Raw genomic sequence first — 64,284 nt, 5'->3', positions numbered from 1 at the left:
TCAAAAATTTGTCCATGCCTTTCAATGTAAACATTTAAAATGTTTAAACGTTATACAGCACACCCTATTTGTGATATATCAGCAAACATTTTACTTCTCTTACAACTTTCATCGAAGAATAATTGTTGTTTCATGCGGATTGACAGACAGACAAGATGGTGATAATCGACGATTTTTTCACATAACAGGTGAAAGCACCTAAAAAGACCAAAAACTAAAATATATATATATACTGTATAATTTTTGTAGACAATCCAGAGGTCAACCCAATCAAAGTATTGTGTGCTGTCAAAAATGTGCTAATTTGGGCCTGTGTACAGGGACTAAAACTAAGGGAGCATTTGGTTCTAGGACATGACATATCTGTTTGCTCCAGAGCTGTGAAGTTGCCAACCCAGAAGAAGAAGCCCTCTGACCTGACCCGACAGCCCACTAGCACACTCTCAATAGCATCATCAACTTCTCGGCTTCTTTGTCTTTTGACCAGATGGAAGCAACTCCACTGCACAGGAACAGTCACCATGCACAAAACCTGCTCAGAGTCATGTCTTTACCCAAGAACTATTCTGTTTCAACCTGGGACAACACCTTTTTTCCTTCTTTTCAATTTCTATTTACAGATTATATAAATACAGTGGTTTTGAGACATAAAATGTACAGGGGATTAGACTGCCATGTCTCACCTGTAATATCTAAAGGTCATACCACTTTGTTTATCTCATTTGTTTTATATCAGGCCTCGAGCATGTAAAGACTTTGTGGTGACAGGATTAATAGCCAATTTGGAGTTAGATGTTTGACAAATCCAAGTATCAGCTAAGGTGATTCCTGAAATCATTTAATTAACATGATTGTTAAAAACATCCAGCACAGGTTTGCTCTAGTGGCACAAACCACTTGGGTTAGACTGCATCTGTCATGTCACTTGTAACATCAGAGTATATTCAATAATGACTCAGTTTAGTAGACAAATTAATCTAATTCAGTTATTTTCAGTGAATCATGCTAATTCCTTTCATTTACTTTTTAATTTTGTTTAACTGAGTTATTCTGTATATAAGCAAAATAACTTAAGCCTAATAGCATCACTAGGGCAAATGTCTCTTGGGTAAATCAGCATTTTAATGTTGTAGTCCAGGCCACAAGATTGTAGAGGAGGACCACTCTGTGCTCTCTTATGGCACAGTCTCTTCATTCCTGTCTGTCTTTCCCTCTTTCCTTACAAACATTTTAAATCTTCACAGTTTCTCTCCATTTTTCTGTCATACAAACAATTATGATTTCCCTCGCACATGGAGTAATATTTCTTTTTCAACTCATTTCTTGAAATTTATAAGCAATCCTCCCTTACACTGGAAGTTTTTTTGAATTAATGTCATGTCCTATATTGATATTAACAAGCTGAACCCCTCTCCGTCTTCACTTGCTGTAAGTCAGCATTCTCTCGTATTTATACTCACTTCCAATAAAACTGTCTCAGCGTTCCCTCCCTCAGGTCATTTTGATCAAACTGCTGGCTTCTTCAACCGTTTACTCCCACTGAAATTTTTGGCATGTTTCTGAAGAACACAAACTCATAAAAGTAAGTTCTTGCAGCTTATTTTAAAATGCTGTGCTACGTCTTTAAAAGGCTTTTGCTCTTGGGAGGGGGAGGCCTGCAAATCTGAATGAGAGTTGCCCATATAAATGAACTCTTCTCTGCATGTATGCATACAGGCTTTCAGGAGTTTGAATTATTAATACATACATACATTTTCTGAAACTAATTATTACAATAGAGGGTCCCTGGGGGCCAGAGCCTATGCAGGCAGCATTGTGTATTGTATAATCAACTATGGATGGGAAGCTGATCTGTTACAAAACCCACTCACACACACACACACACATACATCCACAAAGAAACTATTTACAAACACCAATTAAAACTTTAGCTGTGTGGCATGTGGACAGAAATATGAAGTCCTTGAAAAAATTCAAGAGAACAGGTGGAAAAAAGTCACAATTGCAAGAATTTGCCAATAATCTCTATTTTGTATAGAACTCTGATTTCCAAGAGCAGCATCAGGCACTAGAGGCTTAGATGTGTGTTGAAAAATAATGACCTATACTTCTTCTTGAGGAATTCAGCATGGAATTGAAGGCATTTAGAATTTGTTGCATAACAATATGTATTTTAGCTTGTTTCATTTATCAACTATCAAGAATTTCTTTTTTGTGTTTATTTTTAGTTTTGTTTGTATATGGCAACCTTTTGAATTCCATCATGGCTTTGTAACTTGACATGAGGGCCTACAACAGCAATTAATTAAAGTGAAGTTTTTTGCCCCAGTGATAGCAGTAGGTCAGGTCTGGTTGGGGAGCATGCACTGGTACAGCGTGTTACCGCACCAACCATACAAAGCAGCTCATGATCCCAGTTGGCACCCCCCAGGCAGACACACCATCCTGTCCTACCCTCCAGAAATGGCCATCTATCTGCTGCAGCCAGGTGTTTTGTTGCCTGGTCCAGCGGCTCAGGTCCTTAACAATGAGGATCCTGTGAGCTGGATCACCCTTGGGGAATTCCGCTACGTGGCCATATTGCCGTAACTGACACTCCCTCACAATGCAGGTAATGTGCCTCATTCAGGACTCCATGAACAACCGCTTGTTCAACACAAACTCAAACCAGTGGTACCCAAGGATTCTCTGAAGAGACACTGTACCAAAGGAGTCCAGTCTTCATCTCAGATCACTGGATAGCGTCCATGTCTCACAACCATATAGCAAGACAGGAAGCACTAAGACTGTAAAGACTTGGACCTTCATCTTTTTCCAAAGATATCAGGAGCACCACAGACCCCTTTCCAGCGACTTCATGAACCCCCATGCTCTCCCAATCTATCTACTGACTTCGTAGAAAGAGTCACCAGAGACAAGAATGTCACTGTCAAGGTAAGTAAACCTCTCAATAAGGTCGACACTCTCTCTGCAAACAGACGCACTGCTGATGGCTGTGCCCAAGAGGTCATTAAAGGCCTGGATCTTAGTTTTTATCCAAGAGGCTCATGAAAGTAGCCATCTTTGCTAATTATATCATATGCAAAATGCTGAACTTTCATTTAATCATCATTTGATTTTACATCCAAGATGATTCAAAACAAGATAAGTTATTTCACTTAGATTTTTAAATTTTGTACTACCCGAGTTACATGTCTGAATACAAAAAAAATTATCTTTGAATAACCTTAACCTGTGCAACAATGAATACCATAAATCTACAAAGATTCTATCTGTGGAGTCTCAAAAAGGAAATATAAATATTTTCATAGTTACTAAAAAAAAACGTATGAATCTTTTTGGCTTCTGTGTCCAAAACAGAATAAGAGCATCTAAGAACAACAACAATCCTGTGCATTCTCAAAGCAGCATTTTAAAGAGATAAAGATTAAATGACACAAGAAAAACTACTGAAAACCCAACCAGCGATGGGCCATCTCAAAAAGTACCCAGTTTCCTATCATTCCTATCATAAGTCATCTGTCTGGCCATTTATCATTCAATAACCTTACAAAAAAATCATATTTTTCTGGTAAGAGGTGGCTATTCATTGAGGTATTCAAAGTTAGGGATACCTTTAGACATTAGAGAAATACACCAATGTTATGCCCTATGGAGTGGGGATTGGCTCCATCCTACACTTTGGGCATCATGTAGTTAATGAATTTCATATAAAAATTACAATAAAATGGAAAAAACTGTGTTTTTAAATTTACAGGTAAAAGAAATAACAAGAGCAACATTAAAACTCAAAAAGTAAAATCCTATAACAAGTTGTCAAAGAATAAAATGCAGTCCAGACGACACATAGAAGAAGGTAAAATTAATCAGAAGAAAAATACCCACAAAGAAAATCCAGCCCTTCTCCTTTTCTCTTACTCCACACTAAAATCAAGAAAAAATTAAAAAGGAGGTAGTTTCATTATTTACATAAATTAAATTCATAAATCTTGGATTGCAGTATGTCTGGCTGAATAACAACTCCCAGGATAATAATTACATTTGTGAAGCAGAGCACAAAGCCATTCTTACCCACCCATCAAGGTGGAAAGGAATTTATTAATAAGACACGGAGATGACTTAGGAGGATACGAAATAATTAGTGACTCAGGAAGGCCCACGGGATCCAAAGCTGTAAAGTTATGAGCAGCAGCCACACCTTTAAACAAATTTAGGAACACTCCAAGTCATGTCAGCAGGTATATCTGAAGGCTTAACATTTTACAGGAAAGAGAAGCCAATTCTCCGTTGGTAGCCAGAGCATTATAATACTCAACCTGCACCAAAATCACCTCTGTGACTAGACAACTGGAAGAATCCTAGCCCATACCTCTGAAAGTGAAAAGCTAAGTCTCATATTAGCTAAGACTAGAAAAATGAAATTTCTTTATAAGGAATGCAATCTTCAGAATTTGTCATTAATTCATTAATACTAACCCGAAACATGCTTGTCATGCCTCTGCTTATAAATATTTTTATTGATTTTGATTTCAAAAAATTATTTCAGAGTAATGAGGGTCTGGTTCATGTAGGCTAGGGATCAGAGGTCCACTCTGAATCCTCTCTGTTGGGCTCTTAAGCAAGGCGCTTAACCTACAATTGCTCCATCCTGGGTATGATTTTAACTTGCATCCAGCCCACCAAGTAGGTCCTCTTACTTGCAGGGAAACCTTGGGGGTTGGTGGCAGGATTGGCACTCCAGTCACTGTAAAACAAAAACTCACACTGATCCATTTTATTCAAACTAATGTGATGCTGAGGTGTCACCCGTTGCACGGCTGCACTTGATCCTAATTTGGGATCCCGAAGCAGTTCATCGTGTGATGGGTGTAGCAAGGCACTGTATCAGTGTACGCTCCCACTCTCTCTCTCTCTCTCTTCTTCATCTTGGGTTATCTGTTTACAAAGCTCTCTACACTCAGGAACTGAAGGCTTAGTTGAGTATAACATAATTTAATTTAGTTTTAAACATTAATGCTTTCAATGTTGTACTGATTATACTTTTGGTTGAACTGTATTTTACTTTTAGGGTGAGCTATAAGATATTTTGTCATGAGTCTCAAAATATGTATTTTTTTAATAAAATCATCCCTGCAAGAATGATTCCCACAAAATTGGAATATTGGTTTAGAAAAGGGACAAAGCTTTTTATGGTAACAGCTGAGGAATTGAATCCTGCTTTGTTGTAAGAATGGGTTGTGGTGAAAGGCAAGATGGGGCTGGCATGCTAGCCCAAGATGAATGAGCAGTTACCCAGATGAGAGGTCATTTTAATGGATGGAGAATGTTGGTAGACCAAGATGGTTGATGTTCCCTTTCTTGGTTTTGATGACATAATCAAAATACAGTAGAAGACTGCCTTACATGGCCATTTTCTCCCACAGTATGCCAGGTGGCAGCATCCTTCTGCTACAGCACAGCCTGGGAGTTGTAGTCCTGATCGACAGCTCTGCTGGGTTCCTAGGGTTGCTCCTCCAATTTAAGGAGTGACACAGAAGTACTCCAAGGTCTGGCATAACAGGAACCACTCCGCCACACCCAGTGAGTTAGAACTGGGAGAGGAGAAGGACAACACTTGTCTGGCAAGGAGTGGCAGAGAAAAGAAGGAAAAAGAAAAGAAAACAAGAGCAGATTTTTGGTTAAATTAAAAAAGCTGTAATAAGGTGATTGTTTCAGTAAAAAAAAAAATTTTCAACCTGGGACTTGTGTTGTGTAGCTGTGTTTGGAGCTTGCCTGAGACACCCCGTACAGGGTCTAACAAGAAACAATTTAAACCATGGAAAAGCTCCATCCAGCAAATCAGTATGGTTTAGGAAGAACAGAAGTACTCTTAATACAGTATAACACAGCTACCGGAGAACACCTATGAGGAAGACAATGATCTATATTGACTTTATTGATTGAACTATGGCCATTTGTCAGATGTTTAATGGTCTTTGGTGTTAACTCCCTATTCAAAGACAACTCCATGATCGTATCCAGGCCCATCTGCATTGTTGTTAGTTAAAACCTCATTTTCAGTTAATTTCTGGAATAAGCAAGTACAGTATATGCTCTGATATTTGTGTTATTCAATATTTTTGAAATTCTGTTCAAATAAAAATAATAATTAATTAAATATATAGCCCTTTTTTCACCACTCCAAGCGCTACCACACAGGGAGGACCCGGGATGCAAACCCACGATCTCTTTACTGGAAGGCAGTAGCGCTACCCATTGGAGTCCATGACAAAACTCAACTCCAATTTCATCTTGATTGAAGCTTGCTGAACAATAACACATTCATTTTATGTTAGATTTACATCTTTTCTACAGATCCACCAAAGTTGCATTAGAAAAAAAAAACAAAGCATAGAAATGAGCCTTAAAATACCATCATTTAAAAATCAGAGAGATTTTGAACTCATTGCTGTCAGTCATCAATTCTGAAGGTGGCTCTTTGGCAACTTGAGACTCAGCTTTTCAACAAGAGGAGAATGAAAAGGCAGCAGAGGCAACATCACATGCAACAAACACCTCAGTTAGCTTTTACTTATGCAATGTGATAGGCCAAGTGGATCTCGGATTGGACATTATGGATACTAACAGAAATGGCCATGTCACTTTAACAAAACCCCAAAAAAGATGTTCTCTTCAGAAATAATATATTGCCTGTACAAACAGGTTCTGCTCCAGTCCATGTGAAACTCTTATGTACATTCCATTTTGTCAAAGGCCTAGATGATTGATAATAATACTGAGCTGATGCCTCTATAATGGCTTTCCCAAGCAAGAGTGGCACAGGTAGAAGCATAAGGATCCTAAAACTGTCAGCACTCGCTGCCTGCACTTGGGCCCTTTCTCATAGCAAGAAAATGAGGGAGACCTGCTCTTATATTAATGACGTAACTTCTTCAAGTTGCTCCCTATTCCCCATGTAAACTTAAGTCAGGAAATGGAGCTGAACACTCTCCTTTAGGGACTTCTACATGTCTTGGCTCTCTTTGAGCGTATACCAGAGACTAATTTCCTTTTACAACAGTCAAATTTCTCATTAGGCCTCACCCTATAATAAGATGTGTCACTATGGAAAATAAACAGATAATTTTGTGATTATTATTTTACATAGTTTTGGAATGATTAATGTTGTTGCCTCACAGACAACAAGAAATATTTAGGTTGGAATCCAGAGCCATTCTGTTTTGTGATTTCTCCATTTGCTCAGTGTTCACACACATCTCAAAAAAAGTTAGATTTATTTGCTATGATTTTAAATATGACATGTCTCTTACTGACTTAGTAGGCTCCAGCTTCCGAGGAGTGGACTCAGATAAAACTTTATATGCATTAAGGAAAACACTCTTTGCCAACTATAGGCTCTCAATATATACTGTTGGTTGCTGGTTACTACTGCTGAATATTTAAGCTGTTACTTTAAGAGTTAATGACCTTCATGAAACTTCATCTAAACAAGCCTTTGGTGCTCCCAATGAGGACTGTTCAAGAAGAGTTCACCTCCAATGAAAACAGGTACATGAGGGGTTAAGTCTGTGGCTGACAGAGTGCTTTGCTTATCAATGAAGCTCATTATCTAGAATTCTTCCCAAGCCTTTAAGGTTTTTATACAGAAGTATATCATGGAGGACAGCAGACATTAGAAATCAATGCCATTTCTCCTTTCATTAATACTCAATTATGTTATTAAACCATCCTGATCACCAAACTATGATACTGTCTACAAACTTGCATCATTTTCCCTCTGTGTCTGAACTCTCCTGCCATAAGATCCAACCTTAATTCCAAAACTGCTCAGATGGAAGGACTAGGATTATTCCAGGCAAGTTTAACAACTTAGTTGACTGTGTTCATCTGTTCTAACATTGTGCAGGGAGGGAGAGCAGCGTCCAAGTTCTGTCTTGGCTCATTTCCTTGCCAGTAATTTGTTATTCTTTTAGTTTCCTGGATTTAATTGGGAGTTTCCATTTTCACAACATGTTTTTTATCCTCCTCCCATTCCAGAATGGAATTTCCCGGCCAGTCTACTGAGCCCTAGAAGCAGAGCTCTGAAATGACCTAAACATGTGTGTGCGTGAATATGATTGTGTTTAGGTGAGCATGTGCCCCACTTGCTGCTGTGTGAGTGTAAACATCATTATTATTATTTACTGATCTGAATAAAGTCTTTATCTAAAGCGACTTACAACATTTGAGCTACAATTGGTTACATTTCTTTATTTTATTTTTCGAATTGGATCACAGGCAGGTGAAGAGATTTGCTCATGGTCACACAGTCTCAGTAGCAGGATCTGAGTCCACAGCATCAGGGTTTGAAGTCCAAAGCCTTCACTACTACATCACACTGTCTGCATCACATGTGTGATGGGGTAGTTCAGTGCTTCAAGGAATGCAAATTGTGAACTCTGTGATCGTGGCTACTTATTATTATGGAGATGATTTAGCAGTGTCAAATACATGAAGGCCATACCCACCTGCAGAAGATGCTCACGGTGATACTGAATACTCCAGGAGACGGAGAACCTAAGCTGCTTCTGCAATGCTAAAAGTCAGCTTCTCTCACAGCTTGGAATAATTCTTTACTTTGGTCTGAGCACTCATTTTAAAATACATACAGTTCTTGGGCACTTGACAACTTTTCTTGCACTTAAAAAATGGATCAATCTGAAGATTATACTGCAATTAGGCATAGTTAAGTGACAAATATACTGTAAATAACAATGGAAATGCCATAGAGAGCAAAACAAAATACAGGAGCCATCAAGTGAGGACAGCCAAATAACGACACAAAACTGACATGACAAACAATGCTGAGTTTGAAGCATTAAATAAAGATTGTTTATTTCAAGAAAATGATTGTTGTTATGATGTAGGCAAAATTTTTAAATTTATTCTGCTTTCAATACATTTTTAATGGAATGTTCATTATTTAATTAGGGAGCACCAGAAATCATTTCGGCATAATTATTTGGTCCAGTGTAGCTTCTGTACATGTATAAGTATTGTTTTATTATATTATTGTTTTACCTCAGTGCCATTTTTTTTGTGGGCAACAAAATTTTGTGGACTCATTGTGATTATGAGGATTTTGGTTCCAGAAGGGATGCTTTAAATAGCCAATGTGCATTCCTGATTCCACCAAGACTGGGGATACTTTTCAAAATTAAATTTCATAGGCAACTAAGGAGTGTTTCTGGTTGTTCATCTCTTGCAATCCTTCTTCGACTATGATTTAAGCCTAGTGTTTTGGTTCTGACAACAGATACTGTAAAGAACTGGTTTGTCATGCTTCAGCGCACCAAAATGGCATGGACCTGTTATGACGACAAAAAGAGCCCCAAATAACCTCAAAGATGCCCACTAGAACAACAACAACATTTATTTATATAGCACATTTTCATACAAAAAGTAGCTCAAAGTGCTTTACATAATGAAGAAAAGAAAAATAAAAGACAAAGTAAGAAATTAAAATAAGACAACATTAGTTAACATAGAAAAGGAGTAAGGTCCGATGGCCAGGGTGGACAGAAAAAACAAAAAAAAACTCCAGAAGGCTGGAGAAAAAAATAAAATCTGTAGGGGTTCCAGGCCACGAGACCGCCCAGTCCCCCCTGGGCATTCTACCTAACATAAATGAAATAGTCCTCTTTGTAGTTAGGGTTCTCACGGAGTCACTTGATGCTGATGGTCATACAGACTTCTGGCTTTTAATCCATCCATCATTGTTGGAACATCATGGTGCTTTCGGTAGATGGTGGTGGCGCAAGCCACCACCAACAGGACACCGGAAAAGGAAACAGAAGAGAGAGTAGGGGTTAGTACAGATTTTAGAGCCACCATGAATAGTTATTATAATGAATTGGATATACAGAGTATCAGGATTTAAATTACAGTGAAGTTATGAGAAGGCCATGTTAAAATAATGTGTTTTCAGCAGTTTTTTAAAGTGCTCCACTGTATTAGCCTGGCAAATTCCTACTGGCAGGCTATTCCAGATTTTAGGTGCATAACAGCAGAAGGCAGAAGAACAGAACAGAAGAGTAAAACTGTCAAAAGCCAGCTAGTAATAAGGCAAATACAGGATAGATAGATAGATAGATAGATAGATAGATAGATAGATAGATAGATAGATAGATAGATAGATAGATAGATAGATAGATAGATAGATAGATAGATAGATAGATAGATAGATAGATAGATAGATAGATAGATAGATAGATAGCACTCATTTTTGTTTTAATTATCTCCATTGCTACTACCACCAGGGGTCCAGAGTGTGTCCTATAGCTGAGCTTGCCCTTTAAATTGGCTTGTGGAGTTGGTGGGCCTATCTTGAATGACAAATTAACAAATCCGACCTAAAACATGAATTTTAATCATAGCTGGGGTAGGACCCTGGCTGAAACACAACAAATGCTAATATGTCCAAGGATTATTGCATGCAATGGTGAGACCATAAGATGAAAATGGAGCTGAAAGTTGCAGTCAAGGAAAGTGGATGGTCAAAACCAGAAGAGCAAACAGAAACAAAATCAAAACAAAAATACAAAACCCTAACACAAAGGCCTGCTTGGGAAATCAGCCAACTTCTCTTACAGAAAGTCTTTTGGGATGTTTCTATATCCAAAAAAGACCACGTGCAATCGCCATCAATACAAGAACCTGCTCTCTTACAGCCACAGTTTATTCCCAGACTTCTGTGTTTTCTGTGTTATTGCTGTTTTTGTCACTTTTAAAAGATTACAGGTATTTTCATTTTTTTGTTGTTTTAATGTAATTTTTGCTAATATTGTTATATTTTATTTTGCATTAGGTTATTGTCTTTGTAAGTTTGGATACGTTCCCTGTTTTCTGTGGGTGAGAATCTAAGAGACATGGCCACCATTATGTCACTGCTGAGGGACCACCTTCAGCCTATATATTTCATGCTGTAGAATGGGTCCCTCAAGGGTTCATTGAGTTTCTTATTGTTGTACAATATATTGTATTGATATTTTCTAGTTTATTTTGCATCTTTCATGGTTTTTGGTTTCTGATTCTTGTATTACAGACTGAACTTGTTTGCCTTGTGTCACTTTTTAGGTATTACTTCTTTGGATTTATTTCTGGGTTTTTTCTGTTTTTGCTCTTTTTGTATTCTTTTTGTTTTTTCAAATATATTTTTTATTTATAAAGATTTGGCTTTGGCCTTGTTCGTCAAAGCTACAGACTCTACAGTTTCTTCTCCCTTGAAGGGATTTTTGTTACTTTTTTTTGCTTTTTTTACATTTAAAACATATTTATGAACTTTTAAAGCCATACTCCATTTCAGGACTGTGAAAGCCAAAGCCTGTTTGTTGAATTTGGGGTCAGGCCCTCTGTGGTGAAGGATATCCCTAGGTAAGCAAGTGAAGGTCCTGGTCTAGTTTTTGGATCTTTTTAGAGGCTTTTCTCCCTTTTTTGCTATGTTTGTGTCACTTATTTACAACAAAATTAACCTCTGAGGGACTCTCGAGCCAAAATACATATTTTGAAGGTGCCCCCCCACCGAAGTGGTGTGAAGGTGGCCCCACCTCTTGGGGTTCCACCACAGAACACAAGGAATGTATTTAAACTTACATGCATAATATATAAATGATACATAAAGCATAACAATGTTAACAAAAATTAGATAAAAACAATAAATACATGGAAAATAATTAAAAAAGACAAAACAAAAATAAAACAGAAACTATATATAAGCCTGGGAACTTACAAATGCAAGTGTCAAAAACAATAGATACAGTTTGACTTCTTACAGGGCTAAATGTTCATGTCTCATATCCTGGTTCTTCTTTTACCCTGACTGACCTGATTGACAATCAGAACGTATAGACATGGCTTGACTTTTAAATATGGTGCACCTCAAAATCTTGGCAGAACATCTACCAACAAAAAATAAAATGTACAAGGGCTACCAGCCTTGTGGAAAGGCTCTTAGAGAAAACTAAGTGTTCTACTAATATCTAGCAATGCAAGGTAGCCTGGTAAAGTAACAGTAAGCCTGTCTGCACTGCATACTCTTTGAGATTATGACATCTTGAAAAAACTCCATCATGAGAGTCATATGTGTTTTAAATCCATTTTGTTTTTAATTTTCCATAGCATTCACCTTTTTGCAACTAGAGTTTTCGGACTGTGAGGATTCCATTTATCTGGTTTGTTTTTATATTTGATCCTTATTTTATCTCATTAAAAATATTTTGTGATGTTGCTGACACCATTTTGTTTTTCTCTATGGGTGACAACATGTTGTGGATCCCATTGTCATGATGCAGATTGCCAGGGGTGAGTCTTCAAAGATCACAACTGTGAGGGGTCAATTCGGTGAGGAGTTAAAAGGTAATCTTTGTGGCCATTTTGTGGACATTCCTCGCCATTTCTTTGCTATTACTGTATACTATTTTTGGCCATGCTTCTCATGTTTTGCTTTAGTTTGATGAAAGAATGACTTCCTTGTTTTGACTTTAGTGCATTTGTTTTCCATGTCTGATTTCCGGGTCTTACTCCCTAAAATACTACCTCTCCCAACTGAGATACAACATGAAAGGGTGAAGATAATGACCACATAAGAGAGTATGTGCAACAGTGGTTAACTCTGCTGCCTCACAGCTCTAGCAGGTTTAAATTTAATGCAAACATTTCTGTCAGTGTTTGTGAAGTCTTCATGTTCCCCCTTTGTTTGTGTTGATTTTTCCCTGGGTACATTTGCATCTCAAAGGTGTGAAGATATGCAGGCTGGGTTCATTGGCATGTCAACTGGCTCCTTTTGGGCGTGTGCATGAGAGTGTCTTGTGATGGACTGAGGCCCTGCCTAGTGGTATCCCTTTTTTTTTCACCTGATGCCCATCCAATAAAAATGTTTGGATGTAAGAGGCCAGTGGATCAGGAGTCAAGGAATAATGTAACATGAGGACAGAAGGTGTCAATGGTGGATAGCTGATATTGGTGCAACAAATTTTAGATAGACATGTGTTTTTAGCTTATAAGGGTGAATCGAGTGAATCATCTCATCCTAGGAAGGAAGTCTTCTTGTCAGACTATAAAAGCATTAGAAATACAATCCTTCTGAGAAGAGTATTAAACATTATAAGAATAGTTTTAAACAACAGCTTTGTAGGGCTGTTATTGTTATTTGTACAGAGTACAGTGATATTCCTTCTTGCATGTGCTAGTGAACATGCAACATGTCAGCACTGTCCAGCACCATGGTTAAGCAGTACAGTATGACTACCTCACCTTGAAACCCTTGTCTTCTTACCTGGAAAATAAAGACAAAATTACTAATAGTTTTTTTCCATATTTGGAGTGTAAATTTATTAATCTAACATGAAAAATATAACTAACGTAAACATATATAATCTAATAGCAATCATATATTTTAAGTAGTTGTTTTTATATTTGCATATCTTTTAATATGTTTCATTCTTCTCTGAATGCATCCCAGTATCCCCTCTCTATTATCATCTTATAAGTCATCATCGTGTGTTTGCTCCTCCAAACGTTCAAACTCAAAAGGGCACTTCCATGTTAAACTCCTGTTTAAATACACACAATCAAAAATAATGTCCCCTTTTGAGCTTTACAATAGTTTTGTTTATGCCATTTTATTAAGTTAAAAGCTGCATCTTATGTAAATAATCATATAATAATACTAATATACACACAAGTTAAATATTTAAAGTCTTATTTAGCAAATGCCCCTCCTTTAACCGCCACCTTATCGTGGTGGAGGGGTTTGCGTGTCCCAATGATCCTAGGAGCTCTGTTGTCCGGGGCTTTATGCCCCTGGTAGGGCCATCCAAGGCAAACTGGTCCTAGGTGAGGGATGAGACAAAGAGCGGTTAAATAAACCTCCTATGAAGAAAAACAATTTTGGACGGCGTTTTCCCTTGCCCGGACGCGGGTCACCGGGGCCCCACTCTGGAGCCAGGCCTGGAGGTGGGGCTCGATGGCGAGCGCCTGGTGGCCGGGCCTGCACCCATGGGGCTCGGCCGGGCACAGCCCGAAGAGGCAACGTGGGTCCCCCTTCCCATGGGCTCACCACCTATAGGAGGGGCCAAGGAGGTCGGGTGCAGTGTGAGTTGGGTTGTGGCCGAAGGCGGGGACCTTGGCGGTCCGATCCTCGGCTACAGAAGCTGGCTCTTGGGACGTGGAATGTCACCTCTCTGAAGGGGAAGGAGCCTGAGCTAGTGCGCAAAGTTGAGAGGTTCCGGCTAGATATAGTCGGACTCACCTCGACGCACAGCTTGGACTCTGGAACCAATCTCCTTGAGAGGGGCTGGACTCTGTACCACTCTGGAGTTGCCCCCGGTGAGAGGCGCCGAGCAGATGTGGGTATACTTATTGCCCCCCAACTTGGAGCCTGTACATTGGGGTTTACCCCGGTGGACGAGAGGGTAGCCTCCCTTCGCCTTCGGGTGGGGGGACGGGTCCTAACTGTTGTTTGTGCGTATGCACCGAACAGCAGTTCGGAGTACCCACCCTTTTTGGAGTCCCTGGAGGGTGTGCTAGAGGGCATACCTTCTGGGGACTCCCTCGTTCTGCTGGGAGACTTCAATGCTCACGTGGGCAATGACAGTGAGACCTGAAAGGGCGTGATTGGGAGGAATGGCCCCCCCGATCTGAACCCGAGCGGTGTTTTGTTATTGGACTTCTGTGCTCATCACGGATTGTCCATAACGAACACCATGTTCAAGCATAGGGGTGTTCATATGTGCACTTGGCACCAGGAAACCCTAGGCCTCAGTTCGATGATCGACTTTGTGGTCGTGTCGTCGGACTTGCGGCCACATGTCTTGGACACTCGGGTGAAGAGAGGGGTGGAGCTGTCAACTGATCACCACCTGGTGGTGAGTTGGCTTCGATGGTGGGGGAGGATGCCGGTCAGGCGTGGTAGGCCCAAACGTGTTGTGAGGGTCTGCTGGGAACGTCTGGCAGAGCCCCCTGTCAGAAGTAGCTTCAACTCCCACCTCCGGCAGAACTTCGACCACATCCCGAGGGAGGTGGGGGACATTGAGTCCGAATGGGCCATGTTCCGTGCCTCTATTGTTGAGGCAGCTGACCGGAGCTGTGGCCATAAGGTGGTCGGTGCCTGTCGTGGCGGCAATCCCCGAACCCGTTGGTGGACACCGGCGGTGAAGGATGCCGTCAAGCTGAAGAAGGAGTCCTACCGGTCCCTTTTGTCCTGTGGGACCCTGGAGGCAGCTGATAGGTACCGGCAGGCCAAGCGGAATGCGGCTTTGGTGGTTGCTGAGGCAAAAACTCGGGCGTGGGAGGAGTTTGGGGAGGCCATGGAGAACGACTTTCGGACGGCTTCGAGGAGATTCTGGTCCACCATCCAGCGTCTCAGGAAGGGGAAGCAGTGCAGTGTCAACACTGTATATGGTGGGGATGGTGCGCTGCTGACCTCGACTCAGGACGTTGTGGGTCGGTGGGGGGGAGTACTTCGAAGACCTCCTCAATCCCATTAACATGCCTTCCAATGAGGAAGCAGAGCCTGGGGACTCAGAGGTGGGCTCCCCCATCTCTGGGACTGAGGTCACCGAGGTGGTCAAAAAACTCCTTGGTGGCAGGGCCCCGGGGGTGGATGAGATACGCCCGGAGTTCCTCAAGGTTCTGGATGTTGTAGGACTGTCTTGGCTGACACGCCTCTGCAACATCGCATGGACATCAAGGACAGTGCCTCTGGATTGGCAGACCGGGGTGGTGGTCCCCCTCTTTAAGAAGGGGGATCGGAGGGTGTGTTCCAACTACAGAGGGATCACACTCCTCAGCCTCCCTGGAAAAGTCTATTCAGGGGTCCTGGAGAGGAGGGTCCGTCGGATAGTCGAGCCTCGGATTCAGGAGGAACAGTGTGGTTTTCGTCCTGGTCGCGGAACAGTGGACCAGCTCTATACCCTTAGCAGGGTCCTGGAGGGTGCATGGGAGTTTGCCCAACCAGTCTACATGTGTTTTGTGGACTTGGAAAAGGCATTTGACCGTGTCCCTCGGGGAATCCTGTGGGGGGTACTCCGAGAGTATGGGGTACCGGCCCCCCTGATAAGGGCTGTTCGGTCCCTGTACGATCGGTGCCAGAGCTTGGTCCGCATTGCCGGCAGTAAGTCGAACCCGTTTCCAGTGAGACTTGGACTCCGCCAGGGCTGCCCTTTGTCACCGATTCTGTTCATAACTTTTATGGACAGAATTTCTAGGTGCAGCCAGGGCGTTGAGGGGGTCCGGTTTGGTGGGCTCAGGATTGGGTCACTGCTTTTTGCAGATGATGTTGTCCTGTTTGCTTCATCAGGCCGTGATCTTCAGCTCTCTCTGGATCGGTTCGCAGCCGAGTGTGAAGCAGCTGGGATGAGAATCAGCACCTCCAAATCCGAGACCATGGTCCTCAGCCAGAAAAGGGTGGAGTGCCCTCTCAGGGTTGGTAGCGAGATCCTGCCCCAAGTGGAGGAGTTCAAGTATCTCGGGGTCTTGTTCACGAGTGAGGGAAGAATGGAGCGTGAGATCGACAGGCGGATCGGTGCGGCATCCGCAGTAATGCGGGCTCTGCATCGGTCTGTCGTGGTGAAAAAGGAGCTGAGCCGCAAGGCGAAGCTCTCAATTTACCATTCGATCTATGTTCCTACCCTCACCTATGGTCATGAGCTATGGGTAGTGACCGAAAGAACGAGATCGCGAATACAAGCGGCTGAAATGAGTTTCCTCCGCAGGGTGTCTGGGCTTTCCCTTAAAGATAGGGTGAGAAGCTCAGTCATCCGGGAGGGGCTCAGAGTAGAGCCGCTGCTCCTCCGCATCGAGAGGAGTCAGATGAGGTGGCTTGGGCATCTGATCAGGATGCCTCCTGGACGCCTCCCTGGTGAGGTGATCCGGGCACGTCTAACCGGGAGGAGGCCCCGGGGAAGACCCAGGACATGCTGGAGGGACTATGTCTCTCGACTGGCCTGGGAACACCTTGGGATTCTCCCGGAAGAGCTAGAAGAAGTGGCCGGGGAGAGGGAAGTCTGGGCATCTCTGCTCAAGCTGCTGCCCCCGCGACCCGACCTCGGATAAGCGGGAGACAATGGATGGATGGATGGATGGATGGATATTTAGCAAATGTTTAAAAAGCACTATTTTTTCACCCCAACATGGGGCCCCTGCTCTTTTAATAATAAAGAAGGAATTCATGGCCACTTACCCTAAGTGTCCGTTGTAAATCTGCTTCGGAATGCCCAGATGAATGCACTAAGATGTTGCTGTTGCCATTTGTTTGGTGTTCACCTCACTGGCTCTCCATTCCCACAACTGCTTCTGTAGGTCTGCCTTACCTGGCCACAGACAATGCTTTCTTATGAGATCCTCTTGTAATTTTCAGTCAGCATGGATAACCCAACGACATCAATATTCATTCACTAAGAAAATTAAATTTATATTTACATTTATTTACTTTAATCCAAAGCAACTTACACAAGTATTAAACATGGTCTAGTAACATTAGCCTAGGGCCTTTTTGTTCAGTAAGTGTAGTAGGACAGGTAACAAAAGTAGACTGCCACCAGTGAAAAGATGTAATAACTAGTCACTGGTCAACAAGCATTTTGCTACTTGGATTCTTTCATCTGTACTTTAACAAATTTCACTTGCTGACTCCAAATCTGAAAACCGTTTTTGTCCAGCACGTCCCATTTTTTAGTTATGATGTTCCAGGTCTTGGACAACTAGGGTGACTAGACAGTAAAGGCAATGCGTTTTAGCATTTAAGAAATAAGTTTGGTCTTGAGAAAAGTGAAGCCAAAATTAAGGAAGGTGTTTTTGTTGGCCCTGAAATCCATGAACTGATGCTTGACGATGAGTTCAAAAGGAAACTAAAGCCAACTGAATCAGCGCCCTCATTTGTGCAGGTTGTCCAGAATTTTCTTGAGAGTCACAGAACAGAGAATAATGTTGAGCTTGTGGAGAATATGCTGAAAGTATATTAGTTTACGCTAACAATGTCACTGAAGACGCATTTTTTACATTCTCATCTCGACTTTTTTCCACCAAATCTAAGCGATGTCAGAGATAAACATGGGAAAAGACTTCATCAAGATATAAAGGTGATGGAAAACTGATATTAGGAAAAATTCACTTCGAGCATGATGGGTGACTAATGTTGTTTCTTGCAAAGAGAGATGGATGTGCAGTACAAGCGCAAAAGCGAGTGCTTCCAATATTTTTGGGCACGCTGACCTCACTTTTATACTGAGGTAAATTGACATAAATATGCTTTAACATGTCTCTGGTATCGTCTTCTAGTTTGTTTTCAGAATAAACACATCAAAACAATTTTGGTTGGACAGAATCCAAACTCCAGATATCGTGTTGATATATTATATTGATATTCAAAAGTGTCAAAATGTCAGTGTTGTGTATTTCAAAAAATTGACGTGCTGGCTTAATTCCGATTTCATATATGAAATCAGTGTAAAAAACTTAATAAAGAGCTGCTCTGAAGTTCCCAGAAGCAAACTAAAAATATTTTTTGTAGACCAGTGTAATTTACAATCATAGATTATAACTGATAAAGCAATTAAACCTAAACAACAAATTAACCAACAATATAAAATAGGCTTTCTTTTCCATCAATTAGACATATATTAATAGAACGGATGAGTTTGCAGTTGCTTCTTAAATACATTGAGGGAGTCAGCAGTATGGATGAAGGTGAGCAGCTCGTTCCACCAACTAGGAACTACGCAGGAAAAGAGTCTGGATAGAGTCTTGATACCAAGCAGAGGGCAGCATCTGTTCCCAGCCAGACCTGAGTGGGAGAGAAGTGTCCCAATATACACAAGTGATGACCCATAGACTACTCTGTAGGCAAGCATCAGGGATCTGAACTCAATGCTTGCTGCTACAGGGAGCTTATGTTGCTACCTGAAGAGAGGAGTGACATGTGCCTGTCTCGGCTGCTTAAATACAAGATGGGTCACTGTATTCTGGTCTATTTGAAGCACATGCAGGTACTCCTGCCAGAAGTGAGTTGCAGCAATCCATACGTGACAAGACCAAAGCCTGGACCAGAAATGTGGTCAAAAAAAGGTGCTCATCAGTCAATCGAATCAAATCAATCAAATTCTTATCTCCACTATACTAATACTGAGTAGGGGCCTCATTTTACCCTCAAATCAGCTTTATTCTTTGTGGTGTGATTTCCACAAAATATTGGGAATATTCCTTTGAGATTCTGCTCCATCTTGAAATGATTCTATTACACCCTTTCCCAAAGGCATTCTACTGACTAGGAACACTACTGAAGAACACTGAACTCATTGTCATGTTCATTAAATCAGTTTGTGAAAACCTTTGCTTTGTGACCTGGTGGTTTATCATGCTGGAAATAGCCATTAGATGATGGGTAAATTGTGGCAATGAGAGGATGTACATGGTCAACAACCATACTCAATTAGGCAATGGCATTCAAGTGATGATTGATTGGTATTACCGGGCCCAAAGTGAGCCAAGAAGAAATTCCCTAAACCATTACATCACTACCAGCCTGTACTGTTCACACACAGCAGGTCAGGTGTATGGATTCATGCTGTTGGCACCAAATTCTGACTCAACCCTCTGCTGCCTCAGTAGAAATTGAGATTCCTCAGAACAGACTACATTTTTCCATTCTTTAACTTTCCAGTTTTTGTAAGTTTGTGCGCAGACTCAGTTTTCTGTTCTTGGCTCACAGTAGAGGAACCCAACATATAGTCTTCTGCGGTGGAAGCCCATCTGCCTCAAGGTTGGTGTGTATTCTCGGATGCTTTTCTGCTCACCACAGTTGTACAGAGTGGTTATCTGAGCTGCTGTAGCCTTTCTGTCAATTCAAACCAGTCTGGCCATTCTTCTGCAGAACTGAACTGTCACTTACTAGACATTTTCTTTTTTTCGTACCATTTTAAAATAACTCTATAGATGAGAATACATGGAGATCAGCAATTACAGAAATACTCAATCTAGCCTGTCTAGCCATGGTAGGAATCACTGAGTTCACATTTTTCCCAATTCTCATGCCTCACAAGAAAATTAACTGGAGCTCTTGGTCAGAATCTGCATGGTTTTGATGCATGACACTGCTGCCATGTGACTGGCTGATAAATAATTCAATGGATAAGCAGGTGTACAGGTCTTCCTAGTAATTTGCACAGTGAGTATATAATGCAGGGATGATGACTTTTTCCAGATGTAATGCAAAAGAGGATCATTTCTGGAAATTACAGAGAATCAAGTTACTATAAACTAGCAATTTATATGATCAAGTCAGTTAAATTGCTGATTCTTTATTTGAAACACGAAATATTCCCGGTAGGCTGTATATTGCACTTTTCATGTAAAATGCTTGAACAGGCAGGAGTTTGCAATGAAAAGTGCTATACAGGGACACGCTCTGGACAACTTGGAGGTAGTAGCAAAAGTGAGAATTAAAACAAAACTGAGTGTCATTATGAACAATGCTGCACATCCTTTCAATGACACACTAACACTGAGGACTTTCAGCCAACAAAATTCCACAAAAGTGTGTCAAAAAACAGTGAAGAAAATGACCACGTAAGAGAGTAGGCTTTGTGCCAACAGCAATACACCAGTATAACGCCTCACTGTGACTAGGACTGCCAAGTCAGAAGTTTTTTTTTCATTTTATTGTTGGTGTATATTCAGCCTATAGTGTGTAGGTATAACCATTTATTAATTTATTTATCTATTTATGCATTTATTTAATTAAAGAACTTCTGTGAAAAGTCAAATTTTGCCCTGGAGTCAAATAAACTTCTATCTATCTATTACGATGGATGGCACACATGGGTGGGTATCCCAGCTGGGATGGGGTGAGGCTTATTACCTGGACGGGTGGCCAGCCCATCAGAGACATAAGAAGAAAGACAAGGAACATCCTGTGTCAGCCAGGAGGCAGACAGAAGATGCCCTTGTGAAAGTGGGTTCACTGGCGTCCTGGCTGGGATGGACTGGAGATCATTACCCAGCTGGGAGGCCAGTATTATGGAGAGACAGGGGGAGGCAATCAGCTTGGATTATCTGCCTTCCCAATACATTAGATAGCAGCATCCTTGGGCTTCAGCATCCATATAGGTATGTTGGGAAATGCAGTGCTGTGGAGCAGGCCTGTTGGGCTCCATGGGTGCTGCTAGGGGGTGCTACAGGCTCTCTCACAGACTTTTTCTTGATCCAGCAGTGCTTCCAACAGGCTATACCGTGGCACAGGACGTACTTCCAGGTCTGTTTTAAAAAGAGCTGCTCTGCCTTACCTGGGGTGTCAGTGTCTGGTGGCAGAAGACAAAGCTCATTAAGGAGGAGTGGATCTATCTATCTATCTATCTATCTATCTATCTATCTATCTATCTATCTATCTATCTATCTATCTATCTATCTATCTATCTATCTATCTATCTATCTATCTATCTATCTATCTATCTATCTATCTATCGTGAAAAATAGCCCTTATCCTTTAAAAATGGATAGCAATTGAATGAAAGGAAAAATTACTTATTTTTGCAATTCAGTGTGTAAGATAAATATCACCATGGCCTCTGCACTGAAGTGTATTTCTCCAGCACAACCCAAAGACTTCGTCCTCACTTGTCATCTTCCATTCCATCTTCAGAACCAGGACTAATGCATGGTGTTTTGCCATTGCCACAGTTTTGCACAGGATCTTCAGTTGTATTTACATACTGGTGTTATTAATGAAATTATAAGAAGAACAGTAAGAAAATCATTGTCATAGTAATGTATAAAAAAGGAAGTAAAAAGCAAACTACTAAAATATATCATAATTTACATACAGGCTCAGTTATGGCACACACTCTAGACAACCTGGAGGAAGTAGCAAAAGACAAAATTAAAAGAAAACTGAGTGCCATCATGAACAATGCTGCACACCCTCTCTCTGACACCCTAACACTGAGGACTTTCAGCTAACGAATTATTCAGCAGAAGTGTGTCAAGAAACACTGCTGGGGCTCCATCATACTAATGGCCATACACCTTTATAATATCTCACTGTCACTGTGACTGCGACAACCAAGTCAGAACTTGTCTTTCTTTTAAGTTCTCGCTTGTTAGTCATTCTGGTGTGTTTACTGTACTGTATATCTACCTGTGTCTACCTGGGGACAAATCTTTCTATCTATCTATCTATCTATCTATCTATCTATCTATCTATCTATCTATCTATCTATCTATCTATCTATCTATCTATCTATCGATGTGTTTTTGCATCTCCTCTCTGACATTTGAATAAAGAATGGTTTTCTAGAAGACTGATGGGAGAATTGCAGGAACATTATAATTCTGCTGCCTTTTATGATTACTCATTATCCAAACTTATATAGTTTATAACCCTCATGATCAGAATTTTTGGCTTTTGCAATATTATAAACAGTAACTATCTGACAATCTCAGAAGTTTCCTGTGGAATTGTTCCAAGGTCACCCATTGTCCCAGTGCTGACCCCTCTTTTCTATCGGTTAGAAGTTCCAAATCATTGTGCAGAAAAATATAAAAGAAATGTAGAGCTGTGACACGGTGAAACAGAAATCAAGGTTGTAAAATAAATGTACTGTATATTTTGTCTGTTTTGCACATTTTTATTTGTGGGTTTTGTTACAAACAGAAAGACCGTGAAGACAAAAAGTGCTTACCTCTCAAATTCTTATTTATAAAACGCTGTTCTTTAGTAGGGTGTGTTAGTTTGTTTAATATTTAATTATTATTTGTCACTAACTATTGTGATGATCTGTGTTATTATGTAATAAATAATGCATGTTCTCCACCTCACCCACATTCTGATCTAACTCTGTTGCTTTCCTCAGTGGGGCTTGGTCAGTCTGTCAGTCAGCTCTGTGCCAGAAATAGTCTTCACTTGAGACTCCATTCGGCTACTTCTGATGAAGGGTGCTCTGCAAGATAATTAACTGGACTGAGGAGGAGAGTCACACTGCAGTTCCAGGAATCCCTCCCCTGCTGTCACTGACACACACACACTCACACACACACACATCACTACCACCCTTCTGTCATTCTCCCCTCCCTTGCTTACTTAACTCTCCCTTTCTGTTTTGTTGCTGTCAGAGGGAGCTGCACACTTCTTTTACAACTCCTTTCGTTTTCTGACACTCCGGAGCTAGAAGAGGAAAGAAGAAGCGAAGCAGCATAAAGAGGACTTTTGGACACTCCCAAAAAGAGGCTTTAAGGCATTAACCATCACTGCCTGGAGGAAAAAATGTCTTACAGACGGTCTGATCCAAATAAAGAACCGAGAATCGAGCTCTTCATTAAGGTAGGTGTTTTACTGTTTTAAGAGTAAACTGTTAGAAATAACACACTGCACTACCTTCAGTTCCTATAGTGCCATTCAGGCAAGATTATAGTTTGTTACATATCTATGTTACAAATGTTGCCGCATAACAAATTTGTTGTAGTATATTTATTGATAGTGCTAATGATCATATTATTCACAAAATTTGTATTTGGTAAGTGCAACGAATTATACTCATCTTTTTGATGCCTGAATATTCTGTGTATGACTGACTACTTCATTTTGAGTTCTCTGATCACTTAGCTCTCCAAATCTGTCAGAAAAAGGTTAATAAGATTTGATATGAAACATACATATACCAGATGTACCGTAGTATGTACAGTATCTTTGATTCATCAGTGTCTCGTTCATTATAATGTGATTTGTGTTATTATATAGATAACTCTAAAAGGGACAGTAGGGCAATAAATGATACGGAGTACAAAGCAACAGCATCGACATTGAGGTGGAAAACAAAAGCATAGGAACATCTTTTCTCATTTCTTTGTGCATCACTGGGGTGGGGCTGATGCTGGATTTAGAAAAGGCCACAGTTTAACAAATGTTTTTTGTATCTTTTGGCTTAACTGTTGGTGGATTTCAGTCTAGCCACTTTATTCCCTCATATTTATACGGCTTAGGCAGATGATTCATGTAATCAGGAAACGAAGGGGGTTTCAGCACTAAAGAGTCTCTGCAGTAAAAAAATACCATAAAACAAAAGTAGCACTTCTAAAATCCTACATATCCATAATAAACGTATGTTAGTGGTGTGGTGTAATAGATCTAAGGAGCTGGTCTTTAAACTCCAAGGTGGCTGGTTCATTTCCCACCACTGATCCACTTTGTATCCCTAATTAAGTTGCTGAACCTGTCTGTTTTCCATTTGCATAAAACACATCAGCATAGTTAGCCTAAGTATTTGTTCTTGTAAAATGCCTTGGGGTGCTGTTTGCTACTTAAAACATGGCAAACATACATTACATATCTTCATCTTTGTGTGCGATCTTTAATGCACTTACTTGCATTCGTGTACAGAAGATTTATATGAGAAAGTGCTTTTCTGGGGAAAGGTTTTAAAGTTTTGTTTCACTTCTTTTCCCCTTTCTAAGCAATTTTAACGTTAGAAGCACATTGAACATTTTCACCCAGACCTTCTTCTTTTGTGAATGAACCGACAAAGACTCATTTTAGAAACAGACGGAGGTAACACTGTTGATGGTGACTACTGAATTAGACTTGTATTAAGAAGGACTCATTACCTCCTCAACACCGCTTTTTAGTGTCGCACCAGAAGGTGCCGTTGTGTGATATTGTTGTTTCAACACTGGCTATCATCATGAAATGATTTATTATGATGTATTAATTGGTACTGAGCCACAAATAAAGACATACCAAATTCCTTACCAATACACTAATTATTCCAAAGCACTGCCAGTGAAGACTCAGCACTTAGTTTGTCCCAGTGCTGACAGAACAGGGCAAGTCCACATCTTAGCACGACTTCTCTATCAGGTAGTAAGCAAGTCAGCATGCCTGGTGCAGCTCATGATGGACGGAGCTGTGCATTGCACTGACTTGAAAATGTGGTAAGTGATGAGCATCTTGAAAGGTGATATTTGATTACCCTCATCTGCTAGCTTCTTGATTAGAGCTTTGATTAAAGGTTTTCTTTAACAAATGTGCTGTTCATACCACATACACAGGGAGAGTAAATTTCAGGTATTGGAAAAATCACAAATGTAATGATATCCCATTTGCCCACCGTGTCTACCTATGCAGACTTTGCTTCTTTTTAAGAATTGTGATGTCCAGTCTCATCCCCACCTTCCAAAAACCAAGAAACTGTTTGTTTAACCCTGCTCTGGCACCTTGAAAAAAGTTACATTGACCATACCATGGGGTCAATTTGACCCCATAGTAAAAAACATACTATATTACCAGAATAAAAACACTGCTTATTACAATATTTGGTTTTTCTCCAAATAATTTTATACAGCAAACGTTTGTACTCAAATATCAACAAAATTTGAGGCATATTTGTCTTAGGAACTTTCAAATAGTCAATATCAGGGGAGCCCAACTTCAGTCCCAGAGGGCTGCAGTGGCTGCAGGTTTTCATTCTAACCCTTTTCTTAATTAGTGATCTGTTTTTTCTGCTAATTAACTTCTTTTGCATTAATTTTAACTAACTTGGTTTTTAAGAATTGTTTCCTTGAATTTCTTCATCGTTCCTCTGAATTGCTTCATTTCTTTCCTTAAATGGCACCCAAACAGAAGTGAAATGTGAGGCTAGTGAGCCAACAGAAGACCAAGTGAGGGCCTCAAACTCCAACTAATTTCACTCCAACCAGTTGGTTAATTAGGTGCTGTTTCTTGGTGTTAATTAAACCCGTTCTTTAATTCCATGGCTTGTTGCTGCTCTCATTGTGCAAAAGCAGACATTTCCGAAGTTGTGGATTTTCTCTTTTCTAAGAGCAGATCATCATTCCTGAGACCTTCACCTTTCTTTATTTTCAGATATTGTATGATGGTCACAGTTTGCTGGTCCTGATTTGGCTCATTTTGTGTCTCATTATTGTTTGGCTGCTAATTAAGGAAAAAGAAGCAATTGAGGGGTCTGAGTCTTCAAGAGCAAGTCAATTAAAATGAATTCAAAAGAAGTTAATTAGCAGCAAAAACAGATCATTAATTAAGAAAAGGGCTAGAATGAAAACCTGCAGCCACTGCGGCCCTCCAGAACTGGAGTTGGGCACCTCTGGCCTATATAGAAGCAGATTCAGAAAATGTATTACAAAATCCAAATAATATTGCACAACACTTCACATGTGAGTTTCTGATTATTTTACATTACTGTAGGCCTAACTTTTATTGCTGGCATTGTGTTATGCTGTGCACATCACAGAACCTCGAAATAAGAGAAAAATTTGGACATTTGTTGCCTATTTCATACCCCCACTCCCCCCGAAACAACAGACTGAATATCACTCTTCAAAACAGAGATGAGAGGTGAATGTGGCCACTCTTTCAGGGCACAACTGAAAATGAGAAGAGAGAAGATGGTTCGTTGGTAACAAAACCAGGCCCATCTCGCCAAAAGGATGCATTCTCTTGTAGCTATTACAGGCATTTAGCTTTTCACCAACTTTGAGATTAATGGGCAGTTTATTATTTGAAAGGCACCATATGAAATAACAGTCAACCAGAAAATAGGATTATTAGACTTTACAGTTTTATTTAGAATGAAACCTTCCACTGTCCCACTGTGTATCCCACTGTGTATCCCATTGTGTGTCCCACTTTTATCACTGGCAGGCCTTCAGTTTGTTGTTTTTTTTTTGCTTTTTTTTTAGCTAGAGCTTTGCGTGTAAATGTTTCTTGTTATCTCGACACACAGAGCTGCCTCTGAAACGTTCAGTCTGCTTTAAGCTCCTTATCAAGAGGCCTAGTTGCTCGGCCACATGGCCACAAGCTTCTCCCTTGGCACCCTGATAATCTTACCACCATCTCTGGCTTGGGATTCTCGGAGCCTGTGTAACACAAATTTAGAAATTGAAAACAACAAACTGGGGAAATTCTGAAACTGAACTGAAAGTTGTGTCCAGCATATCACAGATGCCTTTATAGCAAGTTGTCTCTTGAGAATGTTACAGAGACAAGTTATAAAAGAGTGAGACTGTTCTCTCTCCACCAAGGGCTACAGAACAAAAAGCCATCACAGCTGTAGATCCTCTGTCTTTACCTACTAAATATTCCATTTGCCTATTAAACTGAATCCATTCCATATGTTTCTGTCTTGTTTGGGAAAGCTAAGCAGAAGAAAATTTAAATGAGTTACTAGAAGGGATGGTTTTGGATTAACAGAAATCAGCATTCTGTTTAACATAAAAGGACATTTTGAAACCTGCGTAATCCAAGGTGGAGTGGGGCCAGAACCTACCCTGGCAGCACCAGGAGCGAGGCCTAGATGGGAATGCAGGGCAGACATAATGTGCTAACTCCTCTCATTCCATGCCTTTGAACTCAGGAGCTTTAAATGACGACACAAAAGACAACAGAAACAGGTCTTAGCCTCTGCCAAAAGTACTGCAGTTTTACATTCATGCTCAACAACCTTTAATATGGAAAAGAAGCCTGCTTTGTAGTTTTTTTTTGTTTCTAAACCCACTTTCACTTACATGATGATGGGCAGAGGCTGCTCATCTACAGAGGACACTAAAGTGCTCCTCCAACCTGCATAGAAATTAATAATTACGAGGTCTTTCAATAACAGTTCCTTATGCAGTACTAGCTATGCTAACCAACTAAGACAGGTTCAAAGCTAAACAACCAACACAGAACTCAGCGTTAACATTAGCAGTGCACTATCTATTTGAATATATTTTGATATCTATATCTATACTAATTAATAAAAGGCAAAGCCCTCACTGACTGACTGACTCACTTACTGACTGACTCACTCATCACTAATTGTCCAACTTCCCGTGTAGGTAGAAGGCTGAAATTTGGCAGGCTCATTCCTTACAGCTTACTTACAAAAGTTAGGCAGGTTTCATTTCGAAATTCTACGCGTAATGGTCATAACTGGAACCTGTTTTTTGTCCATATACTCTAATGGAGGAGGCGGAGTCACGTATCGCGTCATCACGTATTACGCCACCTACGTAATCACGTGAAGTGAAAACAAGGAGGAGATTTACAGCACAAGTCAAACGCGGGAACGAAGGTACATGACGTTAATTGTTGAGTGTCTTTTAATACATATTAACAGATGTGCAATTAAACGTGTGCATTTACGGGGTGATTTCTCAGGCTTAAAGCTCGAAGTGATCACTCGAGTGAAGGCAGCTTCACAAAAAAAACAGATCCTTAACAAACTGTTATTGGTATATTTTCCCTCAATTTTAAAAGGTTTTCTTTTCTTCTTAATACCATAGTTCACTTGCAGTTTCGATGTATTTATGCAAATCCAACAGAGTGCCTGTGGGCTCAGAGCATGGGGGCGGGACCTTCCTCATTCACTCGCCAGCCTCTGTTCCAGTTACTCCATGTCTCGCCACGTGTTGCAGTGCACCTTGCCTCCGCTTAGCTGGCGATACCTGTGTGTTCAACAGACATTATCATCTACAGATTGTTAAGGAGTAACGTTTAACGTTTTTGAGAGAGAGATCAGAGCTACGTGTGTTTTAGAGGGTAGCTGCTGATTGCCACAGATATCACGGGCATGTGCTTTTCTCCCCACCTGGGGAACGCTTTCCCGTAAGAACTGAACACGATCAGATACAGTGCCAACATCTATTATCCTGTTTCATACATACAAGACCGCAAGACAAACACATTAGTTAGTCTTCATTGTTTGTTAATTTATTTTTATTTTTAAAGTTGTGTTTTTGTTTTTATTACCGTATATACCGTCAGGACTGGATTTTACTGTATAATTTATGGTATTTTATACTGTCTGTTGTCCAAGTCGAAAGCGGAAAACTCTCGCTATTGATCTAACAGATTATGATATGCTAATGCCCACCTCAGAGAGTAACCACAGAACACACTGCCTTTTTTTGTAGGTGAGGCAATGCGCTGTATCAGCGCGTACTCCTAACCTCTCTCTCTCTTTCTCTATTATGCCTACGTGACCACATGCTAATACCCGAACTATTCCGAAGCAACATTTGCACTGTTTTGTGTTTTTGTATCTCACACCCTCATACACTTTTATCGTAAGACCATCCCTTATCTACAATGGAGCGTTCGATCAGAAGAAAATATGAAGCTGATTTTAAATTAAATGTCTTTGAAGTGGCAAAAGAAATTGGTAACTGCACTGCTGCCACACAATTCAATGCATCTGAGAAATTGATGCAAGATTAGAGGAGGCAAAAAATTTAAGTGTTGCATTTTTGAACGGGCGTATAAGTTGGGGTCTGATATTATGATTGCTTTTTTGGGTTTCAACAACCGACTCATATTTATTTTTATTTTTAAACTTGTGTTTTTTCTAATTATATTTTTCTCAAAAAATTAAAAAAAAAACACTTTATTTTCCTCCCAGGCAACGCTGGGTATTTCAGCTGGTATATATATATATATATATATATATATGTGAATGTATGTATGTATGTATGTATGTCTATATATATATATATATATATATATATATATGTAGATATGTATATATATATGTAGATATGTATATATATGTAGATATGTATATATATATATATGTGTAGATATGTATATATATATATATATGTGTAGATATGTATATATATATATATATGTAGATATATGTGTCTGTGTGTGTATATATATATATATATATATATATATATATATATATATATATATATGTATGTGTATGTATGTATGTGTATATGTATATATGTATATATATGTGGATGTGTATATGTATATATATATATGTTTATATGTATATATGTGTATATGTAGATATGTGTATATGTAGATATGTATATATATATGTATATATATGTTTATGTGTGTGTGTGTGTGTATATATATATATATGACAGCAACACTCATAACAATGACAATACAATTACATTGACAATCATGTTACGTTATTTTTAAAATGTTTCCTTCTCTTTTTCATAACCTCTTTAACACACTACTTCTCCACTGCGAAGCGCGGGTATTTTGCTAGTGTATTAATAAAATACATTGCACTTGCCAATACAACAGAGGGAATAAAATGCATTAATATAAATGTTTGTCAAAGCACTTTGACTATAGGAGAGGTGCTATATAAATAAAATGTTTTATTATTTTTATTATTATTAACACGATATGCAATGCATATCTCTGTTATATGATATTTGGTATGGGTTTCATAAAAGCGGCATTAATGTTTGTGATGTGCCGTCTGTTGGAATGACAGAGACACAGCAACTAGATAAGCACACAGATGCTTGTTGGTTTATTATGGTAAAAGCTTTCCAGTATCACAGATTCAAAATAGATGTAAACTTATTATTTCCTTCAAATGAAATAAGTTTTTGTCTTATTAATCATAATAGATAGCTGGAAGATGCAGCACCAATGCAAATTAGGTTGCCATTGACCACAAAACAAAAATTTTCTTTAATAAAGCACTCTTCTCAATGGACGGCCATCCTGTGGCACCTTACAAGTGCAGTGCTATGGATTTATTTATTTATTACAACTGAGGCACAGGCAGATTGAGTGAATAGGAGGTGGGTACTGAACCAATGTCTTAGTCACTGGGCCACACTGCCTTTTAGCGAAGGGTATCTCGTTGCTAATCAGCCATGTTCATTCTCTACAAAGACGAGGCTGGGACTTATCGCTCCTGAGATAACATGTTGTCATGACTCTGGCTGAAAACAAGGCAAAACAAAACCGAAGAAACACTGAGTTAATTAAAAGGCATTGTGTCATTGGAAAGGATAGCATTCTTGTACATTATCCATTTTCCAAACCCATATTCTCCAGTATGATGTTCCTCTCAGGTAGAGTCCAGATTACCGGCTCAAAATAGGATCCAATGTCTACAGCATACCAATCCATAACAGAGCACACACACTCTCAAGACTATGCCCACACAGGGCCAATTTAATGTCAATAATCAACCCTACTTGCACATATTTAGGATGGGGTGGAAATATGTGATTTTCCAGTACACCTACAAAGGGAGGAAATGCAAACTGCACACAAATAGACCTGGTAGGGATTCAATAATAAGCCTTCTGGAGGTAGGCAGCATCATTGCGAACCACAATGTGTTCACTTTTATGTAAAAACACTTTTTAGGGAAGTCTGATGGGATACATAGTGGCACAAATTTGTATGCTTTTAGAGCAAGTAAAAACCCTTTGGTGCTGTAGTTCTCATTATAATAAAAGTCTGTGCCTTTGGACTGTCCATGCAGACATGAAAAACATGGTCAGGTTCCACACCATGATTAGAACTCAAGGTTCTGAACTACAAAGCAGCAGTACTAAACACTGAGCCACCAGAATGTCAGCTTTAGCCTTCTTTTAAATCCACTGCTGCTACTACTGCACTATTTATTCTTTATTATTATTTATTTATCCTGCACTAGAATCCTCTTGCTATTTTCACTCTATTCCATGTTCTAATAATGCAAGTAACAATACTTGTAATGTTCCAGTAGTAGAGTAATTAAGCTATTTATCCAAAAATTTTATTTTATTTTACTATTATTCAGTTACACATTTCAAAACATTTGACTCAATAATGGAGTCTATGTTTTTACAGTATTAAAATACATTGCAAAGTGTTTAGGAAGTAATGAAGTTGGATAATCTGTTATTTATGCCAGTTGGTAAATAAGACAAATATGAACAAATATTTCATTAAAAAACTATAATGTTTCACATGAACATTAAATTACAAAATAAAAGAAAAGTCTGTAAGTAGTGCATATCAATCCATTTCCTAAACAACACCTGTTACTAACTGCCACAGAAGTCACAGATGTGTGGCGGGGCTTTACTTCATTTTAAGAAGGCACAATTACTAACATGCCAACATGAAGGCAAACAAGACAGCCTCATCACCTGGCAGAATGCTTTGGAAGGCTAAAGAAAGCTACAATTCTGTAGGAATAACTGCAAAAATGCCAGAGACCTCAGACCCCAAACAAAAGGGATTCTGGTTTACAAAGAAAATCAGAGTCTAAGGCCTTATACTACTGTATGTGAAATAGCATCCAAAGAGAATGTTGATACGTTAACAGGAATTAATCTAAATTATGCACTTATAAAAATGAGCGATGTAATGTACAGTGTATGTAGATAGATAGATAGATAGATAGATAGATAGATAGATAGATAGATAGATAGATAGATAGATAGATAGATAGATAGATAGATAGATAGATAGATAGATAGATAGATAGAATATGGCCCTAAATTAGGTGTGGAAGATGGATGGATAGAGCTGGATTAAGTAAGTAAGGATAGATAGATAGATAGATAGATAGATAGATAGATAGATAGATAGATAGATAGATAGATAGATAGATAGATAGATAGATAGATAGATAGATAGATAGATAGATAGATAGATAGATAGATAGATAGATAGAGGTCTGATTAGTGAGCCCCCATAGTTTTAGATGCACCTTGATATTTTTCTCCAGAGATTTATTTATTACTGGGTTTAAGAATGTTATGTTATACTTTATTGATTATTCTTTACATAATGCACTCCATGATCGCAGACAGAAATGACTTGAGGTACCATGTGAAGAAGTGACAGGCTTTTGTGCACAACACGCTTGATCAAGAGTCGACTGGGAGTCACTTAATTACAGGATTTGTTTGGTATTGTACAAAATGAAATAAATTTATAAATGATTTAACATTTGCACCTAAAACACTTCCAAAAGAAGGAGCATGGTCACACCTACTGTAGATTGTTAATAAGCCATGCACACTATCAGAAATAGTCCCCCAAATGAATGAAGAGTTTGGGTATTCTTTTGAGTGTAGTGCCATACTAATGTATACAAATCGATCGTCCCTACTGTTTACAGCTTCCAGGCCCGTGGCTTTAATCACAGATCTCTGCCGCACTCCCAAACCCAACTTTCGCTGTGGTGTATAAGATAAAGGAGGAGCCACCATGAGAATACAAGTGTCCTGCTTATGCTTAGCAATTATTACTCTCCAGTGTTGCTTTTTACCTTCCTTTAACAGAGTTGTCAGATTACAATAAGTAAAATAAGTAGCAAAATCCATGAAAATGAAGCCAAAACAAGCAGCGAGCCACCATTTGCGTGCAAGTGGAAGCCCCACAGAATGAGGGAAATGTCATGCGCTGGGGCACTGAACTGACAGCCAGGGAATATCTCAGAAATAAAATGTAAGAAGAATGGAAACAAAACAGATCAATGTGGTCCCCTTTTTACATTGTTAACCTCTCAGCAAGCTCTACAACAGACTGCTACTGGAGGGCACATGTCATGTCCAAGCTGTGGATTCTATGGCTAAGGCAGCACTGACAGAAGGCATCCTCATGATTCACTTTAAGATGAATCAAAGCATTCTCATTCATGAAAAGTTTAAAAATAAAATATAAAATGACCTCTACTCTGTAAGAAAGTTGAAAATGATTAAACATTGTGATTTTTTTCTACTGCATTTTCAAATCTTTTTCTTGAAATTGCCTCATATGGAATTTTTCTGGCAGATAAACCATTAGAGGCCAGTTATTATTATTATTATTACGTGAATAACCTAAATGTACACAACGTAATTTATGTAGCGGGTTTGATCATAAGCACACTCAGAAACTTCTAAAAATGACTATGCAGTCATACCAGTAACAACAGACACCACTTTATCTTTCCTGTCTACAGCACATTAGTTAGTGGGTTTATTTTAACAGCGACTGTGAAAGGGCTTCGATTTTCTGACACTGGTTAGCTGTTATAAGTTTAGCAATACCACAACCACAAAAAAGGCAAACAGTGGGGCAATGAAGAGGTGGCAAAGCTGATGTGATCCAAAATTGTACCACAACAGACTTCCAAGGAGTCAAACATATATACATATTTATTAATTTAGTGTAAAATCAATCAGGCCTAGAAATAATGTGCGACAGTGCCCATCTCCCACCATACCCCCAATGGTCACAGAGAGAGAGATAGCCAGGGTAATATGGGTTATCTGTTTAGATGTCTTCCTCTGACCATTGGAAGCTCAATGGAAGATCACCCTTTAATAATAATAATTCATTACATTTATATAGCGCTTTTCTCAGTACTCAAAGCGCTAAGTGTAGGCTGTGATCCTGCTGCAAATTATGTGAGGCATTGCAATCCACTGGCCAATTCATGAAGATGCAGAAATCTGTTGAACTTTTTTTCAAATCTTTAATGGAAGTGAAAAAAAATACCAAAACTTTTCTGTTGTCATGGTTTACAGAACATGAAACAATGTGGAAATCCCCTTCTTCAATTTATAGTAACAAAAAAAAATGGTTATGATAAATGAAAAGGGGTCAGGCAGCTGTGCCAGATGGTGCGTGTACAGAGGAGACGCTATGCTAGGGCCTCTGATTTCTCTTGCTTCTCTCTGAAAAAGCATCATAAACTTTGATTCATTTGGTGCATTAACATATCTAACCTTTGCCATAAAAAAAATCAGCTTTCAAGGGAGGCATCCCTCTATACTTTTTTAGATTAAAGTTACTAAGCACGTTAAGGGATTTATAGATAAATTTCCAAGACAAAATTACACAATTGGTCACAAGCATGTGTGGGATATCCCCATCACGGTGTTTGGCTCATAGACCCAAATTAGATAATAATGTAGGTGTGTCAGAGTTAAAGAAAAAATGATGGTGACTTCATTTTAAAAGTTCATACAAGAATTTAAAAAATGAAAGCAGTAGCACTGAAAATTTCAGTAAATACTTTGTCACAAGAGAAATTAAACCTTAAATAATACAATGCTCCCCCCCCCCCCAAATTCTAATAATCAACATAGTATAATGAACTTTTCTTTGCTTGTTTATTTGTCCATAATCTAATAAGAGTTTTGTAAGCAGTTAGGTTTTTACTTTATAAATCCTTAGACCTTGACAACACCTACCCACCCAAACCGTCCCCCTAATCCACCCATAGATTTCTCACTCAGTTAATCCTGTTTAGGGTCTCGGTGGACCAAAGGCTACTGAAGCAGCATCAGGGTTGAACATAAGAGCCAGCCAGTCTATCATGGCGCACATCCACTCACAACTAGAGAGCTTAGAGTAACTGGTTAACTTGACACTCCTGTGTGTGTGTGTGTGTGACATGGAAGGAAGACTCAAGTCCTGGGAGAAAATACGAGAAGAACATGCAGACCACACACAGATCGTGTCTGGGCAGATACGTATCTGCATTTAGAAAACTTCTGTTAAAGACAGGAAAAGTCTTAAAAAAGAGATAAAAGAAGCAAATGCTAAGAAACTAAGAAAGTGCTTGGAATATTGCTATTATTTTGTAAGTAAAGAGATTAATAGTATCATATACCTTTTAAAAAGACTTCAGGTTCCTCTGAATAACACGTTTGGTTGCCTGCTGCTTTCTAAATCTTTATCCACCAGCCCTCTCTGTGTGTCTCACAAAACTAATCAATTATACCTTAGAAAAAACAAAAAAGCATACAAAATATACAAATAAGAAGACTAGACTGGCATTTAAACTGAATTTAAAGCAAACAAGATAGCATCAAATACATTTTATCTTCAGTTTCTTGTAATCTTGATCCCTTAAAGTTATAATGGTAATAAAATAATCACATTTTTGTAAGGCCCCAATCAAATCTGCTTGCATCTTTCTAGTTTCAGAACTGGCTGTGGTCAGGCATGACTAGCTAGGGGCAGCAGGCTTTTGTGAATTATCACTGATTTTCATCAAATGAAGGCTTTGTAAATATACACAACTGACCAGCCCTCAATGAGAATTGTATTAGTATTAGTGTAGAACAAAAGCTTGCTAAGAAATGGCTGGTGAAAGTTGGAAATACTGGCCACCGGTAAGAGGGAGAATGTACTGTACAAGGACTTTGTAATGACTGCACTGGGCGGCAGCAGTTTAATCAGGAGATCCAATATGATAGAAATAGTGAGCTAAGCCAAAACGCAAGATGAAATTATAATCAAAGAACAAAAAATAATTTGTGGCCGGAGAGATGACATTAAAGGTTCAAGTATTGCATTAGTCACAAACTCGGGTAGTACAGGAGTGTATGATGCTCATCTTTATACCACCACATGTTGTACACTCCTGAAGTCTTGTATAGCAACAGTCTGGCAATCCTACATTACAAACTAAAAACAAATGTAGCAAAACAAAATGGCGCCCTGAGAATACATATTTCAAAATTACTGTCTTTAAAAAATTCCCAAATCAAAAAACAGGCTAGACCTTTGAATTCCTTTACTTCTAAATCCCACAAAATGCTGCCTTCATTTATTTATTTATTTTTTTGTTCTTTATTTCGCCTTATACAATTTCTTGTATTAGGAATTTGGTAGTTTTCGCATACCCCTTGGGGTCAGAGCACAGGGTCAGCCATTGTACAGCACCCCTGGAGCAATTACAGGTTAAGGGCCTTGCTCAAGGGCCCAGCAGAGCAGTGGCGGGGATTTGAACCGGCACCTTTGGGATACCAGCGCAGCTCCTTAGCCTCAGAGCCACCACTCCACCCACGAGGCTATAAAAATAATATACACCACTATAGTTATTATTTAATAAATTAATGAAGTCTGGGTACATGAAAAGCCTGTTCTTCTGGCTAGGATTCTTCTTCTTTCCAGAAATATCAGAAATAACCTAAAAAAAATCATATGTTAAATAGGGTTCTGCGGATTATGTCCTCTTTCTTGGTAGTTTGCCTTTTTCTATTTTTATTTTATTGATGTCCAAAATTAATTATACCAAATAAAGCACAGAGTACAAGCAGTACAACATCTGACACATTTCTGTTTCATATTAGTCTCATTTAAACACACCCCTTAGTTAGCCACACCCCTGCCTTTGAATTGTTGCCGCCCACTTCCACACACCATAGACAGCGTGAATGCTCTCTTCTATGCATGCAGCCTCTTTGCACTTCTCGGCCACCATAGTATCAACTATACAGTAGATATTGGTGGGAGATTTGAATGTTTTCGCAAAGTCTGCAGCCTTGACAAAGTAATAAAGCAGTTTCTGGAAGATTGTGCTTGAAACATAAGTGCTCAAAGGATGTAAACGCATTGTGAGTATAGAGGTCTTTAAAACTCAGTGAATTAAATAATGTATAGGAGGGCTGAAATAAATGCATTTGATTTCTTGACCTTAAAGAGTTTCCTACGCTGATACCATGTTTTAAGTCAGTGATAAAAGATAATGAGTTAATAGCCAATAACTAAAAATGGCAGGTGAAAAGAGCAAAGCATATAGGGAACAGTTTAGTTATGCAGGATTTGCTTTCAATGGTTCACACAATCATGTACAGTTTCAGTTCTTTCTGTTCTTTTTATAATTTTAAAGTAAACATATTTGCAATCCAGCACTGAAAAGAGGGTGTTAAATCTTTCAAAATTCTCTTTTTTTAAATAATTTGTTTCCTTCCCAATAAGTAAAGTTACAATTGTTTAGACATTTTTAAAAAGGGATTATAATTTTATATAATATCTAATTATATCTGCATATATGTAGATATGTATGTATGTATGTATATACAGTATATGTATGTCCATCTGTCACACAAAAACTCCCTAACAACTAGGCCTTTAACCTTGATCTAGGTCTTAATCGAGAGCTTATGATGCGATACGTGTAACATGGGCCAAGAATCAGAGGAGTGAGCTACCACAATTGGGCTTAAGGTCCTTCTCACAGCAAGGGGCAATGCGGCTTCACACCCTAACTGGCAGGAAAAGAAAAACTGCACAGTACACCAGTGATGCCATGTTACTACACAGGCACATGGAATTTCTCACAGGAAAAGAACAGCAACAACCTCTGCACAAACCTCTGAAGCACATTGCACAAGCTGACTGACTGTTTTCATTGTAAATGCAAGCCATTCACTCTGAGTGCAACAGAAAGGTTTACATAATCAAAGAATTAAAGGTGTGGGCTTCCTCCACCATGTTCTTGGTCTTTAGGTCCTTTGCATATCAAGTGATGGCACAGTAAGTGATGCGGCTGCCAAGAAAAGAATGAACACCTAAGCATGAAGCAAGTCTGTCTGGAAAAGAGCTGCGGCAACATCTGCTGTCAGTGAAGGACATTGTAGCAACCTCTGTAGAGTGGAAGTATCTTAGTTTAGATAAATGTCAATCCACCAACTAGTGAGAAATGAAAAGATGACCATATTCTAAATTCTAAAATCTTTTTTATTTTCCATCAAGTGGTTAAAATTGAATAAGAATTTAAATTATTTTTTTTAAGTTGCTTTTTGTATCTTAGCAGTTTTCATCATTATCTTTTGTAAATATTATACTTTTGACCCAAACTTTTATTTACTTGAGTTAAAGCTCTTTTTAAATGACCACTTCAATATAGTATTGAAACAAGAAGCGTTGTCACTGTTTGTTAGCTATTTCAGAAAAGACATTGTAGGCCAATCTAACAAAAGACCAAACAATATCTTAATTACAATGTAATCAAACAATATCCAATAAACAGTGGAGGTAGTAGGACTCAAACAAAGATAAAATATTCAGTTGAAAATAAATCTAAAAGCATTTTATGACAAAATTATGGCAAAACCCTCACATATCCATGCATCCATTTCTGAACCCATTCATTGAATTCAGGACTGCAAGGAGCAGAAATCTTCCACAGTAGCTCAAGGCATAAAGGGATGATAGGTCATAGCAGAATGGACATATTCTCTGGCAGTGTGACAATTTACTGGGCAAATTATGATTATTGTAGATTATGAAGATGTGGAAAAAGAACTAGAGTGCCCATAAAAAGCCCGTGCAAAGATAGGAGGGAATGTGTAAATAACACACAGATAGGTGGATGAGTTTAGAAACCAGTATTGTGGGGATGAAGCAGTGCTTGTTAAAGTAGATAGATAGATAGATAGATAGATAGATAGATAGATAGATAGATAGATAGATAGATAGATAGATAGATAGATAGATAGATAGATAGATAGATAGATAGATAGATAGATAGATAGATAGGCACTATATAAATAAATGTACAGTAATCCTTCCTCCATCACGGGGGTTGCGTTCCAGAGCCACCCGCGAAATAAGAAAATCTGCGAAGTAGAAACCATATGTTTATATGGTTATTTTTATATTGTCATGCTTGGGTCACAGATTTGTGCAGAAACACAGGAGGTTGTAGAGAGACAGGAACTTTATTCAAACACTGCAAACAAACATTTGTCTCTTTTTCAAAAGTTTAAACTGTGCTCCATGACAAGACAGAGATGACAGTTCTGTCTCACAATTAAAAGAATGCAAACATATTTTCCTCTTCAAAGGAGTGTGCGTCAGGAGCAGAGTCTGTCAGAAAGACAGAGGAAAGCAAACAAATCAATAGGGCTGTTTTCTTTTAAGTATGCGAAGCACCGCGGCACAAAGCTGTTGAAGGCGGCAGCTCACACCCCCTCCGTCAGGAGCAGGGAGAGAGAGAGAGAGAGAGACAGTTTGTTTTTCAATCAAAAATCAATACATGCCCTTCGAGCTTTTAAGTATGCGAAGCACCGTGCAGCATGTCATTTCAGGAAGCAGCTGCACAAAAGATAGCAACGTGAAGATAATCTTTCAGCATTTTTAGACGAGCGTCCTTATCGTCTAGGTGTGCGCACAGCCCCCCTGCTCAATCCCCGTACGTCAGGATCAGAGAAAGTCAGCGCAAGAGAGACAGAAAAGTAAGCCGGGTAGCTTCTCAGCCATCTGCCAATAGCGTCCCTTGTATGAAATCAACTGGGCAAACCAACTGAGGAAGCATGTACCAGAAATTAAAAGACCCATTGTCCGCAGAAATCCGCGAACCAGCAAAAAATCCGCGATATATATTTAAATATGCTTACATATAAAATCCGCGATGGAGTGAAGCCGCGAAAGGCGAAGCGCGATATAGCGAGGGATTATTATTATTGTAATAGATAGATAGATAGATAGATAGATAGATAGATAGATAGATAGATAGATAGATAGATAGATAGATAGATAGATAGATAGATAGATAGATAGGCACTCTATAAATACATGTATTATTATTATTACTATTATTATTTTCATTATTATTATTGTAATAGATAGATAGATAGATAGATAGATAGATAGATAGATAGATAGATAGATAGATAGATAGATAGATAGATAGATAGGCACTCTATAAATACATGTATTATTATTATTACTATTATTATTTTCATTATTATTATTGTAATAGATAGATAGATAGATAGATAGATAGATAGATAGATAGATAGATAGATAGATAGATAGAACTTTTTTGTCCCCATGGGGAAATTTGGCTTTTTACAGAAGCTCTTCAAATAAATACATAAATATGTAGATAAGTAAGGTATCTAAATAAATAATAATTAAATATACACACACATTTTGCTCTGAACACACACCAGAATTGCGCTAAATAAAGAAAATTGAAAAGAAAGACAAGTTCTAACTTGGCTGTCCAGTCCCAGTGAGGCACTATGCAGACATATTGTTGTTGGTATAAAGGAGCTCCAGTCACGTTTCTTTAAACACTTCTGCTGAATAATTTGTTGGCTGAAAGTCCTCAGTGTTAGTGAGGCAGAGAGAGAATGTATAGCATTGTTCACAATGGCTCTCAGTTTTGTATTCATTCTCTCCTCCTCTTATACCTCCAGGGGGTCCAGAGTGCGTTCCATAGCTGAACTTACCCTTTTAATTCTTTTAATGCTTGAATAGCATTGACATAGCAACCTGTCGGACACGCGTACACTTGTCCTTTTATTAAGGTGGATTCTACCTCACTACAAAGTCTTTCCATGGCATTATTAAAATTTGAATTCTGATATGTACTTTGGGATATCACCAGAAAAAAAAGAAGTACTGTACAGTTGTTTGCTACACTTTGCTGCTTGAATTTGCCCTGACTGCACAAAATCCCCAGTCTGCAGCTAATTCTCAAATGCAATTGTGGATTGTGCTTTATCTCACTTTTCTTTAGTAGTGAGGTGTTAAAATATTGTTAAAATAAGTCCAACAAGTACAATATGTTGGAATGCAGCCTGCAGCTATTCAGGATAACTTGTATGTAACTGTTCTTTTCAGATTCATTGCTCAAATATGAGGACTTCTAAGTGGGATGCATACATCTTGACATATCATCACACCATTCAATATGCAGTACGGTGACACCTTTTCTCTCATCTCCTCTCCATGTATACTGTATCCTAGTTCAAAATTTTAAAAATCTTCTGTCTAAGCCTCCATATTAAGAGCTTATTCAGTGTTGTTTGCCAGAAAAAAACTAAAAAGGAAATATCTGATTGACTGACAGGTGGAATTATACGTCGGAACAAAGCTGTACTGTATGCACCATTTTTCTTTTAGACCCTGCAAGCCTAACAGAGAAACTGGGTTTAGATAAGGGGGGACGGGTTTATAGTTATTTCTTTCAAAACACAGATCAATAAAACAATGGTCTGTGCATAGACAAGGCTATAGCTGCATCAGAAGTTTAGAAAATGGTTTAAAACATTTTAAAAGAAGTCGGTTTCTTCATGGGAGGTCGAATGTCTTCTGCCAAATGGGATTACTATTCTTGTTGCAAAGGAAACAGGGAAGTTAAGAGTGACTTCAACCCAATTAAGAATTCAAGATATGATGTGCTAAATGGCTAAAAAAGGAATGGATTTAACATTATTGGTACTTATTTTGTAAACCAAGCCATGAAAATCAAATTAGTTTAATAATATTTAAAACAATATTCATTTTTGAGAAAAGTAAAGCAGTCTTTTCAGTTTAGAGTATTTCATACAACAGCAACAGCCAGCCCACCGCAGGATTTAGGATGTTCAAAATGTAAATAAGGTTGAGAGCAGTGAACAAAGCAAACAGACATTTCCATGTATAAAGATGTGTGACGATAAACCTTATTACTTTCTTGTCTTCTGTTTCTTACATCTCACAGAAATGAACGCTCATGTATTGTTAATTGATCCATCTCCATGCCATGTAAGAAGAGGATCTGGAAATGTCTGCTTATATAGCTGATTGGTGACTCATTTCTTTTACAGGCTGGACATGATGGTGAAAACATTGGCAACTGTCCCTTCTGTCAACGGCTGTTCATGGTTCTATGGCTAAAAGGTGTAAAATTTACTGTAACCACAGTGGACATGAAAAAGTAAGATTTTGAATAAAATAGTTAAAATAGTAATCCTGTTTAAACTTTCATCTTAAGACATTTTCTTTCATCACCGATTTGTGCATACAGAAATGCTGTTGAAGTATTTACATCAACCGTTATTCCTTGCTCGCTTAATCCAAACTCACTGCACTGCAGGGTCCCATTCGTTTCTCTTGGGGACTGTGTGTTGCCACCTGAGATGCAGGAAAGAAAACTCCTCATCTCTGTCAACCAGAAGATATTTTGGTCTTCTACCAACTGTCCAAGGTCTTACTCTATCCCTCTCTCTCTGCCTCCAAGCCACATTAGGGATCCCTGGAACATGATGGTTTACCTTACCTCTCATGTTCCAGGAAAACATTTCTCAGCTCACCATGGTTTCTCTGGTGTACTGTTGTTGCACACAGTAAACTTAAAGGGCATAGTACCTCCTGGCCGTGTTCTTCTTGCTGCACTGGTGTAGGATGCATGTAGTTAGCCTCACAGGCCCGAATATATTAGTTGGTGTGTAACAGGTTTCCAGTTTGTCAAAGGTGGTGTCAATGCTAAGTGGGATTGGACATGCAGAACCCAGAAGACAAGTCGCGATCTATACTTCTTTAAGAGGTCCTACAATAGTGCAGATCTGCGTCAGCAGCCTCTCGAGGACAGTTGTACTCTAGGAACCCAAAATGAGGGCAGGCAGTTGTAATATGGCTGACTCTTCTGCATGCACTAGGTTAATGCTAAGAGCCTAGAAGAGTTTACCAAAACTGCCAGATGGTAGCACAGGGCTCACATATGGTAAGGTGGAGCCCATGCCATGTTATAAAGAGCAGATATTAAAAGATATTAATTATGTGTGGCACCCACAGGGGAAGCTCTGAGGAGGCAACTGCAGAACCTTCAGAGCCTAGATACAGGAGAATAGGTGCTAAGCCTGGTGCACCCTCATTACTGGAGGACATAGTATGTGGCAGTTATGATCAGTAATGTTATAAGGGCAATTGATAATGGTTCTAAGATGTCATAAAACTACTTCCACTTTGTATTAATGAATGCCTGAGATTATCTGCCTTAATAGAATCTTAGAGTAATTGCCAACCTTGACTCTCTAATGGCATCATGGCACAGAAGAAGTTCAGCCTCATCACATAATGGACATGCAAAATCAACTACTGGCCAGAAGTTTATTTCAGAATGTTTTACAAATGATTTATGATTTATCAAGTTTTTGGGATTGTAGAGGCCCAAGCCTTTCCCAGAAGCACTGGGAGCAGGGACTTTACCCAGGAAACAAATTATATCAGGTACTAACACAGAAAATCTCAATGTCAGCCCCAACAATAAGAAGGTATTTTACCATCTTTATAGAAGCCAGTAATGGTTATTTTTTGCCACATTACAAACCAGTGGAGCTCACCCCACTTCAAGTCTTTTTAATTTTCAGATTTTCCTGAAAGTTATAGATGCCACATAGACCTCTAAGACACCTGTTACATGTTTGTTCTGGGAGTCCATTTTTAGGCGAGTGAAATCTTAACTATTAAGACAAAAATATTTTGTAATTCAGTTTTAATTTTTTTACAGTATCATGTTTGAGGCATTTCTCTAACTTGTCAATTATGATGTAATACTATCACAAATTTACTTTATGTCGGGAGCAATCCCTCCTTCAGTCATCTTCCAATGTCTTTATTTTAGATTGTCTACCTGACCACATAAATAAGTTTATCAAAAGGTTATCATGTGTGTAGCAACAGGACGAGGTGTAAAGTTGCTAAATATAGTCGGCAGGTGAACGTCTGTAAGGTGTTGTGGCCAGAAAGATGGGAAGAAAGAAGAGAGATAAAGAGAGAATCAGAGTTTTTGGAATTGATTGGTAAGAAGGGGCTCTGTATTATATGGATGGTGAACAGGCCACACCAGCCTTATAAACAAAAATTCGCAAACCTGTGTAGAAAAGTTTTCTTTTTAGTAAGTTGTGACTTTCTGTGCTTCCAGAATGTATTCCTCCCCAGTATTTATTATTACTTTTGAGTGGTGAAGGGTTAAGTTTTGATAGCATTTATTGAGAGTTAGGGTGGCATAAAGAGGTGCCCACGTCATTATACACACAATGCATAAAGCAAATACAGATCATTTGAACTTCCCAGCGCACTCACATGCTCTTAAGTTTTTCCTGCTTAATGATTTCTACTTCACTTCATCAATCTTCACCTTCTACCCATGAATTACAGATTAAATCCCCCGTGACCTTGTGTTAGGATATAGAGGGTTGGATAATGGATGGATAGATGGATCTCATACTCAGTTTTTTTATTTTTTGATAAATTTGCAAACGTTTATAAAATTCTGTTTTCACTTTGTAATCTATTGGCTGTTAATGGGAAAATATAATTTAACTTATTTTAGCTAAAGTGGAGAGGTCTGAATACTTTCTGAAGGCTCTCCATGTAGGCAACTATAAGGATCATGTGTTATTATCATCGTAAAATAACTTGGGTCAGTCTTCTTCTTGTCAATCGGGTGTTTGCCTTCAACTCTTTTAACACCTCTACAAGCACAGGGCTTCTTACTAGGAGCCATCTTTAAACCCATTCCCAGAATCTGCCTAAACCCAGAATCAATCCTAGAGTCAGTTATAACCCTATATTTTCCCCAAAGATACCAGGCTAGAGCCCCTTGTCCAAGGCCCTGGTGTCTTTATACCCTGGATCCTCCTGTATGACTTAATGGGTCAGGCACCACAAGCACTAGATGCTCTCTCAGATGGCCACCTATGTCACTTCTTCCTTGGCCTTGTTTCTTGATCATCGCCTTCCAGCTGTGACAACTGCTAGGCTGTCTGCCCCCTAGCATTCTGTTGGAACAAAACGTGTTTCCTCGTAGGTGGCACTTCGCTGTTGTCCTTCATGTAATCCTTCTGGGGTAGCCTGTACACATATAAGGTACACCACCCTTGGTGGAACCCTTGCTGTTGCACTGGCTTGGTGATGTGCATTGCCACTGCTGGTCTCTTTACATCATACAGCCCACTATATAACTTTAAATATTTTAGTTATTGTGTATATTTAATAAATGGCAGTGTAATCTCGATGCTAGGCAGATTTTAATGTCAAGGTCCCTTGCTCATCTCTTACTTTCATCTTGCAACAATGCCTTGAACCAGGCACTTAGTACATATTTGATTTAACAGTAAATGGTAATTTGCCTTTTCCTGCTCTAAAGAAATGATTTTTGGGATAGTGTTCACCACAGAAGACACCATAACTAATCTCTCTATTATAAAAAAAATCTTGCGACACAAGACTTTTTCCCTGTGACAAGACGTGATCTTTTGAAAAGAGACACTTTCACGTCCCGTGAGATGGTCAAGTCACGTCATACTTACAACCTTTGGAAGCAAAAGACAAAAGAAAAGACAAGGGAAAACAGCTGCTGTACAGGCTTTTAAACGTTTGAAGTGCCACATGAAATGCAGATCGCGTGACACAGCAGCAGCAGCAAGCCAGCAGCTGATCGAGCAAAGAGGAGGTAAAAAAAACAACTGTTATTTGTTTCCCATTGTATCACCATTTAAGAGGGATTTCGGAGGAGCGACCGCGTCTCCTTGGGGTGCGTTCAGCCCCCCTCTTCACAACAGCACGTAGCGCTGGCGGGGGGCAGGGAAGGGTAGGCGAGCAAAGTGCAGATCACACAGCATGGCAGCAGCAGCAAGCCAGCAGCTGACCGAGCAAAGAGGAGGTAAAAAAAACAACTGTTATTTGTTTCCCATTGTATCACCATTTAAGAGGGATTTCAGAGGAGTGGCCGCGTCTGCTTGAGGTGTGTTCAGCTCCCCTCTTCACAATGGCACGTAGCACTGGCGGGGGGGAGGGGTTGGTGAGCGACGCGAGCAGGGGGTGAAGCCCCCTAGTATAAATAAAAATTAAATGTAAATATCCTTGTAGACATCGATCCATTTCCTGAACCTGTCTTTCTCCATGAAACATTCTCTGTGAGCCAGACTGCAACCATGCAGCACTGGAGTGCAAGACATTAAGCACCACTGATCATGGCACTGATCCCTCAAAGGACACCAACACATTCACATGCTCACTCACACCGGGCTACATCAGTCACTGAGTTTAGCTTGTGTGACTAAAGAGAGATGACCTTCTCCAACTTGTAGGCCAGCTTTCAAAACCAGGCCCCTAAAGTTTTCAGGCAGTATATCTAACTACTGTGTTCCACTTCTACTCATCAATGACAATATAAATGTGAAAATAACTCTAAAATATGTCTTTTTTTTCAAATCATTTATATATTTGTATGGGCAAGAACCTACACTGCCTAAGGACTGCTGTAGAAGCTGATTTCTACTGTCGGTGACTTACTTATTTTAAATATACTTACTTGTCTTCTGTGTCTTTGAACTACAGGAAACCAGACGAGCTCAAAGACCTGGCACCAGGGACAAACCCGCCTTTCCTCCTGTACAATGGAGAGCTAAAAACAGATTTCCTGAAGATTGAAGAGTTTTTGGAGCAGACCTTGGCACCTCCCAGGTAGAACTCTAATTGCCAAGAGATAACATGTAATTCATTTACATTATAACAAAATGGTCATTGCTGCTCTAGTAAATCTAGGACCACTGATCTGTATGGAATGAAAACTACACTCCCAGCCTTAAAGTGAAAAAGAATAAAAAATGAGTATGGAACGACAAAAAAAAAATAACTCAAAGGCATTTCTCGGGTCTCCAGTGACTTTTACCACATACATATTTGTGTGGAATATTTCATTTAATTTTTCACCATTAAGTGAAGTATTTTATAAGTAGTATTGTCAACATTTTATTCCGGTATTCACTACAGCTCTTTAAATCCTCTTCAATCATCAAGATGGCCTCAAACATTTAAACTGGAAGAACATGAGACGGCACAACTGAGCCAAAAGCAGACTATTAGGAAATTGGCTAATATGCTGAGGCTTTATGTATTTAGTCATGCCTTTTGACTACTATATCTAGGAAGGATACTGGTTAATATGTAAAATCCCATCAATCAACAGTTGTGTTGTAACCATAACCCCCTCTAAACAGAATTTTATCCTCTTCGTACGATATATTCTGGTGAATTAGGTGAATCTGTGATTTGACTGCAAAACAGTTCTCTTACAAAGTGTGACATTTTCTTACTTCTGTTTCCATACCAGGCATTTGCTATCTCCTTATTTGGGCGGTGGGGCACCAGCAGCTAACACAAACACTTAATCTTTCAAACTGGCAGTTACAATGTCACGCTTTACTAATGCTGCGCATCAAACCTAGATAACGTGAAATAAAACTGGTAGTGCTGCCCTCACAGCTGACAAGTAACCAGACAATTTCTAAATCTTGTAGTCTCCTTTACATTCAGTTTAACAGCACGTTTTGCATTGTTTTATCTCTTTCTTTAGGGTAGACTAGCAGTATTTTAGTGAAAGAGATACCTGTCCCAGTCAAATGAAGGTTAGAGGCAGCTCAGCACTGAAGCTAATCTTGCTGTTTTGGATCTTACATAATACCAGGGGTACACACAGCAACCCTAGGATCAGAGTAAAGAATCAATTGGCTGCATACATCTTATCAGTAGCAGCCTTCGTATATAGTCTCCCTATTTGTTCTTATTTGTTAATGTGACACCATATGGAAATAGCAATTGTCCTCATCCATCCATCCGTCCGTCCATCCATCCATCCATCCATCCATCTTCCACATTCAGTTCCATCTATTATTAGCACACTTCCTCATCGCCCAGTAGAGTGTCAACATGTTGCATGTTTGTTGAACATGAAAGTAAGAAATTCATTGTACTCTCTACTTGTGACTATATTATTATTATTATCCATCCATCCATCCATCCATTATCCAACCCGCTATATCCTAACACAGGGTCACGGGGGTCTGCTGGAGCCAATCCCAGCCAACACAGGGCGCAAGGCAGGAACAAATCCCAGACAGGGTGCCAGCCGACCGCAGGGCACACACACACCCACACACCAAGCACAGACTAGGGTCAATTTAGGATTGCCAATGCACCTATCCTGCAGTTTTTGGACTGTGGGAGGAAACCCATGCAGACACGGAGAGAACATGCAAACTCCACGTAGGGAGGACCCGGGAAATGAACCCAGGTCTCCTTACTGTGAGGCAGCAGCGCTACCACTGTGCCACCATGCCACCCCTAGTATATTATTATTATTATTATTATTATTATTATTATTATATTACAATATGTATTAAAAGTACAACTACTGTAGCTTATGAGCCAGATGTGCTATACAAAAAAAAACACAAATATGAAAAATACATATAAAAAATTATATAATGTGGTAACACTGCAAAATGTCCTAGGTTAGCCACATTCTATAAAGGGCCATTCGACAGGCAAACACTTAAAATTACATTTAGATGGTAGACATCTGAAAATAAGTCCATCACAAGAGATGATTCATCCACTCCAGAGCACCAGAGATTGAGAAGAGATGGAAGATGGAAAATACTTAGGAAAGGCAAACCAAGAACATTTGCTACATTTAATAGGAACATTCACAACATTTATTTCATTAAAAAAAACAGTGTAAGAGAGTAATGTGAAGCAACCTGAGCAGCCACTCTAAAAATAGGATGGTATTCCAAAATAAGCAGACTTGAACCTTGATTGAAAAGCTGAGACCAATGGGAATTCTTTAATATTGGTAGGCAGACTGTGGCAGAGTTTGGATTCCTTGAGGTAAAGGCTCTGCCTCCTACAGTAGTTTTCTTCATCCTTGAAATAAATGAATAAATGAAGCAAAACACATCGTAAAAGGGAGAAAAAATGTGGTATGTTACATTCAAGTGGAAACTAGTGAAGTGATTTTAGAACCGATTTAAGTTGTTATGTTATTATAGTTAGCTGAATAGAGCAAAAATGTGGCATTCGTTGGTTGAAAACAAAAGTGAGTAAAAGAAGTAAAATAAAAAGAAAACAGGATAAGGGCCAGGGCCCTAAAAGGATACTCCATTTAATACTGAGTTTTCTTTGATAACTCAATGTGCTTTGAAGCACTGCCAGCCGTCACTATGGCAGGATCTTTTCAGTTTTCTAGTGAGTCTTTTTCTTCACCTAGTCTGGTCATCAGACAATAGAAGAAGAATAAGTACTCTTTCCATTGAGATGTAATAAATGAGGGCGTAGTCAGGTCTCCACTATTGTCCCTCTTCCTTGTTTCCTGACTTAAAGACTACATACACAGTAGGCGAAAGTCAAACATGTTAGATCACCACTATTCTAATGCCTGTGAGAGCAGCAGATGATTTACACTCTTCATGAGTAATAAGTTTAAAAATACAGACACAGGGTGAGTAATGGATATTGGGGGGAGAACCAAAAGACTTCTGTACTGTAGCTACAGCTTTGAAGGTGGTCAGCAGTGGACCAAAGAGGTTATGAGAGGAGGAATTTATTCATGTTGATTAGGTAATTGATTATCTGGTAGCATCAATAATTAATGAAATATTTCAGTAAGGCTCCTCTTTTATTTTCCTTACTTTTCTCCGTAGATGCGGATTATATCAAGATAACTGAACCACATTTGTTGTAAAAAAATGAAAATTACAATTTTTCATAAACACAAGGATTGTAGAGATACAATAATTGCTTAAATATCAACATGGAATATGTAATGCAAGACAGAAGAGGTTGTTCTTAAGGTCATGTCACATTACTTGACTATTCCAGTGATTTTCAGTTGTAGACTTCATTTACATAATCCTAGTGAGACGGGGGCAGTCGTTGTTCATGTAGTGTGGCATAGCCAGTCTGTGACTGACCCCGATTTTTTCTGACAACCAATGAGCCCTCACCCAGAAGTACAATATACTTAATGCAGCTAATACAGTATATTGCAGCTACATGGAATAAGGAGCACAGGTGTTTTGGAATAAGCAAACAGTACATACAATCATCTGTCTGATGCGTCATGTTTTAATTACAATGACAGAATGGAAAATAGACAGAAAGGACCAAGACTGCAGATGAACTTACTTTTCTTGCAAAATCATCATAGGGGAACCAGCTCCATCAGGCAGCACATTACTAGCTGTCAGAAAAAAGGGACACACTTGTGATCCTTTAGAAATTAAAAACTGTGCTGGAAAGTCATGGTGCAGTCATCTACTTTGGTATGCCCTGTGGTTTCTAGTCATGTAACAAGACCAGAAACTGCAACCATCAAGCTTGACAGCCCCTCAGACTAGAAGTCATGGTATGTGACACTGGCTTTAGTTATTTAGAAGTTTTCTGGAGTTTCTTGTTATTATAAGTTTTTTTGTAAATGTTTTGTCTTTGGAGATCTAGCATGATATCACAATCTTCTCATCTCTTTATATGACATACATAATGCAGCTCCTTCCAGTGTAGTCAAAGACTTGTAAAAGTGATAAGTCTAAATGACACCGTTAGTCAGGAGCTTGTTATACAGCAACAATTGGCTGGCCTTTTACTCATTATTTAGAATTCTGATTTATCAAGGCACAAATAAAGTAGTTTTACAGTACCCAGCATGAAGGGAGATGTCCAGTTCCATTTGGACTTGTGTACCATTGCTCTCTTTCTAGTAAAGAACGTTGCTTGCAACATCATGTGCTAGTTGTCTTTGCCAAGTGGTCCTTTTTCCAGATCCTCTGCAACTGTTTCTTGCATAAGAACTCATTCTCTGAGCTTCTTTTCTTGAAGTAAGACATTTACCAGACTATATTCAGCTACTGGCACAAAGCTGGACAATGACTCTTAGATCAGTGAACCTCATCTTCCTGTATCACAGTATGTTTAGTAACGAAAGTCAATTATGTCATTGAAAGCCAAGCAAAACAGAGCACTGCCCACTATGTCCTGCAGAGGTTCAGCAGGAGGAGTGAGGTCAACCAATATCCATACAAAGGCCAAGCTGGCTCCTGTCCCTGATGAGTTATCACAACTTAATATAAAAAGCTGTGGATAAAATGAACAAGAAGGTTCCGATTATTAAAAACATTTTATCTTTTTTGTTTAAGGTATCCACACCTAAGCCCTCTGAATAAGGAATCTTTTGATGTTGGAAGTGATATCTTTGCCAAGTTCTCGGCCTACGTTAAGAACTACCCAGCAAATGAGAGTAAGTCTTGTATTGAAAAGAATTAAGAGTTTCATGCCAGCATTAACAACTGCAAAAAACAAGAGCTTAAGAACAAGTCAGCAGTCATAGCAGCACAGTTTTTACAAATCAAAGTTCTATAAGCTGTGGAAATAATGACTTGGGCCCTCTAATCTCTGCTACTTAATTAACTCAAATCATCCCAGCTATACAACATTAATAGGGACCAGAAAGTGTAGCCAGTAGAAAAAATGACATATCGAAGCTTCAGAAATAATGGAAAATTCTCTTAAGATGGACCAAGTGTTGACAGTTTTCTCTTTAAAACACTTCTTTGTAAATTAAAAATTAAAGATAATACAATACAATGTACCAGTACATTAGTTAATTAAAAAAAGGAAATGGCTGTTAATGATTGTTAGTGATGCAAGTATTTAAAGAGTCTTGCTTTTTGCAGAATGAATTATAAATTGTTAAGGCACAAAAGCGATGAGCAGGATTGTTAATATTCTCATTGTCTTCTTTTGAAAAATCTTCAAACAGTTCTTGTGGACAAAGCTATTCATAAAGCCTCATACAAACAGAGAGTCATTTGTGCATGATCCGCCTAGTTTGTCTTTGATGGTTTTTTTTTATTTTATTGTACATTATTGTACTGAGCTCATTCACTTCTTTTCTTTTTTATCAATAACATTCTGTGCTGACATATAAATATTATTACTTATGTAAATACTGTACAATGCTTTAATGATTAAGACCTCTTTTGGTTGTCTGAAGGCCACACTTTCTTTAGTACAGAGAATGAAGCAAAGAAATTTAAACGTTTTTGCTGGTTACTGTTAGCTAAGCATAAAAAATGTGTTCTACTATGAGACATACTCTTCATTTTCTGGGGTCAGCTACATATATCCAGAGGGAAAAAACATATTGATAAATTAGAAAAAAATGTATACCAGGAGGGCAGCACGGGGGTGCAGTAGCAGTGCTTCTGCCTCGTAATAAGGAGACCAGGGTTCACATCTCAGCTCCTCCCTGTGTGGAGTTTGTATGTTCTCCCCATGTGTGCGTGGGTTTCCTCCAGGTGCTTCCACAGTCCAGAGACATGAGTTAAGTGAATTGGTGATCCTAAATTGGTTTTCCTGCATGTCAGGGGTGAAGAGTGGAGAGGCAGTGGGTTAGACCATCTCTTCAGCAATTATCTGGTCATACTGAAAGACAACTCTTGTCCATGATTACCATCTGCAGAAGTAATATTAGCAATAGCAAAGGCCATAAAATTCGATACATAAGCCTGTTTTAGCCTAGATAGATAGATAGATAGATAGATAGATAGATAGATAGATAGATAGATAGATAGATAGATAGATAGATAGATAGATAGATAGAATCGACTCTTAAGTGCTCAAATTAATAGAGTTACATTTTTCTAGCTCTCTCTAACAAGCTCACATACTGTACATAGTTAGATATAACTATTTTTGTTAAACTTCATTAGCTCCATTCAATTACACAATAAACAAATGAAGCACTAGCACTGAAACAACACAATCACTTTCAGAACACCACTGTAAGAGTTTAAGAGTGAGTGTGGCTCTCCAAACATAGCAATAAATAATTCAGGCAATTCAATTTTTAAAGAGGTGAATATGTAATTTAATTCACAAGTTTATAGTTCTTGTGTCTAAATTTACCTGCAGAATACAGTAAACGTGGAGTTTGTGTTTTAAACTTTTTTACCATGCTTTTTTTGTGAAATCCAAAGACATCATTGTAGATTAAAATGAAATACAAACTGACAATGATGATGCTCCTGCACTGCACTACATTTTAAATATCTCCTCCTTCTCTTCTCCTGTACAAAGTCTCTGGTGCTTTAACTCTCTTTTCCTCTTGCTTCCATAGACTATGAGAAGGCTTTACTTCGAGAGTTCAAAAGGCTGGATGACTACCTCAACTCTCCACTTCCAGAGGAAATTGATCCCAACAGCACGGAGGATGTGCTTGTTTCCACAAGGAAATTCCTGGATGGCAACCATTTGACCTTGGCCGACTGCAATCTGCTGCCTAAACTGCATATAATAAAGGTTTGTTCTGTGGGAAATGTATCTGAGGATTCTATTAATTCAGGTCTTAAGTATCTATTTGGGATTTCTCTATAGAAAGCAAGAGGTTATTTTAAATAGTCAAACAATGTGGGCTGGGCTGCTAGTAATTTCTAATGAAGTAGAAAAAGTTTAAAAAGGCCTGTAGCTCTTTAATTGTTCTGCTTGTTAAGGCAATAAAGTTAAAAAGTGGTTACTTTAGTGTCAACACAAACTACAACAACTTTCATATAACCACATAAATAGCTGTACAGTATTTCTAAGTTCCACATTATACTCGTCATTTAGCACTTTAACTTACCAACAAATAATACTTACCCCTTTAAATAGATATTCTCTCGACTTACCTAGGAGAAATGCCCACAGATTAATTTCCTCAGCTTTCAAAAATCTTAGGCTTCCTTATGGGAGAGACACATTGCACTTTTTCTTATACATTTACTATCCTATGAATTTACCAGTAAATTGATGGGCTGTGGTTGTGGCTGAATACAACTGTGGTCAAGTATGCAGGAAACAACTTTTAGCAAGGTGAAGACCTAAAACAATTCCTGTGAATTTACTGAGTCTTGTACATTATATGTAAACTAAGTCATAAAAATGATGAATGAACCATGTAATATAAGAGACTTGAGCAGCGACAGATTTTAGTATCCATGAGGGGTCCTGGAGCCAATCCCCCGCAAATATTCAGGGATGACTGTAGTTTTCTATTGCAAGAAAAGAGGGGTACCTTTTTTAGTAATGAAACGCAGACAGTTACTATCCATGTTGGCTGTCCTTACATAAGATGTGCAAAAAACACATGAACACATCCTTATGATGTCACAAAGACACCCATAGGTCACACCTCCAGCAACACAAGGCATCTTAGCCACTGGTTCTAAAATTGTGATTAGTATTGATTGGTGAAATTGGCCAAATCATTTTCAAATCGAATATGCTGTATTTGCCAGTGACCTTGTTCACTGAATATTTTCCTGTAAATTCACCATGTGGAAGGCTTACAAGGACAATTTTTCCAAGCATCCCATGATACTTTGTGAGGCCAGTGTGACAACATAAAGCAGTATCAGCCATGCACAGAATTTACACATTCATACTGTAAGATTAAATATTCCCACAGCACAGTGCTCAGTATAATAGACATAATAATCAGTACATAAAATAAATATGTACTTTTTTGATAAAAAATGAAAACAATCAGTTTAATACAATCCATCCATCCATCCATTGTCCAACCCGCTGAATCCGAACACAGGGTCACGGGGGTCTGCTGGAGCCAATCCCAGCCAACACAGGGCACAAGGCAGGAAACAATCCTGGGCAGGGTGCCAACCCACCGCAGGTTTAATACAATAAAACACACAAATTATACATTAAAGTCAATTAAAATGTATGCATTCAGCTGGAGTCATATTACAGGATTCCTACTCGAAGGGAACGTTGAACTTGTAGCTTCAAAATGTGCATGCACCATTTTGATTCTCATAATTGGTAAAGACAGCATATAAATAAGACATAATGTTCATATTTAACATTCATTTTCTTGTATTATTATTATTTCACAACATTAACAAATACCCAGCATGAATGAAAATATTGCCCTAGCTAAAGTGCCATCTGAGGCAGTCGCCTCCCTGCCACACCCCATATGCCTACCATGGCAGGAGCTCACTAATTCCTTTACAGAACTTGTTATGGCAGCATAGAAAACAAGGTAGGAGCTAACTGTGGGTAGGACGCCAGCCCGTCACAAAGCACACATCCACCATTACCCACATTGGAAACAACATGGAATCAACAGTTAACCTGGTATGCGTTTCTTTGACATTTGAGAAGGAATACGAGGATAAGGCACTGCAAATTCTGCACAGGCAATACTTCAGATTGGATTTGATCTCTGGATAGCGGAAATTTGAGAACATTTTTTAAACCACTATACCATGACTCAGAGTTTTACATTTACACTCCAGCCTGGCTTGCAATGCACCTTTTTAAGAGGATGGGACTTTAATTGTCCCTGTTTCAAAAAAACAATAGGATATTAGAAACAAACTGCAAATGCCACCAACAGTCTTTAAGTCTGGGGTGCATGACATTTTGCAGAGATGAAAAGATGATTTGCTGTTTGTTGATACCACATAAACTAGAATTTAAACAACTATATATAATTCCAAATATTCAGTTTTTTGTTTATAGTTAAACAACCATACTCAGGAGCCTCACAAATCTCAGCAATGCTCTTCATCAGAGTACATGTGGCTAACTCAAGTTATTCCTTTTTCAACCTGGGTAAACCCTGTCACTCGACACAAAGTTAGAATGCTAGTATTAAATGTGCTCTGGTGTGCTAAGATGGGTATGTTAAGGAGAAATACTCTACGTTGAAGAAAAGGACTAATGTGGTATAGTTAGCCCCCGGGTGCAGTTATGGTTTTGTATATTTTTGGAATCTGTAGGTCTGACTCATTCTGTTATACGTGTTTGTGGTGGACCCCACACTTGTGAGAATTTAGAGGTGAATATTCTTCATTTTTGTTATATAATTAGATGGATTAGTAAATGCATTCACAATATACAGGTAATTATAATTTAAATCTATAACAGAAAAACTACTAACTCCACCTTTTTGGTTTAGATTGCAGCAAAGAAATACTGTGACTTTGAGATCCCAAGTGAATTCGCTGGCGTTTGGAGGTATCTGAAGAACGCTTATGAGAGAAATGAGTTCAGCCACACCTGCCCTGCCAATGAGGAGATTGAGAGGGCCTACATGAGCGTGGTAAACAAGAGAAAATGAGGCCAATGTTAAAATCAAGAGACTTTTTGGGAAGCCAGAAGAAAAAAACAATGTCCAAAATATCTCACTACCTGTTTTCAGCCTTCTCTTTGCTATCTGCATATCACAAGGACCAATGAGAGCCCCAAAACTCTTCTATCTCAGCGCACTTTACTGGGACGATTAAGTGAACTATATGCATCAGTGACTTTAACGGATGCTGCGGTTAGAATAAAAGGGGGCGAAAGGAAGAACTGGACAAAGGCGGTCGCTGAAGAAAGATGTCACTTTAGGTTAATGAGATTGAAAGATTCAAAGAAAGTGCAAGAAAATTAGGAAACGATTTCCTGGCCATTTGTGTGACAAATCTTCCAGTAGAGGGCAAGAGAGATCTATTAAGTTAGAGATCTGAGATTAAGCAGTGGTAAATGAATTAACTCTAATGAATTACAGAGAAAAACCTGAGGGATGCTTGAATAGATCCTTAAATTACTAAAATGTATTGGCAAATACACTCTGCAAGTCACACCACTTCATTCTGAGTGTAAACCACAATGGAGAATAAAACTGGCCACTCAATGACAAAACTCTGTATATAAGACACATACTGTTCAACCTACTAATTTATGGTGAAATGCATGTATTTTATACTCTCCTGTCTAGCATTTTTACTTATCATCTACACTATTAATACTACTAGGCACATTTCAATTTCAGCTATCTTTATTGCCCTTTAGAGCACTTAGGTAATGCAACTCCATGTGCATATACGGCCATTGACACTGTTAAGCGTGCACACACACACACACACACATATATATATATATATATATATGTATATATATATATATATATATATATATGTATATATATATATATATATATATATATATATATATATATATATATATATATATATATATATATATATATATATATATATATATTTACATAGTATCTTGTTTTATCTGTTGAAGTTCCCTTCAAAACTGGACATTAGTATTTATTGCACCATGGGTGCCAACTTGTTATAAGTATTGTGAAAGCAAAAAAATAATATGCTACCAAATAAATAATAATCCAACAATAACAACCATACTACAACTACTACTACTACTAAAAATAATAATCATCATCATCATCATCATCATCATCAATAAACTGTCATAGCACAGGAGACACATGCACAGCAAAATAAAATGCAACAATCAACGAGCAACAGGACTGCGACTGTAGGCATTGACTGTATTGCTAAAGTTTGATTTATTTCAACATTTAAGCATCTCTCAGATGGGCTTACATTCAAACTTGTGGTAAATCTCTGCAAACTTCCATCCTCCACTGTTCACTACTACATGTGTGTTAAAAAAGTTCTCCTTACTTGATTTCCTCTTGGACATCGGATGGTCATTATTTGGATGATGAAATTGCATTCTTTGTATACATAGACAAGGATACAGTACAGCTAAACGTTTAAAGAGAATCATTATTATACTCTGATTATTATACTTTGTTCATTGAATTTCATGATTATAATATACTGTTCATTTTATTTCTGGCGGCTAAGTTTAATTTACATTTTTAAGGGGGCTGTATGGTAAGATTATGATTGTGTTGACATCATCAATATCATCTGTCTGTTAGACTGGTGGGTTAAATAGAAAGCTACCTTTTCATAAAATTGTTCATACTGCTGTTAAATTGTAATCTTATTTTTACTCATGTAACAAAGATTAATTTTTTTTACAGAAATGCAAAATGCAATCATTTAAGAAAGCCCGCCGACACAAGTCAATTTGTATGTGTTTTCTGTAACACGTGTATTTTCTGTGTGTCTCATGGTCAGAAATTTCTGCACACTGATATCTCTGAGCACTTGACAAACGTCCTGCAATGTTAATAGTTTGCAGTCTGCCATGTGCATGTTATTCATGGTGGGCTATTAAGTCACATCTGTCTGATGAGTTAATTTTTATAAACTTTGTAGATTCAGAATAGATGCTATTACACAGTCATATCAGATTTGAGTTGCTTGCAAAATTAGTTTGGACAGTCAATCAAAAAAATTAGATCTGAGCCATAAACTGGAACGGAGTCCATTTTCCCTGCAGTCTGAATGTAGTTTTGGTGGTCTGTAGCAAGACATGGACTTCAATTCATTTTTACCACTGTGACTTTTGTCTGGCAATGCTCTGAGATTTTCACTGCAATCCCAACTTTAGACTGAGAGGGCAGATGCCCCTATGCCTACCCCCAGTAATGGTGCCTATGGTGTTGACCACATTAATTTAAAGATTTTCTTTTTTATATAATATATACATGTCATAGTTAAACTTTATGCTGATGCCTTCTACACTATGCTGGCATGTGAAGCCCTCATTAGAATAATTTAAAGTTAAACACTTGAGCAATATGCATTGAACACACCATTATGTTCTTTCATGGTTAAGCAAAAAAAGACATGTATTTTTACACAGTTTTATTATATTTTCAATTAAAAAGAGTATATATACAGTATATTTTTGGTATTTTATACAGCACCTTTTATGGTAAATGCAATCTTAAAGCTTGCTGATTTCTATAAGTGACGATCACTTATGCAGGCATCATATTTATAAAATGGAAGCAATGGCAAGTTCAGTTACGAACATGGAGTCATGCACCGAAGAAACTGAACCAGAAAACATTTGCAATTCCAACATTTTATCCACTATGCTACCTCTCCTACTCTTCTGTTGTTAAACAGTGTAGAAAGTATGACCAGTAGGGGGTGCCACAAAGCCCCAAAATCCAGACACCAACAAATCCAACACAGTTCTGGGCTCAAGTAAAGGATTTGTTTATTAAACACAGTATCTTCACAAGTGAGCAATATCCACTTCCATAACAGATAAAGTTTCACACTCCCTGACTTTGACTCACCCAGATGAGGGTGAGTGGGTTCTTTTATGCCTGACCTGAGAGCACTTCCTGTGCCACAATAATGAATTTTGGGAGCACTTCCAGGTTGGGCGGAACCTTTTTAAAATAAGGACACTTCCTTTCTGCAGCATCCCCTGGCAGCCACCAAGACACCTAGCAGAGCTCTCCATTGGAACAACAATTCCCATCTCACCCTGCAGGTGTACACCTGGGAAATCCACCTAAGGAATGTTGCCATCTAGTGTGCTAGGGAAGGAATTGTTCTGGATTTACAATCTTCTCCTGTTCATCCTTTATGGCCTCCTGGCCAGGAAAGGCACCAGCAACCCACCAGGCCAGGATGTCTATATATCTTCGTCCCCCATTATGACAACCTCATTCTGGAAAGGAATCACTCTCACTCCTGCCAGGGTTACCAGTCCATCTACCTTGACACTAACATAAATTACCAAGTATGTTTTTACCTTCTAAAATAAAAATTCAGAAGGATGACTTTCATGATTTAAAAAGTATTGATTAACCAATGGACTTTGACAAGAACAGAGAGAATGGTGAGAGTCTTTTATAAAAGCTAATATTTACACAATTGACTGATTTGATATGTACTAATGAACAGTTTTTCAATATTTGATTGAAGTACTATGGTATATACTTGCTCTTCACTTTGCTCATGTACACCGTGACCTTTTTTTTAAATAAAAAGTTAAAAATGTTTTGCAGTCAATTTCATTGTGTGTCCCAGTGTGGTCTGTTCTTGCCAGCTGGTTCTTTCCAATTAAAACAATTTGGAATGAGATGATAGTGACTGTTAACAGTTATCTTTTCTGGTGGTGGAACTTGTGTTTTTTCTCTTGTATGTCTGTTCTGGTGTGGTAGAAATGTAACATCTTATCCTGTAACAAGACAAACTGAGTCAGTAATCAGAAAGGAGGAAAGCTGTTCATCGTATCTTTTATAGAGGTGCATTTTTATAAACTATTGAATTTACATACAGTCTCAATCAATGCATACATTTTACTCTGGTTGGTTAATTGGTTTACACCTAAATCACATGTATAAAATAAAATTATGTTATATTATACTCAGGTTCTTCTTATACCTCTGAGATGATCCACCACCCTTGAAATTTGTGTGCATATAACAACTGTCCATTCTGATTGTTTACAGGACCTCTGCTGACTTCTTAGTCATCTCTCAGTACATTATCCTGTTCACTTGACCTTTATCTGGTGTCCTGATATGCCTGAACAGGTTTCTGACATTTATTAACCCTTTATACTATTTCTTTAAGATGAATGCTATGTTACCCTAAAATTATTCTTCCATACTGGTTATTAGGATTTAAAACCCTTCCTGGCAAAGCATGGCTTAATTTTTTAATTTTTTTTTATTTACTTGTACATCAACAGCTTGTTGCCATTTTCAACTTCAAAAGCATTCAGATGTCAGCCACCCACAGCCCAAGAATATTTCATTGTACATCTCCCCCATCTGGTTCACAATTTGACTTTAGCAGTTAGTAAAGTGGCCGGCTGAAAACATTATGATTATAAATGAAAGCTGATTAGGGCTCATGTTGAAGGTGTGAGATTGGAGATTTTCCTGTGAGTTTGATTGAAAAGATTTTGATTGACTTTGGTTTGTTTTCTGTGAATGATCTTGGACTCTTTTGAGAATCTGATTTGTGTATGAACTCGGGATTGCAATATTAACACATAGATTTGGAATCCTTATTAAACTGGAGATGGATGAGAAATATGAAACTTCTGGAAAAACCTTTATGAAGATTCATTTTTATGAACCAACTCCAACAACTTCAGGTAACCACCAAGACGTCTGTAAGCATTGTGGTATCAGTGTTCAAGGATCCAACTGAGCTACATCAATCTTTAAATGGCATCTTCAGCATTTATCACTTTGAACTGGTAGTCATATTGGTGTTAACAGTATATTCAGATAATGTGGCCAGAGTCACTCATCATTTTCAAGTGCTAATGTAGAGTTCTCAGATTTATTTACTTATATTTCATCAACTATTTTTGTTCAGTACTTGGTATTTGTAAAGCACCATGAATAAAGTTCATATGTATGTCCCTACATGTAACCCCACACAAATTCTCAGAAACAGCAATAAATGGAATTCAGAAGAATTTCACCAAACTGAATTCCACCTGGAACACCAATTCAGTTTTCTGTAGTTGTTGCTGTATTCTAATTCAAATTCCATTTTCTTGCTTGAATTGAAATTGTTGAGTTCATTCCAGAATTCGCCTCAGCTCTGTTAAATGGGGAGCACATCTTATCTCATTCGTTTTTCAAGGTTCTTTGTTGTGGCATCATGACTCAACTCTAGAATCTAGAATCCCCACCAAAGGAGAGACTCTTAATTTGCTTACACATTGCAATAAAAAGAAAATTCAAATCCACCAGCTGTGCGCTACAAATTTAACAACAAAGTCCAGGGACCTGGGAAATTATTTGAACAGTTTATGGCTCAATTTCAGCTGATATTTAAGGACCATGGATATGCAAATAGTGACAGATGCCAAGCTATGTTTGGTGTTTATTCATGAAGAGTTAGAGAAGTAACACATCAAGAACCTAACACACTGGAAAAAAGTCATTGATATCTCTAGATCTCATGAAATAGCACAAACTCAGCTAAACAATGTCAGTTAGCAACACAGGAAATGCTCTTGACCAAACTGTACATATAGTTGACATGCTAACAAAGTGACCAGCTACGCCATGCTATATTGTTAAGTAAGCATCTGATGCGATCAAGAAAAGCTCAGAATGCTCCAAGGCAAGCATCCGGTTTGGAAGTATACACAGAGAACAGGAGGCACATCGAGCTAAAGGAAGACAAGGTACCAAATATGGAAAATTCTATCACTTTGCCATAGTTTTCCACTCCAGCTGGATGAAAGTAATACTCAGCTGTCTTCTGCCTTTGAAATGCCCAGATGTTTATTTTCTCCAGCACCCTGTTGGCTGACGGGTTATTTGTCCTCTCCTCTCTGACCATCTCACTGTAGCATCAGACACTGATTTTTTACTTTTATTTTAATTATTAGAGTGCTTGATTTCATTGGGGAATCTTTTACACTTATTTAATTTCTTTGTTTGTTTATGTTGTTTATACATATGACCAATCAGAAGCCATTCTCCAGGACGTGCTGAAGTGTTGCTGATTGGTAAAAGTTCAGACGTAGCTCTGATGATGACATCGATACATTTACGGAAGCTGTAACAAGTTGTACTGGGCTTCTCACAAATGAAATCACACCAAAAGTCATCATCAGGACTTACCCAAACCAAAAACCTTTGATGGACAAAACCACGGAATCCTTGCACCACTATTTACAACTATAGATTTGTGTCTGATTGTCTGGAAAAATTAATAATTATATAGCCACCTCATACAATGCAAGGAGGGATGTGAAAGCTGCCAAGCAATGATACGAGGAGAAATTGAAGGGCAATGTGAATAGTCCGATCCTAGGGACATGTGGCAGTATCGGACTATAAAGCAACTATTACCAGCACGGTGAGTGCCAACACCTCTTTGTGCACTTTGATGTGAATACAGCAGCTAGCGGTCCAACATATCTGTGATGGGAGCTATGCTCAACGAGGAAGCAGTGCTCATTTTGTCAGAAAACAACGTGAGATGAGCTTTTAAGAATGAACATTAGGAAGGCAGAGGGTTCAGATGGGGTTCCAATCAAAAAAAACTTTACTACTGAGACTCTTAAAGGCAAACATTTCCAAAACTGAATTTCCTTTCAATAGGATTGTGCAATTGTAAATAGAAATTCCCAAGTTGTTACTACATATTAATGACCACTATATTACATAGTTAATTGTTAAGATTCTCTTCTGCTCCTATTTCTGATTCTATTCCCATTTCAGTTCTTTCCAGTTTTAATTTAGGGGTCAATTCATGTTGTAGTTTCACTTGGTTCTGTCAGGAATTAGGGCCACCATGTAAACAGAAAAGGTGTGAGCCCTCAATAACGCCTCACAAAGGCTTCACTGGCCAGACTAGGCCCCTTTTGCCTGTGTGGAAAAGGCCTCACCTGAGAGGGCTTAATTAGTTCTCGTATTGCGTTAAAGGGATAAAGCCCCAAACTAACCCTTGAAATGTCTTTCAGTAGCACAATTTCTACTGCACTGCCTGTCCACACAGCTTTTATAGGGCTGGCAGCATTTCCCAAATAGTGATGGACAGAACATGAAACATATTCACATTTAAAGAGACACTACACCAATACTTAATCATATTTGAGACCAATTAAAATAACATAAAGACATGAAAATTAATAACTCAAGATAAACAAAACAATACTAAAACGTGAAACACACACAACTTTATCTCAATACACAGAACAGGCTCTTGTTTCATTTGCAGCTTTGGTTTTGGCTTTAGTTCTGCTTCCAGTTATGGTTCAGTTTCAATTCTATTCCATTATTCACTTAAATTTTTCTTTCTGTTCTTGTTCTTGTTTCTGTTTCAGTTTCTTTTCCAGTTCCAGTTTCTGTTTTAGCTCCAGTCCATTACATAATAGTGGGTATGAGAGGTGTTCAAGGTGTCAGATTCCTTGGAAATGACAATACTGTTAAACAGTTATTACTATTTATTAAAACTGACAAAAGTTTCACCAAGTGTGTGTCTTCAAGAAAAGACTGTTTCTCAATTTAGGTTTTATATTGTTATTCAAATTTTACAATTTCACTTTGTTACTACTGCGGTGGGCTGGCACCCTACCCGGGATTTGTTCCTGCCTTGTGCCCTGTGCTGGCTGGGATTGGCTCCGGCAGACCCCCATGAGCCTGTGTTAGGATAAAAACGGTTGGACAATGACTGACTGACTGACTTTGTTACTACATTTTGGTTCCATTACTGTTTTGATTCTAGCTTCTGTTTCAGTTTCTGTTTTTACTCTGATTTCAGTTCTTGTTCATACTACTAATGCTGTTTGTAGTTTCAGTTTCTGTTTTCTTATATTTTATTTTGTCCTTTAGGATTCTGAGGATTTAAATTTTTTTTTATTCTCACAAAAATACTTCACAGAAGTGAGAACTTATAGGCAGTGCAGCTACTTCCCACAGCAGTCATTTTAATTCT

At 38.6% G+C, this 64,284-nt stretch overlaps 1 protein-coding gene across 1 annotated transcript; it reads left to right on the top strand.

Moving 5' to 3' along the window:
- The first annotated feature begins 22,912 nt into the window (after nucleotides 1–22,912).
- Nucleotides 22,913–59,877, top strand: clic2 (chloride intracellular channel 2). The gene is made up of 6 exons (XM_028815879.2): nucleotides 22,913–23,350; nucleotides 42,115–42,224; nucleotides 46,631–46,756; nucleotides 51,268–51,368; nucleotides 53,250–53,431; nucleotides 56,091–59,877. Exons 1-6 carry the CDS (start codon nucleotides 23,294–23,296, stop codon nucleotides 56,250–56,252), a joined length of 738 nt encoding a protein of 245 aa, XP_028671712.2. The 5' UTR covers nucleotides 22,913–23,293; the 3' UTR covers nucleotides 56,253–59,877.
- The last annotated feature ends 4,407 nt before the right edge of the window (nucleotides 59,878–64,284 follow it).

This window comes from Erpetoichthys calabaricus, chromosome 12 (assembly GCF_900747795.2).
Source record: "Erpetoichthys calabaricus chromosome 12, fErpCal1.3, whole genome shotgun sequence".
NCBI classification, from domain to species: Eukaryota; Metazoa; Chordata; class Cladistia; order Polypteriformes; family Polypteridae; genus Erpetoichthys; species Erpetoichthys calabaricus.
Note: the sequence above shows the minus strand (reverse complement) of the source record. Positions and strands in the feature narration are given on the sequence as shown.

Excerpts from the sequence above, each read along its gene's own strand:
- clic2 (XM_028815879.2), top strand. The coding sequence starts at position 23,294 with ATGTCTTACAGACGGTCTGATCCAAATAAAGAACCGAGAATCGAGCTC. Across the intron at positions 46,757-51,267 it reads CAGACCTTGGCACCTCCCAG|GTATCCACACCTAAGCCCTC; the intron begins GTAGAACTCTAA and ends TTTTTGTTTAAG. Across the intron at positions 51,369-53,249 it reads GAACTACCCAGCAAATGAGA|ACTATGAGAAGGCTTTACTT; the intron begins GTAAGTCTTGTA and ends TTGCTTCCATAG.